The following is a 66,537-nucleotide window of genomic DNA, read 5'->3' as shown; positions in this document are numbered from 1 at the left end:
TTAATTTAAAACCATATGCTTATGTCTATGCCTTTAATAGATTGTGGACAATTCGATGATAGGGATTGTGCTATATACTTTATTAAACTATGTATATCCATTGCCAAACAATATGCTTGACACACAGAAATCCTTAACAGATACTAGCTCAAACAAGAAACAAGAAACAGCCTTCATGAAAATACAGCAGTTTCCTATTTGTATGTTTATTTATATATTCTGTTGTGCTTTGATGTTGTTAATTCTGTGTAAAATAATGGAGAAAAAAATTAATGCAGTTTAAAAAGGCTCCAGGAGATGGGCTAACACCACAGAAGGAACATTGTAAGCTTTTAGTAGTTATTTTCAAACTCTCCAAGAGGATAATGTGAGAACTGTAGAGCTTAAATTGAATGCATTTTTATTCTTGTGTACACAAATGAATCTACTGGGAACAAATGAAGAAGCAATACATCAATTAGAATTTGACCAACTGCTATTAGGTGCATTTAAAAAAAAAAGTTGTGACTTGGGAGACCTTGGTTCTACCTAGATCTTCAACTAATGAGCCTTTTTCTTTGGGAAAAGTGCTGTCTTATTCCTAACTCTATGTCCTTGGGCACCTGGGATAAGTACTGTCCAAATTTCATGATATTTACACAATTCTACTATTCTTTGATATTTAAAGTACTGAAGTAAACACAAAATCCACTTGGATGCAAGATGCAGAAGTTGTAAATAGCATCTTTCTTTTTTTCCATGAATGTGGAGATTACTGCTGTGGCAGGAAGTGTGAGGTCAAATGGCAAATAAACAAGCAATCAAACAAAAATAACTAGGATGCTAATAGAAATTTGAAGTCCTCTAATTTGTAAGTCACGCATGTGATTCACTTGAGAGCAGTTTTGAAAAGAGTTACTATTTACATGCTGTTTATTCTCAAATTCTAAGTTAATACCACAGGAGGAGAAAAGTTTTCAGTTTCATTATATCATATAGATGGATATTAAACAAACAATGAAGTTTTCTAGCATGGCCTAAGTGAATATAATGAAAATATTTCTTTGTGAAAGAAATGACATCTCAGTAGAATTGTTTATTTTTAGAATTACAGAAGGTTTCAACCGAGATGGGGCCAAGAAATTATTTATCCATTACAAGCTCAGGCAACTGTGTCAAGCAGTATCAGTTAGTTGCCAAGATGGTGATCTCTTCTCTTTCCCTCCCTGCTCAAGTTCAAGATTTATGAATTACCTGCCTTGTGTTCATTCTACTACAATGTACTAGTTGGCAGCATACGTTCCTTGCACAGTACGTAATACCCACTAAGTGTTCTGAATAAATATTTAGGTTCTGAATAAATATTTTTTCAAGTGTGTTTGCAGATTTTTCACTTTTTTATCACTCAGCATTTCAATTCTGCTTCAATATGCCCCCATGCATATCCAGACTCAGCTCTGTTTCTCCCTGTCCCATTTATTCACTTCATTGCTCATGTGAATTTTAGAATCTTTTTGTCATGTCTCTTATTAATCCAAACACATTTACAGAAAAGTCAAGACTACAAAAGTTTCCCTTGGTCATGGCCATACATCATATGCTTGTGTTTCTAGGCAACTGTCCAGTAAACATCCCTGACCACATCTACTTTTAGAGTCGCAGCTTGAAGTCAGTATCCTGCCCAGAGGACTGTTTCTCACCACAAAATTGCATTGTGCCTCACTACCTTCTCCCCTTATGGTACACAGGAAGAGCTTAATACAGGCTCAGTCATGTTAACCAGACTGTTATTTACTGGCCAAGAAGGCCTGTGGATTAGGCCGTGGTGGTTTTTCTCACTTAACGAATTTAGTTTCTGCATAGTTTGTGGAAGTGGTGGCAGTTAGATGACTTGAACCCAGGCTGTTTGCAAAGCATTGTAAATTTCTAGATCCAGTAGTTTTAAAAGGTCAGATAAATATGTCCTTATGCAACCTATACATGTACTTTTGTACTCAAATTACTCTTTCTGCATAAATTCATTTTGTTGGTTTTATTCCATTTATTAGAAGGTATGTTTTCTGAAGGCAATGTCATGTCTTTCTGCAATTTCACATGTCACTGAAACATCACTACTCTTCAGCACATCCTCAATAAATGTTCCATGATGACAGATGCAAGGTGAATATATGCTTAGCATTGAGAAAGATTTTGGAATTTCTTTGTACATATTGTCTCTTTTTTTTTTTTTTTTTTTTTTTTTGCGGTACGCGGGCCTCTCACTGCTGTGGCCTCTCCCGTTGTGGAGCACAGGCTCCGGACGCGCAGGCTCAGCAGCCATGGCTCACGGGCCCAGCCGCTCCGCGGCATGTGGGATCTTCCCGGACCGGGGCACGAACCCGTGTCCCCTGCATCGGCAGGCGGACTCTCAACCACTGTGCCACCAGGGAAGCCCTATATTGTCTCTTTATACAAGTAAGTTTTTGTAACCTCTCCCCTGCCTTTTAAGTTTTTTAACTCACCATCCTAACGCAGAATATATCTCTTTAAGAATCCTTAAAGAAGGATGTTAACTAGATGTTGTGGTGATCATTTTTCAGTATATACAAATATCGAATCATTATGTCATATATTTAAAACTAATATAATGTTATATGCCAATCACGCCTCAATTAATTAATTAAAAACACTTTGCCCCCCCCCCCCCCCCACTTCAAAGAAAAAGAATCCTTTCCTCACTCCATCAATTGATGTAGCAGGGCTTTTCATATGACACCATAGCTCTCCGTGCTCAGCTGTATCTATTTCCAGAAACTGTACCTGTAGGTATGTTTTGTGACTTTCCCACAGGACTCTAAGTTCTTATTTGAACTAAATGAAATAGTAGAATATTCAGATGTTCTGTTTCTTCCCTATTGCTATCTCTTTTTCTTGGTCTTTTATTTAAGAGACACATAATATCAGTTAAATATAAAGCCACTAGGGCTTCCCTGGTGGCGCAGTGGTTGGGAGTCCGCCTGCCGATGTAGGGGACACGGGTTCGTCCCCCAGTCCGGGAAGATCCCACATGCCGCGGAGCAGCTGGGCCCGTGAGCCATGGCCACTGAGCCTGCGCGTCTGGAGCCTGTGCTTCGCAACGGGAGAGGCCACAACAGTGAGAGGCCCGCGTACCGCAAAAAACAAACAAACAAACAAACAAAAAAAACCACTAACATAAAAAATAGCTCTTCAACTAAGTGTGATTTAGATTTCCCCATAAAAAGCCCACATTCATTTCCTTTTATAAACCAAATATTTTTTTAAAATGTGGTTGTAAATGTCAGCCTACATTTCATATATAGAGATCTAATTTTACTCTAAAATAGTCAATGGAAAATGTGGATTAGCTGAAAAGAATTTTGCTCAAAGACTGTCAGAAGATAACATTATTCTTTTTTCCTTCAACTTGTTTCATATTCACTTATCTTGTTTATTCTTGAACTTGTTTCACACTTTCTTGTCCATTTTTCTATCACCTACACTAAAATGTAAACTCCATGATGGCAAGAAATTTTGCCTAGATTGTTTAACATTTTCAAGGCTTAGAAAAGCACCCAGCAAATAGTTGTCACTAAAAAACCTATGTTGAATAAAATTGTTTATTGTCCAAGTTGAAACATATCAACAAATTTGCTTTCCTTATTTCCTTAGTATATTTTTAAGAATTTTGACTTTGATATCTTACTTTTCCTTAAAATTTTATGATGTTTTGTTATCTTACTTTATACTTTATCTCAATGTTTTGAATAAATGAAAATAAATAAAATATATACTGAATCAATCTTATAAATTGATATCAACTCTCATATATTTACTTATTTTTTTAATGCACACCAGGGTTGTGATTTAAGTTCCTAATTGTTCTGCATATGATGTATATACAGTAGGGATTCAAGTGTGTGTTTTTATATTGGCATAAAAAATTTCACAGCAGTAATTATTTAATAGTATCTCATTTCCTACTTTATCTGCAATGCTACCTCATCTGTTTTTTCATCTATTCACATGGCTTTTCATTGTCTGTATCTTTTCTCTTTCAATTTATCGGATTTGTCTACGTTCTCATGTCACTTTGTTGTAAGGGACATAGCTTTAGCAAAGGTCTTAAAAATTAGTAGGACAAGTCCCTCACCATTTTTTCTTCTTCAATAGTGATACGTCTACTCTTGGATTTTGCATTAATGAACATAGGATAACCTGGGATATTAATTGGAATTAAATTGAATCTCTAAAATATTTTAGGATTAATTGACATCGTTATTAGATTCAGTGGTCCTATCAAAATTTAGTTGTTTTTGAAAATATTTCTATAAAATTATACAATAAGTTCAATATAGATCTTGTCTATTCCTGTTAGATTTACTCATAAGTACCTTACAGTGTTTCTGTTGTGGTTGTTAAGTTACTTAATTATTTCTGTTTATTATTGAACTTTAATAGTATTTGCAAATTAATGTTACATTCAGTTATACTAATATTATTTCTATTAACTGGTCATTAAATTATATTTTTATGTTCTATGTGGATAAATATATCATCAGAAAAAAATTTTTTTAAGTCCTTTTCTTTTTAATTTCCTATGGTGGTCTTAAATGTGCTGGAGAATCTCCTCAATGATATTGAAAAGAAGTGGTATTATTATCATTTTGTCTTAATAATTTTCTAAAAAGCTACTAATACCTCAAGGTTAAGAATGATGTTTATACAGATTCTGATATACATGCTAAAGATTGTTTTTATCATGAAAAGCTGTTGAATTATAATAAATATGCATTCCATCTGGGTATATGCATCTTTTATTTCTTTAATCTACTGTTTGGAGCAAATTTCATTTAACAGTTTTTCTTCCAAAATAAAATTATTATTACAAGGCTGAAATAAACTCAATTTGGTCATCTATAGACTAGACAGTTTTATGTACTGTTTGATTTGGTTTGGTACTGTTTTAGGATTTTGTGACAATTTTCACAGTAAGATTGACTTTTCCTTTTCCTGTTAACACATTCTCATCTAATTTGGACATCAACACAACTCTAGTCGTAGTGAAAAAAAATAGCAACAATTCCTTTCTCCCCTATAGTTTAGGAAAGTTTTTATGTTTTAATTATTTCTTCCTTGAAAGTTTATTATTTCTCTCCTGTAAAAATATTTGGCTTGGGTTTCCCTGGTGGCGCGGTGGTTGAGAGTCCGCCTGCCAATGCAGGGGACGCGGGTTCGTGCCCCGGTCCGGGAGGATCGCACGTGCCGCGGAGCGGCTGGGTCCGTGAGCGTGCGCGGCCAGAGCCTGTGCTCCGCAACGGGTGAGGCCACGGCAGTGAGGGGCCCGCGTACCGCAAAAAAAAAAAAAAAAAAAAAAAATTGGCTTTTGTGTTATCCCTATAGGAAGATTTTAAATAATGTATTGATTTCATAAAAATTATTATAGCTTTATCAAACTTTGCAGAATTGACTTTTACCTATGTTAAATTATCTCACACATATTGTACATAGTAAATAGTTACAGTGTCTATGTAATTGTTCTATTGACTAAAAATTATTGCTTGATAATTCTCTTATTGACTGAATAGGTTGTGGATTTACTGGTTGAAGTTCTGTTTTCAGAAGCGCATGTTCAGTGAAAGTTCATATGAATGCCTCCTTCTTAAGCTGTTTCCCTTTAGAGTCGTTTTTTGGTTTTCTTTTTCAAATTGCCCCATCTAATTTATAATAATAATAAAGATAATGATTGTTACTATTCTGTAGAATATAACATTATAAAGAAGCACCAATACTTATTTTTAAATAAACTTTTTATCTTAGAATAGTCTTAAATTTACAGAAAAAGTGCAAAAGTAGTACAGAGTGTTCCCATACACCCAGTGTCCAGTTTCTCTTATTATTAACAGCTTACATTAGCATGGTGCATTTTTCACAATGAATGAACTGATATATTATTATTAATGAACATACTTTACTTGTATTTCTTTAGTTTTTACCTAATATCCATTTCCTCTTCCATTATGCCATCCAGGATACCATGCTACTTTTAGTCATTCAGTCTATTTAAACTCCTTTTGGCTGTCATCATTTCTTAATATAATAAAAATTATAAATAGCTAAAAATGAGAGCATTAAGACATTAGTTGATTATGTTACTATTCTGGTAAGGGATTTGGAGCTATTGTTCTGAGCAATAAAGAGAGAGTAATATAATGAGTGGTGTACACAAGGAAGAAGGAGAAAAGAGCCCTATTTAGGAGCAGAGGTAGATCTGAGAGACTCACATACATCATAACTGAAATAATATTGGTCACAAGTTGATAATTATTTAAATTAGGCATATGATGATTCATCATGGAATTTTTATCTTGTATACACTTATATTTTCATTATTAAAAGGTCATATAAATACACACATATGCATATATACATATGTATGCATATACATGTAGGTATGTACCTATGTAGTATATATATGAAAGCTATCTCTCTGTTGTTTCAGCTTATATGATACAGCATACTTAATTCCACTCAAACTTATAAAAGCCTATGCACAAAATGATTAAGAAGTTTAATTTTTTCTCTATTTTTTCCACAAAGTACTTATAACCATATTTTATTACAAATTTTTCACTTTTGAAAAAAATTCAGAAAGAGATTATGTGATCCCACCATTTGTTTCTTAAAACTCTGGTGACTTCTTATCACTGAATTCACCATTTTTAAGTCCTAAAGTGATGTTAGGACCTAACATTTATTCCACCAAAAAGGGAAATTTTCTGTGTCGTGAGAGGTGGAAGCACTGTGGTTTGTGCTATGCTTTTTCAACAGAAAGATGAGATTAGAATAACACTTGTCATATCCTTTTCAGGGATCAGAATTGACTGGATATTGCTAGTATCGAATCTAAATCAGGAACTCAGGACAGGTCTAATTTTTTCAGGAGGCTCTTATCCACAAGAATCAGGACCTTCCTTCTCTAATCAGGTGTGTGTCTGTGTGTGTTTGTGTGTGTGTTTCTAACAACTATTGTTTAATAAATAAGAAACTCTTGAGGTTTTAACCTCAAGAAAATTTCTAAAAATATATGCGCTATAAGGTAATTCTAATTGTTTCTTAAGTGTTTGAATTGACTTACTGAAGGCAATGAATACTTGTTACTTCTGAGGTATATTCTGCTCCACTTTATTTAATGATAGGTAAGTAGGATATACTTATTGAAGAATCAGAGGTTATGATATTACTATAAGATGTGACACACAACCTTACTTTCAAAATGAAACAAATTATTTTCATTGTTTCCAACTATCATGATCAAATGTAGAACAGTTTATATTTTTAAAAATCTAAGCACTATGCGCATTTATTAAACACCTTTTATTTTTTCCTGAGAGCTCTGCTAGGCAATGTTAAGATGTTACTATATTAACAAATGTGAGATTAGTTTTGTTAATGATGACAACGATAACTTGTAAATGATGACAACGATGTGGACAGAACTTTAATTAAAGTATACTAGAAAAACTCATTCAACAAAAATTCATATATCCTACCCAGACTTACCTTGCAAAGAAAGCAATTACCACCAATAAAGTTACCACCAAATAAAATAAGACGACTATAAATAAAAAACTGTGTGTGGGGCTTCCCTGGTGGCGCAGTGGTTGAGAGTCTGCCTGCCGATGCAGAGGACACGGGTTCGTGCCCCGGTCCAGGAGGATCCCACATGCCGCGGAGTGGCTGGGCCCGTGAGCCATGGCCGTTGAGCCTGTGCTCCACAACGGGGAGAGGCCGCAACAGTGAGAGGCCCGTGTACCGCAAAAAAAAAAAAAAAAAAAACTGTGTGTGTTATCATTCACTATCAGTGATGAAAAACATCTTTAAGTATCTTAGTGTAGGTGAACTAAAAACAGCTATTACATTTTTTAACATTTTGTTTTTTATTTTATAGCAAGAGAAAATTTAAAAGTAATTTTACCTGGCTCTATATGAATTCTCATTTCCATTCTTTCCTTTTTCATGTCTGCATGGGTGAAAGTTTTCTGTATTCTCACTTTTCTAATCTAAATATATCAACTCACCCCAAGGAGAGGAAACAGGAAAAAATTCACATTTTTATTTTATTCAGTAATCCTTTGTAAAAAATGAAGCATTTGGATTCATCTGTGGGATAGATGGGCAGTCATAATTCTATGATGGGGTTGGTCCGAGATCCGTGGGCCCATCACAGCGTGGGTACGTACTTTCCACATAAATGTAGTTTGGTCTTTCTGTGCAATTTTAAGATACCCAGAATTTGATACAAGCATATAAGTCATAGAAAAGTAATTTACTATGATTCACTTATGTTCATTTTATATTATGGTCATGTTATATTTTAAATCCTGGCTTCAAAAACTTGAAAGGTTTTTTCCTCCTTCATTTCAATAACTACCTAAAGGAATGTATCTCACAATTTGAGATAACAGCCTTAGTATTTGGAGTTAGAACTGGGTTTTAATCAAAATTTTACCAGTCTCTAGCTTTGAGATCTGGGACAATAACAGCCTCTATGGACTTACGTTTCCTTTTCTATTAAATAGAGGTATAAGACATGCCATATTTACCTTAGTGGATTTCTATGATATTCAACTCAAGTGACATAAATTTAAAAGTGCTTTTTTAACTAAAAATATTATAAATTACTCATAGCTGATAGGTTTATACTGAATAAGCAGTATGATTTTGGCCGCCTCTAAGATTTAATTTCTTCACCCATAAAATAATAATAAATATTTACCTAAATAATACATAAATAAGAAATAAAATAATACCCACATTTTCCACATACTTAATAATGAAGTTTAAATTAAATTACATATTGTATGTATAAACTAAAAAAAGTTTTAGTTTAATTTTAGGTGCAAAAGGTAATTCATATTCACATTTCATTTATAAAAGCCTCTTACATATTCAGTAGTGATTATTTCAAAAAGAAAAAAAATTATTTTTCACTCGTGTTGTTCAGAGGCGAGATTCTTTACTTGTCTTTTTCCTAAAATTTTAGAACCTACTATTTTATTCTTTGTAAGTCCTTCACTATAAAGAACTTTACTACATGATTTACATTATTGATACAAGATGCATTTCATTTTCTTTTACTTTTTAAAATACCCACACCAGGTTTTGTTAATATTCTTTGTCTTCCTCCCTCCCTCCCTCTCCCCCTTTTTTTCTGTCTTTCTCCGTTTCTTTCTTTGTTTCTTTTCTTCTTCTTGCAATTTGTGAAATTATTAACTTAGTAAACGTGGCTCTGTGAATTAAACACATGTCTAATGCCCTAGATCCCTGTCTTTTTCATGATAGTGTCTTTATTTTTATGTTATATTTCATTACACATTAAGAATTAACTTATTTTAGGGCTTTCCTGGTGGCACAGTGGTTGAGAGTCCGCCTGCCGAGGCAGGGGACACGGGTTCGTGCCCTGCTCCGGGAATATCCCACATGCCGCGGAGCAGCTGGGCCCGTGAGCCATGGCCGCTGAGCCTGCGCGTCCGGAGCCTGTGCTCTGCAACGGGAGAGGCCACAACAGTGAGAGGCCCGCGTACCGCAAAAAAAAAAAAAAAAAAAAATGTTGTTCCCATCCCAAGGACTACAAAGATATTTTCAGGATGAAGGAAAATAGAATGCAGGTAAGAGTGGCAGAAAAAATAATAAAAATGAAATGGGTCAGATGCTCCTGGATTGACTGTGATTAGTATGATGGGGCCAGATGTGAGCAGGCCACTGCCATGGGTGACCAGTACTCTTCATTCGAATCAGCACTTTCCATCACAATGCCCTGAAAAGATATGGGAGCTTAAAAAAACATCTGAGCTATAATTGGGTGGCAACAGGAATTTTCTTCCCTCGATGGAGACAATTTTGACATAGATTACTCTCTGAAATTAGACATCATCTGTCATATTTAACACCTTCCGTTCCCTCATTGTTCTTGCAGCATTGTAATAAATGTTCATGAGTTCTCAGGAAAAAAAAAAAAAGGCTGATTGAACTCTGGACACTTCATAGTGTAATGATATGAAAGTAACAATTTGAACCTATACTTTAATGTGGCTAAATAAATACAGTTGAGATTCATCCTGGACAAAAATTATGAAAATAGACTATCCTTGGTTCATTACAGAGAAAACTACTCCAGGTAGGAAAAAACAAAGAAACACACAAAAAACTCAGAGGAAATTTTTGTGGGAAGAGGACAGATTGATGGGACAGTTGGAACAGAAAAGTATTTATTTTCATTCTAAGGTTGCCTATAATGTTCTTTTTAAATTCAATTAAACTATATTATTATGAAAATCACATGGACAGCAAAGGCAAAACATTTCAAATATCTAGAAAGTGCAATGCATGTTCACTTAGTCCAAGTTAAACATTTGAAAGATGTTATAGTCTATCCTGAATTTTGCATAGTATAACTTAAGTGCACTTTTCCTAAGTCAACCTGCATACAAGAATGTGAAGAGTTCAAGTTGTAGTACTATTATATTTATATTTAGAGAAATAAAACATAAGAGGCTCTTTCCTCTTCCTGACTCTTTGTATTTTAAAAATCAACTTTGGGTTCTTAATTATTATTATTTAATTAAAATATAAAACTAGAGAGCAAATATAGATGTCAATACACAATTTTTTAGATGTAGATGCAACAATTACAAAAAGGGAATTGGCTTTTGATATCTGTGAGGTTGGGAAAATCTCTTCCAGGTCAGACGGGCATCAGAACTCATTGTGTTCCCACCCTTTCTTTTACCTATTTAGAAATCCTTCAATAAAATGAGCTAGCCCCTCCTCCACCCCCCCCAAAAAAAGGGTAATTATTGGGTTGGCCCAAAAGTTCATTTGGGTTTTTCTGTAACATCTTACAGTATTTAGTTTTTGGTACATACTTTTAGGAAAAGGCTTTGGGGACTGGCTAGAGATTAAAATCTTCAATGTACATGTAAGAATGGCTTTTTTTTTACTGATGGATAAGCATAGGCAAGAAAGATAGGTGGAGTAAAGAAATAAGTATTATAAATTTATATGATCAGGGCTTAGATGCCCTTGCCTCTTGCAAAATATGAAAGCAATCACGTGAGACCATATATTTGGCCAGAGACTTCCAACTGTTCTGCAGAACTCTGTAGCATCAAGAGAAGACACACAAATGTGTTCCCCTCTGAGGCCAGGTGACACATATGAAGAAACTATTATATGGCACTTCCAGCTCTAAATTAGAACATATAGATGTATAGAAATCCAGAAAGAACTGAAAAGGAACACTAAAATTATTTTTACTTCCGGAAAAAGAGAGATGAGGATGGGACTTCTCAACTCAGTACGCCACACAAAGGACTGATACGATGTGATATATATTATTTGGCATGAATTAAGTTTTATTTAAATTTCTGCAGAGAGTTTCCAAGAATATATGCATAAACTATTAAATTCACTCTTTACCATATACATTAATATTCATGAAATTACTTGTCTGGACTATAATTTTAGGTGTAGGCACACATTTCATCCATTTTAAGACACACGGCAAAATTTAAAAATTATAACTATATATGATGATGGATGTTAATCAGACCTAGTGTCTAGTTATTGTTATGTTGTATACTTGAAGCTAATGTAATATGTCAATTATATCTTGATAAAAAATTTAAACACATTTTCAAATACATGAAAATTATGATTGATAAGACACAATTTGAAACATTTTACAGATCCCAGAAGTAGGTAGTTAGTAATATATGTTACCATTCTAAGTATACTGAATCTTCATTGCACACCCCTTCTGCCCCAAGAGACATCTAAATAAGCTGTTGCTTACAGACATAACGATATTGAATCCCACAGTCTCTATCCAAAACTCCTCCGCTTGGGTCATATATTATGCAGTTCTTTGGATTTAGAGGGTGAAAGGATGGAAATCTGTAATGAAGAATAATGTTTTAATATATTGGGAAAAGGAAATGAGAATGTTCAAGGATGATGTTTTTGTTAAATGATAGAACTACAGACATTTTAAAAGCATTTTAATGAGATATTACCACATTGAGACATTATCTTTTTTCATTCAAGTCAGTTTTCACAATTTCAGAGTACAATGTTACAAAAACTCAGCTATTGCATCAATAATCAATAGCAATGAAGTTGGGGATTTTTTTGTTTTTGCTGTTGTTTTTAATGGTTTTGGTATGTTATATACTTTACTTCTAAGATGCATCTGCTAATCTAGTCTAGGGAAAAAATCAGAGCATAAAACCTGTCATTGTATGATACTGTAAATCCCATGTTTATGAATGAAAATGAGATTTGAAGATTACAAATACACAGAAAATAAGCCCAGAATGTTTGAAATATGGGATGATGCTGAGAATATTGGGCTCCACCAGAATAAGGAAAATAGTGGATATACTCTTTTCTCTGGATGGCTTTTGTGTATGTGAGAATCTGTATATGTACATACATATCCAAGTGCTTGTACCAAGGCAGGAAATAAAAGCATATATCAAAAGCTCTTTTAGAGTCACAAGTACACTAACTTCATCTCACTTGAGCATACACTTGGGTGTTGTGGTTGGGACTAAAATTGTTATTCTGTTGTATCAATTCTCTTTTCTGTATTCTCACGTCCTAAACAGGATATCTTACCTACAGTGTTCCTGGATGTTACATTCTCTGATCAGATCTAAGGATAAACTCAAAAAGAACAGAAAAAGGTTTTGAGTGCCAGAAACTTACAGATCTTGGGAGACAGTAGAATTATCCTCCCACAACCAGGCATGATGTTCTTCACTGTAAGAGAGTCCAATCCAGTAATAATAGGAAATGAATTTCATAAAATGCTGTTTGGAAACAAAGACCAACATATTAATCTATTTTGAATCTACTCTAGGGATCAGGTACTTTTAAGAAAGTCAGTGACTTTTAAGAAAGTCAGATTCAGTTTTTCAATTATACAAACTAAAATCATTTTTAACTTTTAATTTAGGAGGTATAGTCAAGTCACATGCCTCATAGTTCTCATTCATCAGGCCCATTCATTTATGGAGGAAAACGTACCACAAAATCTCACTTCTTGAAAGAATGAAAAACGTCATAAAGGGAATTAGAGCTTTCATGGAACACTTCCTTCACAGGGGATCAGCAATCAAATTTGATCCCAAACCAACAGTATCTTGAGGGATAAATCTTAGCACAGGTTCTGCATGGAGCTAGAGAAAATTTTCACTTTTTCTTAAGAGTTGGGTAATTGTTTTATAATATTCTTCATATTCATTCCAACAGTGATAACAAAAGCTATATAATTACAAAATAAATTATAAATTCAATTAATGAACTAAAAATTCAAAGTCCTTTGAATAAAAATAATGATCTATTATTTATTCTTTGAATTCTCTCTAAAAAGTTTCTTGTACTTTATCTGTCACATTCCTATAATGTAAATCTTTGAGAAATTTTGGGTAGATTGTTTGGCTGTTTCAAATTGTAGGAAATTAGTTCAAATAAAACTGCCTATTTACTATCTGATTAAAGACTTGAATCAAAGTATTCAGCTTACTTAGATAATATTTTCCTAGGTCAAAAAAATTGTAGAAAAATCAGAATTAAATACATGCCAGTTCATTTCTGTTTTGTATCTGAAGTAGACTGGAATTCTGAGAAACACAAAAATTTCTACTGTCTTTCCATGTTTTTAATTCACTAGAAATGAAGTAACAGCTGCATTGGTAGCCAATCCACTTTTCTCGGCAAGAACAGCAGCCAGATCCTAAGAGAAAAAACAAAACGTGACTTGATGACATTGGCGATTCCGTTGTTTTCAGTGCTATTTACTCATTTGTTATTTAATGTTTTTCTACAACTAGTCTTTGAGAATTTACTGCATACACCACAGTTCAGGGGATATTAATCTGAATGACTCAGACATGACCCTTCTTCCTCATGAAGATTATAGTCTAGAGATAGAGACAGAATTATACAAATTTCAGTCATTTATGAATTATATTTAATGATAATTTGTGTAAGTATACACAAGAAATTCAGTATGTTAAAATACTGTGTAGCAGAGTATAGGATGGGGGGCGGTTAGAAGAACCTCTTTTGAGGAAGTGACCCGAAGTTGATCTCTGCTGTGTAATTAAAAGTGAACTAGATAAAAGAGATATTTAAAGGAGGAAAGCATTTTAGCATATTTCCTGAGTCAGAAAATAATTCTGGATATTTTATTTCAAAATGAAGTTAATAAAGCACTTAGCTTGAAGTCTGACCGTCCAGTTTACTAGTGATAGTGTCTTCAACATTTACCATCCTCAGTGATAAAAGTCATATTATGTGGTAGGCACTCAAATCTTTGTCAAATGAGTGGTGCTGAGATTGTAGAGTTGAATGGGCTACCAGGGGCTGGGATGTGGGGGAAATGGGGAGCTGTTGGTCAAAAGGTACGAGCTTCCATTTAGAAGATGATTAAGTTTTAGGGATCTACTGTGCATCATTATAACTAGAGTTAACAGTACTGTATTATATACTTGGGAGAGTTGCTACAAGAGAGCTTCTTAAACATTCTCACCACAAAAAGACATGATAGTTGTGTGACATGATGGAGGTGTTAGTTAATGCTATGGTGGCAATAATATTGTAATAAGTGAATCATTGTACACTTTAAACTTACACGATGTCATATGTCAATTATATCTCAATAAAGTTGGAAAAACGCTGAGGGAAAAAAGATATGAATGAAGTGCTATATGAACACAGAAGATGATGAGACATCATTTAGGAAAAGATATGTTTAAAAATATCTTTGAGCTGACGTTCACTGGTTAAGTAGAGTTTAGAATTGCAGAAATCTCTGTGCTTCTTTCTGAGTTATGGAAGAAGCGGAGGTACAGGTAAAGAGGTATCAAAGTATGTGTTATGAAACACAAGCAGGCACTTAGGATCAGCTACAATATTTACTGTAATTTGCTTTTGTTACTTAAACATGAGCAGTCACATAGGAAAAATAGGTCACTTCCGGCTAATATTTTCCTTATTACTTAATATATAAATGACACACGTTCAATGTAATTTAATAAACTAAGTTAGCCATAAAATGAGACTATCCTATAATTTCTATTACTAAGCATAATATCCCTTCATGCTTCTGTGTGAGAAAAACAAGAATATTTCATTCTCTAACAGCACTAAAGTTTTCCAAAGTATGGAACCCACCTTCCTGGAGATCTGTGGAGGGTCCTGGAGAGAATGTCGGCTGAACATTTTGTTTAGTAAATGCTGTAAGAAGTAATTAGAAATTTACTTCATCAGACACAGATTTATGAAATAACAAAATATTACACATTAGCAAAATGAAACCTTTATTGTAAGACAGTTTCATCACAATTTTGATCTTTTTATATAGTCTTGATTAGAAAAACTTACAATTTTCCAACAAAACTCCCAAAGCAGCCACCAACAAAAGGCACATTACTCCTAAGACCCCAGAAATCAGCCTCCATCGAGTGGTCTGAAAAGCTATAAAGAAAGAGAGATAGGGTAAAGATTTAAAGAACAAACACAGGAGCTGAAGTTCTTAAAAGCAGAAACCAGTGAGAGAATCCAAAAAGTTCCTTGGTTTAATAACCCCATAATTTTGTCAATGAAATGTTGGAAAATGAAGACATTCCATTTAGAACTCCACCCAATACCAAAAATTTTATATGATGTACTTTATTCTTCAGTGAGATTAGCCATACCTTTTCCTCTTTATCAGCTCTATCTTATCAAACTGTACTTACCACTTATTTTTAAATTTGACAAAGAAGCTTAGAGATCTGTAGTAAAAAGAGATCAACAGGCACCAAGTTCGGTCTTGTGGGCTGATATAACAAACTCTTAGTTTTGTAACAGCAACAAAAAAATCACAAGATAGAGAATCTGATTCCCATTAGGTAGCTGAGAAAATGTAGGATCCATTAATAATGTTATTTTCTCAAGGAATCAGAGCTATTAAGTACCCAAGTCAGAAATCAAATGAAAGTTTGTCTAGACCCAGAGTCTTTCATTTAAATGACATGTATTCCATCATTGTTACAATAATATTAATACTACTTGGGAGTGTGTCCTTCTGCTAATCTCAGTGTATTCGCTACTCTGAGAAATGTCAGGCTGCTCATAGCTTTGTAGAGGCTGTACTGTGAACAGAAGACATGGTGTGATGAGAGGTTCCCCAACCAATGTAGCGCTAATAACTTGGGAACCTGAGTTCATTTCACAGTACATTGAATTATGATACGTAAAAAACCACTTTTTTACAGGAACCATTTTTTACATGTATTACGTCTTCTCATACCAGAAATTACTTGCTCACAGGCATTTCCCCTAAAATAATTTAGCATCAGGAGATTCTGCATTAACATTAGAGTACTCCCAAAGGGTGTCATCATTCACAACAGTTCAATGTGTCAAACTGTTAATCTGGGTGGTTTGGGGGATGTCACAACACAAATGGTAAATTAAAAAAAAAACACTTTTAAACATTTTGTTGATAATATTTAACATTCTCTATATATTTTCATGCTAGAATTATGTTGTTTATATTTTTCCTGGTAAATTCAGATGCCAATCAGAATTTAGAGCTATCCCTGTCAGAATCCACTCTTTAAACCTGTTGGAAAAATCTTCACAAAATCATTTCTAAGTTACAGAATGAAGAATCAGAAAAATGAAATTAAAGTAGAAAGTACAGATACATGGGGAGCCTAAAAATGTATACTTTTGTCCTACAGCGTTGCCTCAAATTAGCCATACCCACAAGATATTTTTCCTGGTTATTTTAATTTTTTCATTTTATGACTTGGGCTGCACATACCTGCCATATGAAATGTTGTTCCAGTGTTCATGCAGGAAAGGCACGATGGCTGCTTGTTCAAGAACTGGGTTAGATCACGGAGCTGAGCTGTAGGCTAAGGAACCTGAAAGTTGTGTATGAAGAAACTTTTTAAAAAAGAAAACTTGTGTATTCAAGTGTGCGTGCATCATCTGCTGATGAGACACAGATGTGTAGTATGAACAAGAAGCAGTAAAATCACTATCTTCTAAAATGTTTCTGGAACCACAATACAGGAAATTCTCACTGAACTTGTGCAATGCACACCCTTTGACTATCACAAAAGAAGGTGACAGGAAGTTTTTTTCATGTTTAATGGTAAATTTACTTGGTATAATAAAATTCCACACATAAGTTTCCTTTTTCTAAAATATTTATTTACTTTTTATTTTTTATTTTTTTATTTTTTTACATCTTTTTTTTTTAACATCTTTATTGGAGTATAATTGCTTTACAATGGTGTGTTAGTTTCTGCTTTATAACAAAGTGAATCAGTTATACATATACATATGTTCCCATATCTCTTCCCTCTTGCGTCTCCCTCCCTCCCACCCTCCATATCCCACCCCTCCAGGCGGTCACAAAGCACTGACCTGATATCCTTGTGCTATGCGGCTGCTTCCCACTAGCTATCTACCTTACGTTTGTCAGTGTATATATGTCCATGCCTCTCTCTCGCTTTGTCACAGCTTACCCTTCCCCCTCCCCATATCCTCCAGTCCATTCTCTAGTAGGTCTGTGTCTTTATTCCTGTCTTATCCCTAGGTTCTTCATGACTTTTTTTTTCTTAAATTCCATATATATGTATTAGCATACGGTATTTGTCTTTCTCTTTCTGACTTACTTCACTCTGTATGACAGACTCTAGGTCTATCCACCTCATTACAAATAGCTCAGTTTCGTTTCTTTTTATAGCTGAGTAATATTCCATTGTATATATGTGCCACATCTTCTTTATCCATTCATCAGATGATGGACACTTAGGTTGTTTCCATCTCTGGGCTATTGTAAATAGAGCTGCAATGAACATTTTGGTACATGACTCTTTTTGAATTTTGGTTTTCTCAGGGTATATGCCCAGTAGTGGGATTGCTGGGTCATATGGTAGTTCCATTTGTAGTTTTTTAAGGAACCTCCACACTGTTCTCCACAGTGGCTGTATCAATTTACATTCCCACCAACAGTGCAAGAGGGTTCCCTTTTCTCCACACCCTCTCCAGCATTTATTGTTTCTAGATTTTTTGATGATGGCCATTCTGACTGGTGTGAGATGATATCTCATTGTAGTTTTGATTTGCATTTCTCTACTGATTAATGATGTTGAGCATTCTTTCATGTGTTTGTTGGCAGTCTGTATATCTTCTTTGGAAAAATGTCTATTTAGGTCTTCTGCCCATTTTTGGATTGTGTTGTTTGGTTTTTTGTTATTGAGCTGCATGAGCTGCTTATAAATTTTGGAGATTAATCCTTTGTCAGTTGCTTCATTTGCAAATATTTTCTCCCCTTCTGAGGGTTGTCTTTTGGTCTTGTTTATGGTTTCCTTTGCTGTGCAAAAGCTTTGAAGTTTCATTAGGTCCCATTTGTTTACTTTTGTTTTTATTTCCATTTCTCTAGGAGGTGGGTCAAAAAGGATCTTGCTGTGATTTATGTCATAGAGTGTTCTGCCTATGTTTTCCTCTAAGAGTTTGATCGTTTCTGGCCTTACATTTAGGTCTTTAATCTATTTTGAGCTTATTTTTGTGTATGGTGTTAGGGAGTGATCTAATCTCATACTTTGACATGTACCTGTCCAGTTTTCCCAGCACCACTTATTGAAGAGGCTGTTCTTTCTCCACTGTACATTCCTGCCACCTTTATCAAAGATAAGGTGACCATATGTGCGTGGGTTTATCTCTGGGCTTTCTATCCTGTTCCATTGATCTATATTTCTGTTTTTGTGCCAGTACCATACTGTCTTGATTACTGTAGATTTGTAGTATAGTCTGAAGTCAGGGAGCCTGATTCCTCCAGCTCCATTTTTTGTTCTCAAGATTGCTTTGGCTATTCGGGGTCTTTGTGTTTCCACACAAATTGTGAAATTTTTTGTTCTAGTTCTGTGAAAAATGCCAGTGGTAGTTTGATAGGGATTGCATTGAATCTGTAGATTGCTTTGGGTAGTATAGTCATTTTCACAACGTTGATTCTTCCAATCCAAGAACATGGTATATCTCTCCATCTATTTGTATCATCTTTAATTTCTTTCATCAGTGTCTTATAATTTTCTGCATACAGGTCTTTTGTCTCCTTAGGTAGGTTTATTCCTAGATATTTTATTATTTTTTTTGCAATGGTAAATGGGAGTGTTTTCTTCATTTCACTTTCAGATTTTTCATCATTAGTGTATAGGAATGCCAGAGATTTCTGTGCATTAATTTTGTATCCTGCTACTTTACCAAATTCATTGATTAGCTCTAGTAGTTTTCTGGTAGCATCTTTAGGATTCTCTATGTATAGTATCATGTCATCTGCAAACAGTGACAGCTTTAGTTCTTCTTTTCCGATTTGGATTCCTTTTATTTCCTTTTCTTCTCTGATTGCTGTGGCTAAAACTTCCAAAACTATTTTGAATAAGAGTGGTGAGAGTGGGCAACCTTGTCTTGTTCCTGATCTTAGTGGATATGCTTTCAGTTTTTCACCATTGAAGAAGGTGTTGGCTGTGGGTTTTTCATTTATGGCCTTTATTATGTTGAGGAAAGTTCCCTCTATGCCTACTTTCTGCAGGGTTTTTATCATAAGTGGGTGTTGAATTTTGTCGAAAGCTTTCTCTGCATCTATTGAGATGATCATATGGTTTTTCTCCTTCAGTTTGTTAATATGGTTTATCACATTGATGGATTTGCGTATATTAAAGAATCCTTGCATTCCTGGAATAAACCCCACTTGATCATGGTGTATGATCCGTTTAATGTGCTGTTGGATTCTGTTTGCTAGTATTTTGTTGAGGATTTTTGCATCTAGGTTCATAAGTAATATTGGCCTATAGTTTTCTTTCTTTGTGACATCCTTGTCTGGTTTTGGTATCGAGATGATGGCGGCCTCGTAGAGTGAGTTTGGGGGTGTTCCTCCCTCTGCTATATTTTGGAAGAGTTTGAGAAGGATAGATGTTAGCTCTTCTCTAAATGTTTGATAGAATTTGCCTGTGAAGCCACTGGTCCTGGGCTTTTGTTTGTTGGAAGATTTTTAATTACAATTTCAATTTCAGTGCTTGTGATTGGTCTGTTCATATTTTCTATTTCTTCCTGATTCAGACTTGGCAGGTTGTACATTTCTAAGAATTTGTTCATTTCTTCCATGTTGTCCATTTTATTGGCATAGAGTTGCTTGTAGTAATCGCTCATGATCTTTTGTATTTCTGCAGTGTCAGTTGTTACCTCCCCTTTTTCATTTCTAATTCTATTTATTTGAGTCTTCTCCCTTTTTTTCTTGATGAGTCTGGCTAATGGTTTATCAATTTTGTTTATCTTCTCAAAGAAACAGCTTTTTGCTTTATTGATCTTTGCTATCATTTCCTTCATTTCTTTTTCATTTATTTCTGATCTGATGTTTATGATTTCTTTCCTTCTGTTAACTTTGGGGGTTTTTTGTTCTTCTTTCTCTAATTGCTTTAGGTGCAAGGTTAGGTTGTTTATTCGAGATGTTTCCTGTTTCTTAAGGTAGGATTGTATTGCTATAAACTTCCCTCTTAGAACTGCTTTTGCTGCATCCCATAGATTTTGGGTCATCGTGTCTCCATTGTCATTTATTTCTAGGTATTTTTTTATTTCCTCTTTGAATTCTTCAGTGATCACTTCGTTATTAAGTATTGTTTAGCCTCCATGTGTTTGTATTTTTTACAGATCTTTTCCTGTAATTGATATCTAATCTCATAGCGTTGTGGTCGGAAAAGATACTTGATACAATTTCAATTTTCTTAAATTTACTAAGGCTTGATTTGTGACCCAAGATATGATGTATCCTGGAGAATGTTCCATGAGCACTTGAGAAAAATGTGTATTCTGTTGTTTTTGGATGGAATGTCCTATAAATATCAATAAGTCCATCTCGTTTAATGTATCATTTAAAGCTTTTGTTTCCTTATTTATTTTCATTTTGGATGATCTGTCCATTGGTGAAAGTGGGGTGTTAAAGTCCCCTACTATGAATGTGTTACTGTCGATTTCCCCTTTTATGGCTGTTAGTATTTGCCTTATGTGTTGAGGTGCTCCTATGTTGGGTGCGTAAATATTTACAATTGTTATATATTCTTCTTGGATCTATCCCTTGATCATTATGTAGTGTCCTTCTTTGTCTCTTCTAATAGTCTTTATTTTAAAGGCTATTTTGTCTGATATGAGAATTGCTACTCCAGCTTTCTTTTGGTTTTCATTTGCATGAAATATCTTTTTCCATCCCCTTACTTTCAGTCTGTATGTGTCTCTAGGTCTGAAGTGGGTCTCTTGTAGACAGCAAATATATGGGTCTTGTTTTTGTATCCATTCAGCTAATCTGTGTCTTTTGGTGGGAGCATTTAGTCCATTTACATTTAAGGTAATTATCGATATGTATGTTTCTATTCCCATTTGCTTAATTGTTTTGGGTTCAATATTGTAGGTCTTTTCCTTCTTTTGTGTTTCTTGCCTAGAGAAGTTCCTTTAGCAGTTGTTGTAAAGCTGGTTTGGTGGTGCTGAACTCTCTCAGCTTTTGTTTGTCTGTAAAGGTTTTAATTTCTCCATCAAATCTGAATGAGATCCTTGCTGGGTAGAGTAATCTTTGTTGTAGGTTTTTCTCCTTCATCACTTTAAATATGTCCTGCCAGTCCCTTCTGGCTTGCAGAGTTTCTGCTGAAAGATCAGCTGTTAACCTTATGGGGAGTCCCTTGTGTGTTATTTGTTGGTTTTCCCTTGCTGCTTTTAATATGTTTTCTTTGTATTTAATTTTTGACAGTGTGATTAATATGTGTCTTGGCATATTTTTCCTTGGATTTATCCTGTGTGGGACTCTGTGCTTCCTGGACTTGGTTAACTAGTTCCTTTCCCATATTAGGGAAGTTTTCAATTATAATGTCTTCAAATACTTTCTCAGTCCCTTTCTTTTTCTCTTCTTCTTCTGGAACCCCTATAATTCGAATGTTGGTGCGTTTAATGTTGTCCCAGAGATCTCTGAGACTGTCCTCAGTTCCTTTCATTCTTTTTTCTTTATTCTGCTCTGCAATAGTTATTTCCACTATTTTATCTTCCAGGTCACTTATCCGTTCTTCTGCCTCAGTTATTCTGCTACTGATCCCATCTAGAGTATTTTTAATTTCATTTATTGTGCTGTTCATCATTGTTTGGTTCATCTTTAGTTCTTCTAGGTCTTGTTAAATGTTTCTTGCATTTTGTCTATTGTATTTCCAAGATTTTGGATCATCTTTACTATCATTATTCTGAATTCTTTTTCAGGTAGACTGCCCATTTCCTCTTCATTTGTTAGGTCTGGTGGGTTTTTATCTTGCTCCTTCATCTGCTGTGTGTTTTTCTGTCTTCTCATTTTGCTTATCTTACTGTGTTTGGGGTCTCCTTTTTGCAGGCTGCAGGTTCATAGTTCCTGTTGTTTTTGGTGTCTGTCCCCAGTGGCTAAGGTTTGTTCAGTGTGTTGTGTAGGCTTCTTGGTGGAGGGGACTAGTGCCTGTGTTCTGGTGGATGAGTCTGGATCTTGTCTTTCTGGTGGGTAGGTCCACGTTTGGTGGTGTGTTTTGGGGTGTCTGTGGACTTATTATGATTTTAGGCAGCCTCTCTGCTAATGGGTGGTGTTGTGTTCCTGTCTTGCTAGTTGTTTGGCATAGGATGTCCAGCACTGTAGCTTGCTGGTCGTTGAGTGAAGCTGGGTGCTGGTGTTGAGATGGAGATCTGTGGGAGATTTTCACCATTTGATATTGTGTGCAGCTGGGAGGTCTCTTGTGGACCAGTGTTCTGAAGTTGGCTCTCCAACCTCAGAGGCACAGTACTGACTCCTGGCTGCAGCACCAAGAGCCTTTCATCCACACGGCTCAGAATAAAAGGGAGAAAAATTAAAAAGAAAGAATTAGTAGAAGTAGAAAGAAAGGAAGAAAGAAAGAAAGAAAGAAGGGAGGGAGGGAGGGAGGGAGGGAGGGAGGGAGGAAGGAAGGGAGGAAGGAGGGAAGGAAGAAAAAAAAGAAGATAAAGTAAAATAAAATAAAGTAAGATAAAATATAATAAAGTTATTAAAATAAAAAAATAATTATTAAGAAAAAAAGAAAAAACTTAAAAAACAAAAAACAAAAATGGACGGATAGAACCCTAGGACAAATGGTGGAAGCAAAGCTATACAGACAAAATCTCACACAGAAGCATATACATACACACTCACAAAAAGGGGAAAAGGGGAAAGAATCATAAATCTTGCTCTCAAAGTCCATTTCCCCAATTTGGGATGATTCGTTGTCTATTCAGGTATTCCACAGATGCAGGTACATCAAGTTGACTGTGGAGCTTTAATCCGCTGCTCCTGAGGCTGCTGGGAGAGATTTCCCTTTCTCTTCTTTGTCCTCACAGCTCCCGGGGCTCCGCTTTGGATTTGGCCCCGCCTCTGCGGGTAAGTCGCCGGAGGGTTGTTCGCTCAGAGAGGATGGGGTTAAAGGAGCCGCTGATTGGGGGGCTCTGGCTCACTCAGGCCGGGGTGGGGAGGGGCATGGAGTGCGGGGCGGGCCTGCGGCGGCAGAGGTCACCGTGACGTTGCACCAGCCGGAAGGGGGGTGTGGAGAGTGACCTGTGCTCGCACATAGGCTTCCTGGTGGCGGCAGCAGCCTTAGCGTCTCACGCCCGTCTCTGGGGTCCGCGCTTTTAGCCGCGACTCGCGCCCGTCTCTGGAGCTCCTTTAAGCAGCGCTCTTAATCCCCTCTCCTCGCGCACCAGGAAACAAAGAGGTAAGAAAAAGTCTCTTGCCTCTTCGGCTGGTCCAGACTTTTCCCCGGACTCCCTCCCGGCCAGCCGTGGCGCACTAGCCCCTTCAGGCTGTGTTCACGCCGCCAACCCCAGTTCTCTCCCAGCGCTCCGACCGAAGCCCGAGCCTCAGCTCCCAGCCCCGCCCGCCCCGGCGGGTGAGCAGACAAGCCTCTCTGGCTGCTGAGTGCTGGTCGGCACCGATCCTCTGTGCGGGAATCTCCCCGCTTTGCCCTCCGCACCCCTGTTGCTGTGCTCTCCCCCGCGGCCCCGAAGCTCCCCGCCTCCACCACCCGAGGTCTCCGCCCGCGAAGGGGCTTCCTAGTGTGTGGAAACTTTTCCTCCTTCACAGCTCCCTCCCAGAGGTGCAGGTACCGTCCCTATCCTTTTGTCTCTGTTTTTTCTTTTTTCTTTTGCCCTACCCAGGTACGTGGGGGGTTTCTTGCCTTTGGGAGGTCTGAGGTCTTCTGCCAGCCTTCAGTAGGTGTTCTGTAGGAGTTGTTCCACGTGTAGATGTATTTCCGGAGTATCTGTGGGAGGAAAGTGATCTCCGCGTCTTACTCTTCCGCCATTTCCCGGAAGCTCTAATTTTCCTTTTTTAATAACGAGAAATGTCTATTATTTACCGTATGCCAAACATAGTTTAAAGCACTCGGTGTATATTATTAGCTTATTTATCCCTGAAAATGACTTAATAATAAAGATATATAAATATACATGTTTTATCAATGAGAAAAGTATGGTATAGTAAAGCTAAGTACTAGAAAAAGGTCACTTATGTTTGAAACCCTTGTAGTCTTTCTCTAGAGCACATATGTGATATATTTCAAATGAAGCCTATCTCTCTGTGTCTGTATGTTTTGTTGATTTTCATTTATTTTCTTTAGTACAGAGCGGTTGGAATTTTCCAACTCTCCTTCTGTGCTTCTGATCCCTGCCTCATTAACTCAAGTATGGAAGGCAAAGATAAAAAAGGTAGAATCAGAGGGACTTCCCATGACTGTCCCATACACACACACACACACACACACACACACACACACATACACACACACACTATGACTGACTCAGCTGGCCTAAGCCTACACGCAGTGCCTCATTCACAACAGCCTTAAAAAGTTTCATTTAATCTTGACTCTCCTTATTTTTACTAATATGTTAATTATTATAATCATTTACAGTTATTCAGATAATATAGAGATAATTCAAGTTACACATTTTTGTCCTCAAGCGTAACCTTAACAGTGGGAATTTCAAAAGAGGGACAGATAGGCAGATTAAGAGTCGAGAACAGAGACATTGATCTACGATTAAGAGTCAGGAAATATAATCTACCGTTCAGCCCCACACAAAAAATAACTCCCAAGTTTTTTTGTTATTTATATTGTCTATTTTTAAGCATAATATTACCTTAGATGAACTCTTTTGTAAAAGACAGGCTTTTCAACCAAAAAGAAGAAGAGAAACAAAAAACCAGGACTGTGATTTGATTTCTTGGTTTCCATGAAGCTAAAAGTTTTCCATCTTTTTAACTTGCACTGTGTGCATTGGGCTGCTTTCACTGAATCACCAAAATAGCTAAAACATAAATCCTTCCTCGAGAATGTGAACATGAAAATTCTTCATCCAGATTGTACGCAAATCCAAGTTGAAAGAGGTGATATAAATGAAACTGTGCCTTCTTAAATTCTATTTTTTCTGTTTTAATGTGGTACAAAGCTGAACTAGCAAAAACTGCCTAATTTTGCTCATTTTTTGCTCTCTGTCTCTCTCTTTACCTTAGTTCACTAACTCAGAAGTCAAAATCCATCAAAGATGTGTTCAGTCCAACAACTCTAAGCTCAAGTCACAAATAAGATAACTGAATACACACATGCTCACACACACAAGATATGTACGTGTGTGTGTGTGTGTGTGTGTATATATATATATATATATAACCGCCCTTTAATTCTTTCTGAATTGTCGACCCTGGTTGATTGGTCCATTTTTGCACATAGGCAGTTGAATTGTTTTTGTGTCAGTTTCCCTACTATTTATCTCCACTTGCAGCAGAAGTTTTCATCTCCCTACCCATATCCCTCGGAATATTTGTAAACTATGGCCAATCAGTATCTGCAGCTCTGTGTCTGCAGACTTTTTCCTCCTGGAACTGCTGAAATCTTGGCTGTTCTCACACATGACAGTCCAGAAGTACTAAGGAATTCTCACCTGGATGGCCCTCAGGCAACGAATCTCAGGATTTGGGGTAGTTCAGCAATTTTGACCTGAATGTGAAGCAATTTAGAATATTGTGTTTTTCCCATTTCCCAGAATCTTTCAACAGCGTTAGGTTCCAGTCTCCTCCTCTAGTATCTAGATTAAGAGAATGACCTATAGTGAGTTCTGCCTTCCCTTTCCTGTATCAACACTCCCTACCTTTATCCACCACACATCCCAAATAAACTTTTCACTCAGACCTTTATAGGGGTCTGTTGCAGAGAGAACCCAGATGGAAATTCCACTGAAATGTTCAGCTTCACTTACATGTTTGTTTGTTAAATGTTAGGTGTCCTTCCAGAAAATGCATGTCTCTCTGCAGGATGTCCTCTGCCCTAGTGTCCATTGCAGGCAACTACAATTTTTCTTCCCTGTAATTTACTATTGCCCTTGCTCAAAGCAAGTAATGACTCCAATAACTAAAGATCATTCAAACCTGAACAAAGAGCTGGGGAAAATAAATGAATGTCAGTTTAATTATAAACAGTGAGGTCTTTTCCCTGCTTAACAATGTATAACTAAAATGTTCCAGAACACAGTAATAGTATATATTCCAATGGTCCCAAATGAGAAATTTACTTTGATCTCACGACTTGGAAAATGTGTGCATTCTCTGAGTGGAAAGAAAATTGCTAGCATCAAGTTGCAAATTATTCTCCTTTTAAGGGAGGGGAAGGACTCCCTGGGAAAAGAAAAAAAAGGATTCTGACCTGATAAAATCTCCTTGGAAACATGTGTTAATGACAAACCTACTAGCCAACACTAGTGGGTTTTGCTTGCCAAAATCCTTATCATGGACTGTTTTTAGGAGGATGTATTAGATTGCCTAAAATGGTTTATGGTCAAAACAAAACAAAATAAGAGATGGAATTGGGGTCTATTGGTTTATTGAGCATGGCTTCTTAGAAAAATGTGTCATAAACTATATAACCATTTGAGTATGAAATGGAGATGTATAATGACCCTAGCATCTCCTTTTGTGTTTGTGGTGCAGCCACAAGCATCATTTGGATGCTCATATGTTAATCTGTTAGTCTGGACCACAGTACATCCTAAGGTGGAAAGGAAGGACCTGGCAGGCTGCACTGGCAAGCTTGTACTTCTCACCACTTGGTCTGTACGTCACAGTGATTGTATCATAGAAATTACTAGTAAAGCTTGCTACTAGGTAAAATCGCTGATGATGCTGTGAGTCTGATTTAACTATCCAATTCTTTGTGTCATCTTCTTGACAAATTGATAAACTTTGTCCACATAGATAAGGAGAAATATGCATCCTAATATATGTGTATAATCAAACATCCCCTGCCACTCACCTTAACTTGTAGCAGAAGTTATCATTGCTTCTCTCATATCCCTGGGAACCCTCATTGTACATAGAGAGATTTCTGCATCTCTGTTCTTGGAGCCTTCTTTCCCCCCAAGATCTGCTGAAAGCTTTGCTGCCCTCACACCAGTAAATCTCAAGATTCAATATATAAATATTCCAGCTCCTTTTGCTTCTCTAATACACAGGGACTATTTGAGGATGCATGCTTAAAAAAAGAAGTGTGTGGAAAAAAAAGGGTTCCCCATCCCTAAGACTAAGAAAAACTCTCCTGACCTGAGGGAAAGGAGAAGCTAATGGTGTAATGGTGGTGGGGGGGGGCGGGCAGGAAGATAAAAAAGGTCAGGGGGCAAGACTGAGTGCTACTGATAGGAAAGAGTGTGCTGTGAGTGGAGAGGTTGCATTGGGTGACACTCACCTGCCACTCGAGTCAGCACTTCCCTTCATCAATGTCTTGAATCATTACAGGAAATGGGTAAATACATAAAGATGATTCACCCTCTATGTGGGAGGGTACCGTGCCTTTCCTGCTCTTAAGTGGTGTTCTAGCTGTTCATCTTACTATTACCTGGAGACGATTTCCCTTTGGAAGAGACAGCATCCATCCTATTTAACACCCCTGTTGCTTGCAACATTCAGTAATGCTCGTAAGCTCTCAACAACAACAACAATGATCATAATCAAAAAGAATGGAACCCTAATGGTCAGTTAGAAAATAGTATTTCTGAACCTTGATTTGGTTAGACAAAAGAAGTCCAAGATTCATTCTTGGCTGGAAATGTGAAAAACACCTCTTTATACTTTCACATGGAAAGCTAATAAAAGTCGAAAAACCAGGATAAGAATCAGTTTGCCCCTGGGGGCAGGACCAGACTGAGGAAAAATAGAAAAAAAGAATTGTTGATTTTTATGATAAGCTCTTCTGTACTATGGAATTTGAAAGCATATGCATGTTTTGCTTATGCAGAAAAATACACAATTAAGCAAAAAATGTACATCTCCAAGAAACAATTCATAACTTTAGACTTCAGATGTTTTGAAAGATGGTACTTTCTAATCTGCATCTATCATTGTATAACTTAAGTTTATTTCTCCTAATTCTTACTTTATTCAAGAGTAAAAATGACTGCGGTGTGATAGTCACATTGTCTATCTTAAGAGATAAATGAAGGGATTTCCTTACATTGACACACTGTATGGTGAAATGATGAAATAAAATCATATACCCCTCAGTTGTGTTATTAGTGCTTGAAATAATACAATGAATTTGCACAAGAAATACAATAAAATTAGGAAATTAAAAAAATTTTTTTTCTTAATCTTTATATTTCAAGTAGAGACAAAAATTTTATCAACAATATAAGTGGTTTCAAATGTATTTATATAATATTTATTATGAGATAAAATATACATGGATACATTTCACTGTCTTCTAGAGGTAGAGAAATGAGCATGATTTATTATAAGAGGTTTCATTTTTAGTCAGATGAGATTTGAATCTTTTCTAGGAAAACAGTTAAATAAGGTGTTTCTTACAAATACAGTAGTTTTGATTTTTTTTTAAATTTCCCTTTCCTTACACTCTAGAGGGTGACAAAAAAGAGATGGGGTGTGTGTGTGTGTGTTTATGTGTATGTGTGTGTATGCACACTCCAGTATACAAGTGAGCATAAGTCTAAACTATGTATGGACACAGCAACACCCTTTGAGCCTACTAGGGTAATCTAGGTAGATACGAATTATTATCCTGTTTCTCTTCTAGTTTCAAATTTCACACCCTGAGACTTTACCTTTAGTGCAATTCAATAAAATGGGAATTAACTTGGTCAAATCTTAAGGTAAACTAAAAAAGAACAAAACCAAGCAGCATAGCACCAGAACTACCAGACACTTAACAAATTGGAGGAAAAAGCAGAGTCGTTGTCTCACAAGCAGGTGCTAGTTGAGGGTCTGGGCCAGGAGAAAGATGGTAGGGAGTTTAGAAAGCCCTGGCTGGAAACAAACGTATAAAATGAATCCCAATCCCTGCAGCCCCATGACACAAAAATTCATAAATTTACTTTTGCTTATGCAACTCTGGGCACCTTGCATTTTGAATAAAGTAAATGCATGACGTCACACTCAGCCATTCAACCTCATGCTCCAAAATTACTTCCTCTTATAATAAGGGAATAATCACATGACTCCTCGTTCCTTTTTTTTTGCCCATTCCATTATGGAGTATAAATCACCATGAAGGTACACTCATCATAGGAGAGGTCAGAACGTAAATGTTTAAAGCAACACTTTCTTCCTAAATTACTAGCAATTCCATCTCAAGACGTTTGAATTCAATGAAACTTTGTGGATAAGGCAACTGCGTAGGTCCTACTGTTTGTGTAGTCGGTCAGCACAGGTTTTGAATGTACTCAGAGAAACAGCTTTCTTCTTAAAAGTATGAACTAATTTTTATTTTCATACTCCTAAGATGGTTGTACGTGTTATTTCAGAGATGCAAAAAAAGCTACATCATTTTAAAACAAACAATAGAAATGAGTTAAAGTTATGATTCAAAGACGTTTAAGTGGTTGTTGAATAAACAATGGATGAGACTGAAATTTTACTCTATATTGAAGCTAAGTATTAGAATTATGGTTGCCTATTTTATCTCCAATCTCCTAAAGTGCAAAACATGAACGTAAGAAGCCTATTTAAGTGTCACTTCACCAGGTAAGAACATTGAATACGTATATTTTAGTCACGATTATGACCATTTCATTTTCACAAAAACACAGGGGTCTATATTTTATTGTTTAATAATGACCTATTTTTATTCATTGTAAAATTTCCTAAGAGTTTTATACGCTTTTTTCTGAAAACCTAAATTTTATGTTATTTGTGTAATTAGTTAAAACACCTATTTCAGTTTTATAATGAGTATTTTAGAGTACAGGTAGTAACCAAATAACTTGTTCAGATTCCATCCAATGTCTACCAATCAAATTAAGTGTTCAGCTTAATTGTGAAGTATCTCTCAGTGTCTTCCAAAGCAAACACTGTGATACCTGGCTTGAGAAAATATTGATTCATCTCTACTCTCTAACTGAAATACATGGGAATTCTGACAACCTGGGGATAGAGACCCCAGCTCTTTATCAAAAATTTTGCTTCATTAGAAAGGAGACAACATCTGAATCTGTTCCCAGTAACTCTGGACCAGAACTGTGTCCCAGAGAAGGGAGAGACAACGTCAGAACGAAATGAAGAAAGAACTCATAATAAGATTAAAATTTGAGCATGGTCAAGTGGGATAAATAGACTTGGAAATATGGAAGTGTGGTTACTATAAAGTAAGAAAGAGTTAACAGAACTACCTCATATCAAAACCTAAATAAGACGAGAGAATTCAACAAGCGTATTTTCTCTTCTTACCCTTTTCTAAATAAAATATAATATTCATACTGAAAAGTAATAAAATCATAAAGTTTAATACTTATCAGAGGCAACACCCATGTAACTACCACCCCGGTCAAGAAATAGAACATTTCCAGGATGCTCAAGATTTTTCCTCATTTAACCTTCCAGTTCCTACCCTCTTCCTCCTTCCAGATATGACCAGCATCTTGACCTCTAACACTGTAGTTTAGTTTTGGCTGTTTTTGAAACGTGTACTAGAATCATATAATATAAACTCGTTTGTGTCTAGTTTATTTTGCTCAAGTCCTTGTGAGAGTTATCCAAGGATTCCTCTCCATCTTATTTATAGTAACTAAGCTAGATGCAAATTACTGCTGTGGCCCATGGATGACACATTGGTTGACTTAAATCCGTGGGGACCCTACTTAGATACTGAGGTGGGGTCAACTTAACTCAAAACAAAATGGCAAGCAATGATTATATAATGGAAATTTTGAGACGCTGAACTTCTAGGATGAACTTTGGAAAGTAGTGACCCTTATCAATAATGTTTCGTGTTTGTTTTTGGTTTTGTTTTGCTATTTTCTCAAGATTGGTCTTTCTGAATGAGTCTCCCACTGACCTACATGTACAAGTTCACTTGGAAGCACAGTGAAAAGATGAGAATGATCTTCTTGTGTACCTATTGTCATCAATTAGAGTACATATTTAGGGGTGTTGCGTTCAGAAATCTTCAAGTCCAAATTCAGCAAGAAAGAATGTTATAATAGAGGCACAATGAGTTCTGTGAGCTTTGATTTGAAAACATTTAGCACATCCACCACCTCTGAATTTACTGCTTCTGATGTGGAAAGAACCTCTTGTTAGCGAATATAACAGAATTTGCTTTAGTGAAAGAACTAGCAGTGTAGCTGAGACATAAGAAGGACAGGAAAATGAGGATAGTTAGTGCTAATACCAAGGGAATAAATATACTGTCTTCTGTTAACCTCTCTTTTTTTCACTTTTTATTTTGAAATGAATTTAGATTGATAGAAAGTTGTAAAAATATACAGTACAGGGAGATTCCTTGTAACATCTTACATAACTAGAGCACAACATCAAAACCAAGGTATCAACATTAGTACAATCTATAGTCCTTATTCAGTTTTCACATGCATTTATTCACTTATGTGTGTGTATATATATATGTATATAGTTTTATGTAATTTTATCACATGTATAAATTCATGTAAACACCATCACATCTGTTTTTGTAGTCTAGAAAATAATTACCACCAATTATTTTGTTACTCTGAAGTAAGGTTGTTAAAGGCAAGATAAATAACGGAAACTTTACCTTTGTTTACTAATTTTCATTTTAATGAACTGGTTCAGTAGGGGAGAATTTTAACATTTATTTAGCACACATAACATGCTTATTGTAGTGCTGAGTGTGTATGTCTTTCCACCTTAGGATGACTATATATATATATTTTTAACATCTTTATTGGAGTATAATTGCTTTACAATGGTGTGTTAGTTCTGCTTTATAACAAAGTGAATCAGTTATACATATACATATGTTCCCATATCTCTTCCCTCTTGCGTCTCCCTCCCTCCCACCCTCCCTATCCAACCCCTCTAGGTGGTCACAAAGCACCGAGCTGATCTCCCTGTGCTATGCGACTGCTTCCCACTAGCTATCTATTTTACGTTTGGTAGTGTATATATGTCCATGACACTCTCTCACTTTGTCACAGCTTACCCTTCCCTCTCCCCATATCCTCAAGTCCATTCTCTAGTAGGTCTGTGTCTTTATTCCCGTCTTGCCCCTAGATTCTTCATGACCATTTTTTCCCCTTAGATTCCATGTATATGTGTTAGCATACGGTATTTGTTTTTCTCTTTCTGACTTACTTCACTCTGTATGACAGACTCTAGGTCCATCCACCTCACTACAAATAACTCAATTTCGTTTCTTTTTATGGCTGAGTTATATTCCAAAGTATATATGTGCCACATCTTCTTTATCCATTCATCTGTTGATGGACACTTAGGTTGCTTCCATGAGGATGACTATATTTAATCCTAGTGAATTATTTTGTTTTTGTTTTTGTTTTGGCCACACAGCATGCAGGATCTTAGTTCCCCAACCAGGGATCAATCATGTGCCCCTGCAGTGGAAGCACAGAGTATTAACCACTGGACCACCAGGGAAGTCCCTCTAGTGAAGTATTTTGGTATTTTACTGTTTTACTGATGCAGAAATTTATTAATACACCAGAAATTCTCTGTGCAATACCTTCTTTAAAGTGAAGGTCACACAAGTATACCTAGCAATAGGAAATCATTTAAATTTCTCCCACCTCTGAATAATCTTGTCCTAGATCCTGACACCATTTAAAATTGAGTAGCTGGCCTCTTATTGGTCATTCATTTCCACTGATGAAAGTTTTCTAAGAATTAATTAGGGTTGTTCTTTAACAGGTCTTGCTCTGGCCTTCTCTAAGAAGTAGAGATGATCACCTTGTAGCTCCAATCAAGTGAGAAATATTTGCCGTTGGTGAGAATCTGATTTTCAGTTCTTGTTCAACATATTATTTTAATTTGACCTCTGACATGTTACCCAATATCTTTATAAAAACTGCACTGTTGTTTTTACAAGTATGGTATCACTTTACTGTTACAATTTTAACTGACAATTACAAATTCAATCATAGATATTGACCAGAGACATTACACAAGAAAGTGTTAATTTTCTTAACACTTAAAAGTGCCAAGAGTACTGTTTCCCCTCAAAAGAAATAAAAGGATAAACAAACAATAAAACCACAGCGGCAGTCAATTCTGCATCTGGTTTAGGAATCGCTTACTCAGACTCAAGTGAAAGAAAGAAAACAATGTGAAATTTTGGGACCTATCTAGATCTTTCTTAGCACTCGACTCTGCCTAATAGCTATTTTATAAAGTGAGATGTCTACAGAGAGAAAGAAGCATTCAAATAATAGTGATCTAACAGGCAACATATATTTTGGATAAAACATTGGCATTCTCTGATTGTTTAGGGTTGGGAGAGGTTTATAAAACCAGAGTGAAGAGAACGTACAATTTGTTTCAAAATTTCTCAGTGTCGGCCCTTAACATACATCTCTTCTAACTGATGAGCCCCATCAGCTGAGGATTGAGCAAAGCGTAAACTTTTCACGGAAGAGCTGCAGAGAGCTTGCTCTGGCTGCAGCTGTGGCTTGGCTTCCCCCACGTAGCTGGAAACAGTGTCTCTGTGGTGAGCTGTTGGAGAGCCTCTGGGTTATCACTCAACACACCAAAGGTGACAAATTGGTCACTTTTAGAAATCTAAAGCACAAGTATTTTTTTACTAAGTGTCATTAAAATGGCACTGAGCCTCTTTTTGGGCCTTTAGGCAAAAATATCTACATTGAAAAGCTCTATAGTCAAAATCTGTTAATGAAAAAGGCATAGAGAAAAAGACGGGAAGTAAAAGGATTCTCTAAGAATAGTAAGAATCAGTACCCAAACAGGAGATTATTCAACTCGGTAAAACCCTGTCAGTTTCAAGAACGTACCTTTTGTTCATTTTCATTTTTTTTTTTGCTGTACGCGGGCCTCTCACCGCTGCGGCCTCTCCCGTTGCGGAGCACAGGCTCCGGACGCACAAGCTCAGCGGCCATGGCTCACGGGCCCAGCCGCTCCGCTGCATGTGGGATCCCAGGGCACGAACCCGCGTCCCCTGCATTGGCAGGCGGACTCTCAACCACTGCGCCACCAGGGAAACCCCTCAAAAACGTACCTTTTTACTTTTGGGCTAAGCACTCATCCAGTGATGAGTGTCAATTTACACATTTCCAAGCTCCACTAGCCTGAAATGAAGCTGAGAAAAAAGATTCACATAAAGGATTATTGTTAAAATTTTATAATTCATTCTTTAATTCTTTAGTCGAGAGGTGGTCTATAATTTATTATATATATTATATTTAATAACTATCTGTAAAATAGTAAAATTATTTTGGGGTTTATGCCAGTTTTGTGTTAGATATTTTGCGTGATTTACCTTTATAATCTTCATTTACCCTATGTTATTAATAGCATTATTTCTTAAATTTCATAGTTGAAGCCACAGTTTTGTCAAAGAAATACGCTCCAAGTCAACTAGATAGCAATGGCTGAACTCTCACTAAGTTTTGTCAACCTGTAATAGATAAAAATGTGGAGAGTCGCTTAGCATAATTGTAAGAGAATATATGTGATTTTGCTTCAACTATCCTGGTAATTTTGAGTCTTTATTTGGTTTTAGATACATAAATAGCCACCGATGCATTGGATATTATTACATAGTAATTACATATATTTGCACATTTATGTACTATACATACTACATGCATAATTGACTATGAACTATCTGATTGTTCTTATGGAGGTGAAACCCAGATTTAGACAAATAATTAAACCAAGTTCTTACCATAATTTTGTACAACTTAAGGTCGTTTTTAAAGTCTTAGCAAGCTTTCAGTTATATGCTTTGTTTCCTAATTTCCCTGATTTCATGCCTTCTGTCTCCTAAGAAGCATAATTTAATTTTTAAAAATATCTGTCTGTATACACTAATATCTATTTGTGAATTTTATGATACTTTCATATATAAAATAATTCACTTGAAGAGGATATTGGCACCGAGCTGGGTGGTCGTTGTTAGAATTTATTTGGATTTGTTTGAAGTTAGATTTCATGGTGGAAATCTTACCTTTCCCTCCTTCTTCTATTTGTGTGTGCATGCGTGTTTATATGTGAGCATGTTTGTGGGTATGTATGTGGTAAGAGAGGTGAGAAATCTTTGACCAAAAAGATTAAGTGCAAAGATGGAAGTAATATTATAATTTGGCTGTAACACTTAAAGGATATTTGCTATTCACTACATATGAATATTATGTTTACAGTGTTCCAACAGGCACTAGGGGTAGAATGATACGAATATATATTACATCTTATTTTAAGATCTATGTCTACTGAAAAGGTTAGAAAATTATAGCACATTTTGTCAACAACATCAGAGAGGTGTGTATAAGAATTTAGGTACTATAAGTCTGCTACGTGACATAAAGTAGAAAATATAACATGTCTTGGTTGAGAAAAACTTTGTTATATTAAGGAATTTGATTGTATCCTGTTCCCTTAAGATAGTGGAGAATTTTTACATCATATATATGAAGTTTTGTAATTTACTTGTTTAATATGATTTTTTCCTGGTTATAGATTCCTTCAAGGGTTGAAAACTAGAAAAATAAAAGGAATAGAAATGGCCTGTATTCTGTTTACAGGCATACCTCCTATAATTTCACTTTGCTTTATTGCACTTCGCAGATACTGTGGGGTTTTTTGTTTTTTTGTTTTTTTTACAAATTTAAGGTTTGTAACCAGCTTCAACATTCCCTTAAATCAAACCCTAGTCCAGAGTAAGGCCCTAACTCTCTCCAGTTCTACGAAGGCTGAGAGAGGGAGGAAGCTGCAGAAGAAAATTTGAAGCTAGTGGAGATTAATTTATGAGGCTTAAGGAAAGAAGCTGTCGCTATAACATACAAGTGCCAAGTGAAGCAACAAGTGCTGATGTAGACGCTGAGGGAAGTTATCCAGAAGATCTAGCTCAGATAATTAATAAGGTGGCTACACTCAACAACAGACTTTCAATGTAGATGAAACAGCCTTATATTGGAAAAAGATGCCATCTAGGACTTTCATAGCTGGAGAGACGTCAGTGCCTGGCTTCAAAACTTCAAAGGACAGGCTGACTCTCTTGTTAGGGGCTAATGCAGCTGGTGACTTGAAGTTGAAGCCAGTGCTCATTTATCATTCTGAAAATTCTAGGACCCTTCAGAATTATGCTAAATCTGCTCTGCCTGTGCTCTATAAATGGGACCAAAAAAGCCTGGATGACAGCACATCTGTTTACAACATGGTTTACTGAATATTTTAAGCCCACTGTTGAGACAACTGCTCAGAAAAAAAGGTTCCTTTCAAAATATTCCTGATCACTGACAATTCACCTGTCACCCAAGAGCGCTGAAGAAGATGCACAACGAGATTAACGTTGTTTTCATGCCTGAAAACGTAACACAACACAACATCCATTTTGCAGCCCAGGGTTCAAGGAGTAATTTTGACTTTCAAGTCTTATTGTTTAAGAAATATATTTCACGAGGCCTTGGCTGCCATAGACAGTGACTCCTCTGATGGAACTGAGCAAAGTAAATTAAAAACCTTCTGGAAAGGATTCACCATTCTAAATGGCATTAAGAACATTCATGACTAATGAGAAGAAATGAAAATATCAACATTAATAGGAGCTTGGAATAAAATGGTTTCCACCCTCGTGGATGATTTGGAGGTTCAAGACTTCAGTGGAGGAAGTAATGGCAGATGTGGTGGAAACAGCAAAAGAACTAGAATTAGAAATGGAGCCTGAAGATGTGACTGAATTGCTGCAATCTCCTGTTAAAACTTGAATGGATAAGGAGTTGCTTCTTATGGATGAGCAAAGAAAGTGGTTTCTTGAGATGAAATCTACTCCTGGTGAAGATGCGGTGAAGATTGTTGAGATGACACAAAGGATTTAGAATATTATAAAAACTTAGTTTATAAACCAGCTGCAGGTTTTGAGAAGACTGACTCCAATTTTGAAAGAAGTTCTACTGTGGGTAAAGTGCTATCAAGTAGCATTGCATGCTGCAGAGAAATTGTTTGTAAAAGGAAGAATCAATTGATGTGGCAAACTTCACTGCTGTCTTATTTTAAGAAACTGCCACGGTGACCCCAGCCTTCAGCAACCACGACTCTGATCAGTCAGCAGCTGTCAACATCGAGGCAAGACCCTCCAGCAGCTGAAAGATTATGACTCACTGGAAGCTCAGATGATGGTTAGCAATTTTTAGCAATAAAGTATTTTTTAATTAAGGTATATTCATTGTTGCTTTAGACATAATGCTATTGCACACTCAATAGACTACAGTATAGTGTCAACATAACTTTCATATGCACTGGAAAACAAAAAAATTCATATGAATCACTTTATTTTGATATTTGCTTTATTGAGGTGGTCAGGACCTGCACTATCTCTGAGGTATGCCTCTACTTTCTCCCAGGTCCTTTAAGTGTAGTTAATTCTCTTTCTGTTCCCAGTAATTAACATGAGAAGAAAGTGAATGTTGGGTGTTGCTATTCCACTATGGAAAACTATGAGAAATTGATGAAAATGTGGAGGCATCCAAGAAAAGTATCACATCCTTGCTCTTTACTTGGTCCTGCCTTTAAAATAATGGCTAAATGTTTTGAAACTACCATTACTTAATCTGAGTGATTTTCACACTTCCTCTTCAACACTCTAGAGAGAACAGGATCATATTTTCTCTTGTGTAAAAATCATAAGATTTTTATGGATACAAAGTAGGAACAGCTTTCATGAAAAAGTGAAACTGATATCTGAATGGGTTAAAAATCAACGTTGTAAAAATAAATCGCTATTTTAAAGATATTCTATTCTTAAATGATTAAGAGTTTACCCAACTATTACATTAACAAGCATCAACATTTGCTTTGAAAATCTTTCAAGCCAAAAGTGGTTTCTTGATTTAAGAAATGATTGCTGAATGCCTATTAATTGCCAAACACAAAAACAAAACAAAAATCTTTGCAAGGTAGTATTTTAATTCTATCACAGGAGTCTAACAATAAGACCACTCACGTGTAGAAGAGTTTGTCAGACGGAGCAACATAAAACAAAGAAGGAGGATTTGAAAAGCTGTACAAGTATGAAGTATGATAAAATTTTGATTCAGGCAATGAAGCAAAGCCACACAGTGAAAGAGACAACAGACTTGAAAAACAGTGAATAAGCAAGTCGTGTAGCTTGGCATCCACAGTTGAGGTGCTAACATTCATCTGGCTCCTTTACTAAAATAGACCTCAGAATGTTACTAGGAAATGTATAATCCAAGCCTGGAAGTGCTTCCTTATTCTAAATCTAGCTGTCCCGGAAAGAATGGCCAAACTTCAGTCAAGAGTCCTGAATTATTTCGTTTTCCTTAGAGAATGTCAAGTTAATTTTTAGTTTGTTTCTAAAGCAGATGAATCCACTTTTAATCAGAAATATCCAACATCTGTACTCCAACTTTTTGACAGAAAATATAATCAACAACTTTCTGATGCTTTAGTAGTAACAAAATGTCAGTTACAAAGAAAAAATAAAAAGAAATGATTGTGGAGGGGAATGTGGGCAACAATTAATATGTTTCTAAAATTTTGCCAATTTTTACTTTACATTAAGCTTAGCAGACAGACAAATATCCTTACAAGGCACAAAAATTAGTAGCCAGAGGATGGCAAGGTTTTACTTCGGAGTACTGCCTACAAGAGTAATAAAGGACTGATTAGGTCAGCCTAACCGAACCTGAAATACAAAAAAGGGAAAAGTTACTCACATGTTAACACCTACCTGCTTCCAGGGTTATATGCACATACTTCCAGCAGAGATCTGTCATGCCCCTCTGGAAATGTCAGACTATTTGTCCTTTGCCCTGATTGAAGAGCTCAGCAAGCACCTAGGATTCACTATTCTAGCACCAAAGAAAATTCCAGGAAATATAGGAGAGTGGCTGCGCATGAATAAGAAGTGGACCAGGGTCCCATAATTTCAGAGCTGGAATACAGTGCAAACATAGACAAGCAAGAGCAAAAGTATGGTTAAGAATGGCCCTATTGATGTGTATGAACACTAGATGCCATCTTGGAAATACGAAAGTGTTTCCAAATTAATGTCTATACAATTGTGTACAGCAGTCATCCATCTCGGTGAGATGTGCTTGGGAAATTTGCAGTGAGATGCAAGCAGTGTCTTTAGTGGCTGCCACTATTAAATTTATCTACATGCTGGCAGTGACAACAATGCAGTTAGTTCAGGTTACAACGACCAGCATAAGTGGAGTTACAGTGGCTCCTTTCTTATTAAAGACATAGGAGTCTTCAGTCAGGCACCAAGTAAAGTTCTGAAATAACCTTTCAGTGTCCTCTTGCTCTGTTTCCTTCCTGGAGGCGTAACATGGTTTGAAAGGGACTAATCTGTCTTCTCGTGGACATGGTATTTGTTGGTTCTTCTGTTTCAATAGTTGAGATTTTAAGCAAATTTACTGTGTTGGATTTCTATATTTCAGTAGATCCTCTACTCCATGATTCTGTAGTCCCAAGATATAATTTCCATGATTATCCTGTCATTGACCATCCTGTTCCACTGAATGCTGATCATTGTTCCCCCAAAATAAGATGCTTCCCACTTCCAAAGTGGATGCAAAAAATACTTGTTCCACTTCCAAAAGAGTAGTTTCTGTCCCATGTTGGGCACTAATGGTCCAGTGATGAAATAAGACAAACACCACAAATGGCACATGATACAACTCAAAGGAACTCAGGGATCGTAGGATGCATGTGGCGCCCCAGACTCTGGTTATACAGTACAGAGACTTTGCTAGGCTCAACTGAAGCCACGGTAGCTAGTGCTACAGGAAAGGGATCCTAGTTTCATGTAGATTCATGGGAAAAATGCTAATGCGGAATCAGAAGACAAGACCTCCAAACACATTTAAATAACTAACCAGTATGTGATCCAAAAAAGGTCAATTTTCCAGGTTTTAGTTGCAGCAGTTCTAGAGTGAAAGGATTAGATTTAAGTCAGTGATTTTCATAATTTTATCTTTTAGAGCAGAACTTTTATATAAATAAAATTTTAAGTAGAGATATAAACAAATGAACTGCACAGACTCCAGAAGTATTATTACTGAGCCTAGGGGTACTTTCCCGTTTAACTTCCTCCACGCTTGCCTTTGAAGATCTAAGGCTGATTTTTTAAAAAAATAGAAAGAGTTTATTTATATGATGAAACATCCATTCTAACATTCAAAATTTATGATTTTCAGTACTCACAATTTAGTAGATATGTTTGAGCTATCTTCTCATTTCCAGATTTTTTTTTTTTCCTGAACCAAACCAATCTCGTGAAAAAGTCCTTTTTGGTTGAATTAAATCCTACAGAGAATCAGAATTCATAACACTATGGATATCAGGTTTGGAGTATGTTTTACTATCTTTGCATCTCCTGCACCTAACATTGAAGGGCAACAGCAGATGTTCAACTTCAGTTTTCACACTTACTGACACATGACTAAGTTGATAACTGATTAATGTATGTGGCAGGTTGTTACAATATGAACTTCCCCCAAAGAATATCATCTTATTGTATTCATGCCCTTGTGTTGTCCCCTTCCACTTTGAATCTGAACTGACCTGTTACTTGCTTTAAACAATAGAATGTGGTAGATATGATGTTTCTCAAGTTCCCTAACCAAGTTAAGAGGCCTTGAGGCTCTTTCTGTCTTGTGAAGAACTAAGCCACCATGTAAAGCAGTCTGGACTATCATGCTAGAGAGGTCACATGGTAAGAGGGGCCATGGAAGGTGAATGACCATGAAGGGAAAAAAGTCTTTGAGAATAAAGACCAAAGAGAGGCAAGCCTCAGGCTTGCAGCCATCCCAGCTGGTGGGCAGACATATGACTGGTGACATCATGGATACGTCTGTCCAAATAGCAACCCCATGGATGACCCAGCCAACATCATATGGAACAGACACGAGAGCTATCTTGGCTGAGCCCTGCCCAAACAACCCACAGAAACATGGAAATAATAAAATCATTATTGCAGTAAGCCATTAAATTCTGAGACTATATGAGATAAGCATGTATGTTAAAAGGCTCTGGTCAAAGCAAAAAGCACTTATCTACTTGAAGTCTTTGCACTGTCTTGCTCCACTGTTTTCTCTAAGTGTTGAATATTGTTTCATTGCTTCATATACATAATTTTTACTCATGTTATCTAAAGCATTTTGAGAAATCTAACAAATTTTATCTAGTCAGAAAAGTTTCGTTTTATGTCAACTTTAATTAAAATTTTAGTACATTCTTCAGTTCTGGTCAAATCAAAAATGAAAATATATTCAAAAAGTACCATTACTAACATATATTTAAACCTAATCAAATGTTAAATTTAAAGCAGGAGAAGTCATTATTTGGAATCACTAACAGATCTAATCCATTAATCACATATTTTCTTTAACTTCTCTTCTTACCTAAATGTCTTCTTGATTGTTAATCTCCATCTTTTTTAGTCCTGCCTTTATGATTTCCCTTATGCTGTGTGATATTTCATCCTAATATGACCACTGTTGCATGCATATTTTCTTTTTTTTGTTTGCAATTTTATTTCATTCTATTTTCCTTTATTTTATTTTGTACAGATATAAATATTAAAGATATTTTAAAAATACAATCTAATAAATTTACTCTGAATTCTAATAGTAACTTCACACTTGTTTTAAATTATATTAAAACATTAACAATACATTAACATTAACAATAATGAAAAAGCATATATTAAGATTGCAGTTATGTTTAAAATATTAGCAACTTTCCAACAGTAAAATTTGACATCTAATTTTTTGAAATGGGAAAAATGCAAGGTGCATTTCTATTATTTTAGATTGTAATTTTTAGATTGTAATCCTCTCCCTCCATTGTTTTCAAATTTTACTGAAATTAAAAAGTAATTGAAAGGCACAGATAATCAATCAGGACGGCTTGCATGGTCAATATGTATATGTTTTTTATACAAGGAAAGAAATATCTTTTATGATAACATGTTAGTTCTGACTGGACCAACTATAGTTTCAGATAAATGATTTTCCTTCCCATTTGACCTGTTGTGTCAGTTATAATTAGTGACTCCAAGCTATTTCTGTTTTCATTTTTCTCCTTAAATACATTAAATGTGCATTAATATTTGATGTTACTGACATTTCCTCTAAATGGATTTTAACTTTATTAAAACAAATGTTTATTTATAAAACCATAATGTTCATTATAAAAGTATAGATAATGCTTAAAAATATTAAAAAACCGAAACAAACTAGAACCAAAGCCATTCTGATAATCTCCTGAAATAACACCTCAAATGGGGAATCATACTGTGTTTATTGTTGAGAATAGCTAGAGTTTGACAATATCCTATCAGTTTTCCATAACTTACAGAGTTGTAAAATAACTTGAAGACAGTGAAAGGCATATACGTATTTTTAAAATAAATACATTATGTTAACAAATGTGTTTATTTTTGTCACTTTAAGATGTCAAATGCATATGTATGACAGTAGAAAGTTGAGTGATGTGTGCTCGTGAGTTCCTCTGGTCTTATAAAATGCTTTGTATAATAGACATTTGCTAATTATCTACCTAGTAGTTTTCTCTGGGTAATAGAAATTAGTTACTCTGGCTAAAAGTTATAATTAATATGCATGGTTAAAACTCTACGAGAAACAGTGATGAGGAAATGTAACAGTGATGGGGAAAATTTTTAATTTTCCAAAGATGAAGAACAGGTTTTTCCTAAATTAGTGATGTTCAAATATATTAAGTCTCTGAACCTCAATACACTCGTAAATTATCTCCTGTGGTGGTTACTTAAAGGAGTATTTCTAATCACTTCTGATATCAAAAGTTCATTGCCAATTTCTGTCTAAGGCATCACTATTAATGGTGATAAAAATTCACAGATGCTGGAAATCACACACTTCTGTAGAAAAGATGTTTCCCATTAGTGCAGAAAAATACCAATATGGACTCTATTTGCTAAAAGAACTATTGGAATGAATGTTTCTGAGATTCTGTGTGCTTATTGTACCATGTAACGGGAAGGGAAAAATGCTCTATTATTTGCATAATATTTTTTGCAAACTTTCCCTGAGAAGTATGTGTTGAGCCTAATTTTCTCAGTAATTTGCATTCATGCATGTATGTATTTATGTAACAAACTCCAACAAATACTTACTATGAGCCATGCCTCCTCTAAGTATTTTATAAATAATAATGTTTAATAACTGTACTGATCTCAGACATACCCTTCCAGTCCCCCAGTGCCTCTTTCATCTAATTTCAAAACTGCAGCCTATACTGCATATACATCTTGGTCTCTCCCAGGTTTTTAATCATTTAAAAAAACCATTGAAGTTCATTATATGAATAAAACTGAGCATAAACAGTTATGGCAGTCCCAGGATCTAAAAAACAACAAACACACAAAATGACAAAGTATGTTCAAATTAAGAAATTGCTGTAACCTCCTCTGTGTGACAAATTGAATTTCTATTAATCTAGTTCCAAGAGTGCAGAAAAAGTGGATAAAGGAGGAAAATTCATGTGCATATTATTGAACTCTGACTCTAAAATAGTGTCTGTCTTGTCTTTATCTGTGTCAGGACTGCCAGAAAAAGTAGCATGAGAACAAAAGTTTTACCTGTCTTGTTTACTTCTGTATCTACAGCTCTTAGAACAACACCTTGTCTGATTTGTAAAATAATTACTTGTTTCATGAATGAATGTCTGAATATATAAATGGAATCAGGCAATAAGTAGATTTATAAAAAATTGAATGTCTCTTAACAACTAACTGAGGTGAGAATCAACACACCTGCCTCAGTAGCATGAAAATTGTGGCATCAGTGGGATAATCTAATGAGAATAAGGCACACGGAGAATCTAGAAAAATAGCAGCACAGAGCTAAATGAGATGACAATACAAATATAGACTGTTTTGCATTGAAAACCAATTTCTAATTGATCCTCATCAGATGATTCTCCTCTGCCCTTTTTCAACCTGCTAAATACGAGACGTCAAAAGTCAGTGGCTTCCAGCGTCTGATTCTGTTTCTTGTTAGATTTGAAAACTTGAGTAGGTTACAGAACCCCTTTAATATTCATTACCATCATCTGAAAAGGTAAAACGCAATTAAATAATTTATTAGAAATGAAGTGTCGATTCTGAAATGGCCCTGCCCCCTTGGTCAGACCTCAGTCATCAGCTCAATGCGCTCTATGTGTATAGAGGTGTACTGTACAGTACAGAATATTTCCAACCGCAGATTTGCTGATTCTCGAAATAACACAACACCTACACTAGCCTCGATATGACCATACAATCTTTGAGATGAGGTGAGTGGATTTTGGGCAGAGGAGATAGCATGTCTGTTAAAAAAACAAACAAAGACAAGAAGCTACTACCAAAAAAATAATGGGAATTGAAGCAGTTCACCTGGTCAAGGAACAGAAGATAAAGCTTAAGGAGGAGAAGGAACCAAAAGTGAGGTTTACAAGTGTGGATGTGGTGATCGTAATCACTTTAACTGCATGGTTATCATTCAGACAAACATGATCACAGGAAATGGCACTAAATTCAGAATCATAACAGCATCTACCCACTGTGAGAGGAGGAGGGAAGAGGAAAGAGGCAAACACAAAGAAAAATAACACAAGGGTCATAAAGCATCGATGAGACTGTAAATACTAGAGTTGTATTTTACATGATGTCTTTTTTTTAACCTGAATTTTCTTCTGATAGAGTGCTTAGAGGTGGATATTTTGTAGATGGAAATAATGAGTAAGTGAGGACACAAAAGACAACCCCTAAGCTGCGATGGAGAAAGGTGTTAAAAAATACCATACAAACATTATTGGGGGTCCTGCTTATATACAGTCTTGCAAAAGGAACTGTTTCTCCCTAAGTTCCTCCCTGAACCAGTGCCATGACAGAACAGTGATTGGAACAGAAAGTCTTCAAGACAGCCAATTCACATGAGAGGAAAAGAAAGCAGGAATGTGGCAAAAATAGTTCCAGAAAAAAAGGGGAATCAGACAGTCATGATTTTAGTGAGTGTTTTAAAAGAAGCAAGCTATTCTTAGCAATCAGTAGCAAGACTGTACTGTACTTAAATGTCAATTTTAGCAGGAACACGATCTAAAGTAAAAACAACTTATTTTACAAATAATAGAAGGTGTTTTTAAAAATAAGGCAATGCTCTTCTAATGCAGGTGAACATGAGAGATTGCTAGTACGGTTAAGCAGGTGACACCAATAGAGCCGAGAGAGAGGGAGAGGGAGAGTAAGAGAGAGAGGAGAGAGGAATCGAGAAATCAAGAAATCAAGCAGAATACATCAGATTGTTCTTTCATAAAGTGTTTTCTCGGCATTTCTTTAAAGAGTTAGAACAGAAAATTAAATGGTGTGTAAGACACAAATATAGTCCCTAATTTTGTATCCAAAATCCTTGGGAAAAATGTATTTTACGAGTCACAATTTTGTACTTTAAAATATAATATGTGCATATACATATGTAAATTAACAGTACCAATGGAATTTGGTGGTTCACCCTATAACCAAGCACATCAATATTTCCTCAGCAAAATGCATAAAACAAAAACCATAATTAGCTTCATTCAAGTTTTGGAACCAAACTTCCAAAAATATTTTGCTTTATAGATACTTTGGTTTTCAGCATTGTGGATAAGTGGATAACTGATTAGCGACGTGTATCTCCCATGTCAGTATAGGGATTAAATTATATTCAGTTCTTTCTTCAAAAACCTTTTTTCTAAACTCCCTTCCCTTCTTACTGAACCTTTCTACACATGGTTCCATATTGATAATTTATTGGACTGATCCTACCCATATGTTACAGTAAAGAAGCTGACATATAGATCAGACAAGATAGGTTCAATGAATCTCTTCATAAAATACTGTGTTAGCAAGTCATACTTGCAATCGGGTATGAGAGGTATCTCTCCCAAAATACTGTGCTTCTGTGTCCTTGGGGGACCTCGTTTCTTCCACCCTGTGTCCGTCACTATCCTTTTCGTCCTCCTCGACCTTCCCCTGCTCTGCTCCTGTCTCAGGTGCTGATTCCTGCAAAATACATTTCACAGTTTCCAGGACCAACCAGTTTCCAGTCAGGTTCAGTCAATGGGAGCAACTGGCTTGACATTTGGTAAGTGAGAAGTGGGGAGAAGGCTGGTGTTTTTGCTTTTCTCTACTTGCTTCAGGCTGCATCTCCTGCCGTGGCTACACAAGCCATGTGGGTTTAACTTCTGCCAATCAGCAACAGCTGCCCCTTCCCAGCTCCCAGCACACACCATCCACTGTGGTCCCCGTTCTTGCCAAGTGGTTTCGGGGAACCCACCTGCTCCCTCAGTTCCCCCAGCCCTAGGAATGGTCCCAGCTTTCTGTTTTTCTCATCTCTGGGCTGTCTCTTTTCTCCTGTTTGTCTTTTCAGCTCTACAACTGCTTTGTAAATATTTCTCTGTATTAAATTCCCTCCATTTAATGACCTGGCATGGGCTTTGTTTATCTGCCTGGACCCTCACCAGTGTTGCAAGGCATGCAACGTGTTCCCAGTGACACTTTCAGTACTCTGTCACCAGAGGCTATGATTCTAACATCTTTCTTCATAACACCCCTTTCACATCCATTTCCATGCTTCTTTGCTGCATTCTGTGCCCCTGGAATTAGGTGGTGGACATTGGGGGCACTCTGGACTTGGGGTTTGCTTTCTGCATTTATTTGTTTTCAGTTTTATGTTTATCTTAGTTTAGTTTTCAGTGATTGTTTTCATTTGTGGGTTTGTTTATTGGTTTGGTTGCTCTCTTCCTTTTTTTTTCTCTTTCTGTGAGTGTGTGTTTCTTTGTGTGATTTTGTCTGTTTAATTTTGCTTTTACCATCTGTTTTGGGGTTCTGTCTGATCCTTCTTTTTTTTTTCTTCCTTTTCTTCCAAGCCATGATGTAGGCAGGGTCTTGGTGCTCCAGACGGGTGGCAGGCCTGAGCCTCCGAGGTAGGAAAGCTGAGTCCAGGACGATGGACCACCAGAGAGCTCCTGGCCCCATGTAATATTAAATGGTGAGAGCTCTCCAGAGATCTCCAACTCAACACTAATACCCAGCTCCACCTAATGGCCAGCAACCTCCAGTGCTAGACACCCCATGCCAGACAACTAGCAAGACAGGAACACAACCTCACCCATTATCAGAGAGGCTGCGTAAAGTCATACTAAGTTCACAGACACCCTAAAACACACCACCAGACGTGGCCTGCCCACAAGAGGGACAAGATCGAGCCCCACACACCAGAACACAGGCACTAGTCCCCTCCACCAAGAAGCCTACACAAGCCACTGAACCAACCTCACCCACTGGGGGCAAACACCAAAAACAACAGGAACTACAAACCTGCAGACTGCAAAAAGGAGACCCAAGACACAGTAAGTTATACAAAATGAGAAGACAGAGAAATACGCAGCAGATAAAGCAGCAAGGTAAAAACCCACCAGACCAAACAAATGAAGAGGGAATAGGCAGTCTACTGGAAAAAGAATTCAGAGTAATGATAGTAAACATGATCCAAAATCTTGGAAACAGAATGGAGAAAATACAAGAAATGTTTAACAAGGATCTAGAAGAACTATAGAGCGAACAAACAATGATGAACAGCACAGTAAATGAAATTAAAAATTCTTTAGAAGGAATCAATAGCAGAATAACTGAGGCAGAAGAATGGATAAGTGACCTGGAAGATAAAATAGTGGAAAAAACTACTGCAAAAAAGAATAAAGAAAAAAGAATGAAAAGAACTGAGGACAGTCTCAGAGACCTCTGAGAAAACATTAAATGCACCAACATTTGAATTATAGGGGTCCCAGAAGAAGAAGAGAGAAAGAAACGGTCTGAGAAAATATTTGAAGAGATTATAGTCGAAAACTTCCCTAACATGGGAAAGGAAACAGTCAGTTAAGTCCAGGTAGCGCAGAGAGTCCCATACAAGGAGAAACATGCCAAGACACATATTAATCAAACTATAAAAAATTAAACACAAAAGAAAAAATATTAAAAGCAGCAAGGGAAAAGCAACAAATGACATACGAGGGAATCCCCATAAGGTTAACAGCTGATCTTTCAGCAGAAACTCTGCAAGCCAGAAGGGAGTGGCAGGACATATTTAACGTGATGAAAGAGAAAAACCAAGAACCAAGATTACTCTACCCAGCAAGGATCTCATTCAGATTTGACAGAGAAATTAAAACCTTTACAGACAAGCAAAAGTTAAGAGAATTCAGCATCACCGAACCAGCTTTACAACAAATGCTGAAGGAACTTCTCTAGGCAGGAAACACCCGAGAAGAAAAGGACCTAAAAATACAAACACAAAACAATCAAGAAAATGGTAACAGGAACATACATATCGATAATTACCTTAAATGAAAATGGATTAAATGCTCAAAGCAAAATACACAGACTGGCTGAATGGATATGAAAACTAGACCCTTATATATGCTGTCTACAACAGATGCACTTCAGACCCAGGGACACATACAGACTGAAAGTGAGGGGATGGAAAAAATATTCCATGCAAATGGAAATCAAAAGAAAGCTGGAGTAGCAATACTCATATCAGACAAAATAGACTTTAAAATAAAGACTATTACAAGAGACAAAGAAGGACACTAGGTAATGATCAAAGGATCAATGCAAGAAGAAGATATAACAATTGTAAATATTTATGCACCCAACATAGCAGCACCTCAATACATAAGGCAAACGCTAACAGCCATAAAAGGGGAAATCGACAGTAACACAATCATAGTAGGGGACTTTAGCACCCCACTTTCACCAATGGACAGATCATCCAAAATGAAAATAAATAAGGAAACACAGGCTTTAAATGACACATTAGACCAGAAGGACTTAGTTGATATTTTTAGGACATTCTATCCAAATACGACAGAATACAGTTTCTTCTCAAGTGCACATGGAACATTCTCCAGGATACATCATATCCTGGGTCACAAATGAAGCCTTGGTAAATTTAAGAAAACTGAAATCATATCAAGTATCTTTTCCGACCACAAGGCTATGAGACTAGATATCAGTTACAGGAAAAAATCTGTAAAAAATACAAACACATGGAGGCTAAACAATATGCTACTACATAACCAAGAGATCACTGAAGAAATCAAAGCAGAAATCAAAAAATTCTTAGAAACAAATGACAATGAAAACACGACGACCCAAAACCTATGGGATGCAGCAAAAGCAGTTCTAAGAGGGAAGTTTATACCAATACAATCCTACCTCAAGAAACAAGAAACATCTCAAATAAACAACCTAACCTTACACCTAAAGCAATTAGAGAAAGAAGAACAAAAGAAATCCCAAAGTTAGCGGAAGGAAAGAAATCATAAAGACCAGATCAGAAATAAATGAAAAAGAAATGAAGGAAACAATAGGAAAGATCAATAAACCTAAAAGCTGGTTCTTTGAGAAGATAAACAAAATTGATAAACCATTAGCCAGACTCATCAAGAAAAGAAGACAGAAGACTTAAATCATCAGAATTAGAAAGGAAAAAGGAGAAGTAACAACTGACACTACAGAAATACAAAGGATCATGAGAGATTACTACAAGCAACTATATGACAATAAAATGGGTCACCTGGAAGAAATGGACTAATTTTTAGAAAAGTAAAATGGGTCACCTGGAAGAAATGGACTAATTCTTAGAAAAGCACAACCTTCCGAGACTGAACCAGGAGGAAACAGAAAATATAAAGAGACTAATCACAAGCACTGAAATTGAAACTGATTAAAAATCTTCCAACAAACAAAAGACCAAGACCAGATGGCTTCACAGGCGAATTCTATCAAACATTTAGAGAAGAGCTAACACCCATCCTTCTCAAACTTCTAAAATATAGCAGAGGGAGAAACACTCCCAAACTCATTCTACGAGGCCACCATCACCCTGATACAAACACCAGACAAACATGTCACATAAAAAGAAAACTACAGGCCAATACCAATGATGAAAATAGATGCAGAAAACCTCAACAAAATACTAGCAGACAGAATCCAACAGCACGTTAAAAGGATCATACAACATGATCAAGTGGGGTTTATCCCAGGAATGCAAGGATTCTTCAATATCTTTCTTCAAAGCTTTCAACAAAATTCATTACCCATTTATGATAAAAACTCTCCAGAAAGTGGGCATAGAGGGAACCTACTTCAACATAATAAAGGCCATAAATGACAAACCCACAGCCAACATTGTTCTCAATGGTGAAAAACTGAAACCTCTAAAATCAGGGACAGGACAATGGTGCCCACTCTAACCACTATTATTCAACATAATTTTGGAAGTTTTAGCCAGAGTAATCAGAGAAGAAAAAGAAAGAAAAAGAATCCAAATCAGAAAAGAAGAAGTAAAACTGTCACTGTTTGCAGATTACATGATACTATACACAGAGAATCCCAAAGATGCTACCAGAAAACTACTAGAGCTAATCAGTGAATTTGGTAAAGTAGCAGGATACAAAGTTAATGCACAGAAATCTCTTGCATTCTTATTCACTAACAATGAAAAATCTGAAAGAGAAGTTAAGGAAGCACTCCCATTTATTATTGCAACAAAAAGAATAAAATACCTAGGAATAAACCTACCTAAGGAGAAAAAAAGACCTCTATGCAGAAAACTATAAGACACTGATGAAAGAAATCAAAGAGTATACAAACAGATGGGGAGATATACCACGTTCTTGGAGTCGAAGAATCAACATTATGAAAATGACTATACCACCCAAAGCAATCACAGATTGAATGCAATTCCTATCAAACTACCAATGGCATTTTTCACAGAACTAGAAAAAAATTTTTACAATTTGTATGGAAACACAATAGACCCTGAATAGCCAAAGCAATCTTGAGAAAGAAAAACGGAGCTGGAGGAATCAGGCTCCCTGACTTCTAACTATACTACAAAACTACAGTAATCAAGACAGTATGGTACTGGCACAAAAACAGAAATATAGATCAATGGTACAGGATAGAAAGCCCAGAGGTAAACCCATGCACATATGGTCACCTAATTTACAACAAAGGAGGCAAGAACATAGAATGGAGAAAAGACAGCCTCTTCAATAAGTGGAGCTGGGTAATCTGGACAGCTACATGTAAAAGAATGAAATTAGAATACTCCCTAACCCCATACACAAAAATAAACTCAAAATGGATTAAAGACCTAAATGTAAGGCCAGACACTATAAAACTCTTAGAGGAAAACATAGGCAGAATACTCTGTGATATAAATCACAGCAATGTCCTTTTTGACCCACCTCCTAGAGTAATGGAAATAAAAACAAAGATAAACAAATGGGACCTAATGAAACTTAAAGGCTTTGCACAGCAAAGGAAACGATAAATAAGACAAAAAGATAACCCTAAGAATGAGAGAAAATATTTGCATACAAAGCAACCTACAAAGGATTAATCTCTAAAATATACAACCAACACATGCAACTCAGTATCGAAAAAACAAACAGCCCAATCCAAAAATGGACAGAAGACCTAAATAGACATTTCTCCAAAGAAGATATACAGAGTGCCAGCAAACACATGAATGAATGCTCAACATCACTAATTATTAGAGAAATGCAAATCAAAACTACAATGAGGTATCAACACACACCGTTCAGAATGGCCATCATCAAAAAATCTACAAACCAAAACTGCTGGAGAGTGTGTGGAAAAATGGACGCTCTTGCACTGTTAGTGTGAATGTAAATTGATACAGCCACTATGGATAACAGTATGGAGGTTCCTTAAAAAACCAAAAATAGAACTATAAATAAACCATACAACCAGCAATCCCACTACTGTGCATATCCCCTGAGAAAACCATAATTCAAAAGGGACCTGCACCACAATGTTCATTGCAGCTCTATTTACAATAGCCAGGACATGGAAGCAACCTAAGTGTCCTTCAGCAGATGAATGGATAAAGGAGATGTGGCACATATACACAGTGGAATATTACTCAGCCATAAAAAGAAATGCAATTGAGTTATTTGTACTGAGGTGGATGGACCTAGAGTCTGTCATACAGAGTAAAGTAAGTCAGAAAGAGAAAAACAAATACCATATGCTAACACATATGTATGGAATTTTCAAAAAGCTTCTGATGAACCTAGGGACAGGACAGGAATAATGACACAGATGTAGAGAATGCACTTGAGGACACGGAGGGGTGTTAGGGTAAGCTGGGATGAAGTGAGAGAGTAGCATTGACATGTATACACTACCAAATATAAAAGAGATAGCTAGTGGGAAGCAGCTGCGTAGGACAAGGAGATCAGCTCGGTGCTTTGTGACCACCTAGAGGGGTGGGATAGGGAGGGTGGGAGAGAGACACAAGAGGGAGGGGTGTGGGGATGTATGTATACATATAGCTTATTCACTTTATTATACAGCAGAAACTAACACAACGTTGTTAAGCAATTATTCTCCAATAAAGATGTAAAAAATAAAAAAATAAAAGTGACTATTAATTAGGAAGTCAAATAATGACATCTGTTTATTTTTTTCTTTTCCCCTTCCGCCCTCCATTCCTTAACTCAATGAACATATTTTAGAGTTCTCAATGTGCCATACAAGTTTGAGAATCAGTAGTGGAAATCCAGAAAAATGTATCTCAGTCTCAAGGGGTCCTTTAATTTGAGACAGAAGATCAGAAGCAAATTCATCTTTGGAACATTAAATATCTTAAAAATATTTATGAGGATAACGTTTATACTTTCTATTAACTTTCTTCATTCCACTGAATTTCTTTTTGAATGTCATTAAGGCACAAATCTCTTAACTTTTATTTTCTCCTTATTCATCACCACTGACATGACTTAGTCACATAAACTTAGACCTTATAGTGAGTCTCATGTATGATTGCATTGTCACTAGCTGCTCATTTTCCAGTGTGTATACCTAATTAACTTGCACTCAGCTGAATTAAATTCCATCTTCTCTCTTTCTGCGTTCAGGTTGCATATATCTGATGTAGGGATTCAAAGTGCCTGGTGCTAATTTGCATCAGGATCTCAAATCTCACTACGATTCTTAGTGGCCTTTAACAAATTTATTTTACTTATTCTTTGTATTTTTTAAAGTATAATTGATTTACAACGTTACATTAGTTTTAGGTGTATAACATAGTGATTCAGTGTTTTTACCGATTATACTCCTTTGAAAGTTATTATAAGATAATGACTATACAATATATCCTTATGCTATACAATGTATCCTTATTGTTTATCTATTTTATATAGAGTAGTTTGTGTCTCTTAATCCCATACATCTAATTTGCCCTTCTTCCTTGCCTCTTCCCTTTGGTAGCCACTAGTTTGTTTTTTATATCTGTGAGTCTGTTTCTGTATTGCATATATGTTCATTTGTATTATTTTTTAGATTACACATATAAGTAATATAATAAAGTATATTACTCTGACTTACTTCTCTAAGCATATTCTCTATGTCCATCCACATTGCTGTAAATGACAGAATTTCATTCTTTTATACAACTCAATATAAAAAAAAAAAAACCCAGTCAAAAAATAAGCAGAAGACCTAAATAGACACTTCTCCAAAAAAGACATACAGATGTCTAACAGGCCAATGAAAAGGTGCTCAACATCACTAATTATTAGAGAAATGAAAATTAAAACAACAATGAGATACCACCTCACATCTGTCAGAATGGCCATCATCAACACGTCTACAAATAACAAATGTTGGAGAGGATGTGGAGAAAAGAGAACCCTTGTACACTGTTGGTGGGAAAGTAAATTGGTGCAACCACTGTGGAAAACAATATGGAGGTTCCTCAGAAAACTAAAAATAGAACTACTATATGATGCAGCAATTCCACTCCTGGGTATATATGTGGAAAAAAACAAAAACACTAATTTGGAAAGATACATGCACCCCAATGTTCATAGCAGCACTGTTTACAAGAGCCAAGACATGGAAGCAACCTACGTGTCCATCAACAGATGAGTGGATAAAGAAGTGTATATATATATCAAACTCTAGATCAAGAATTATAATTATGTCTAGTATGTGGGAAAATATTCATGCTCCTAACTGGTTTCTCAGTAGCTACAATTTTTTTGGTTGTTTTTAATTTTTTTTGGCTGCATGGTGTGGCATGTGGAATTCCCTGATGAGGGATCGAACCTGTGCCCTCTGCATTGGGAGCGCAGAGTCATAACCACTGGACCACCAGGGAAGTCATTCAGTCTGCTACATTTAATGCAAACATGTTTTAAAAACTAATTGTTACATCAATGATAGCTTTGACATTTTTGGTAAAGCCATGATTGACATTACATTGAAGTTTTTAAAATATTATTATATCAAAATATATTATTTTCATTTAAAAAACCACTCTTCTCTGCTTTGTGTCACATGTATCTGATCTATTTATTGTCTGCTATTGATATGTGGGTTAACTAACTCACTAAAACTCTTGCTGGTTGTAAGGAAAATTGATATTTTAATATATAATGGCTTTTAGAAGTGAGTTGAGATAGTGAATTTGTAGAGAATCTTTATTTTTTCAAAGTATGTTTATTTTCTAAATCTGGCAACCCTCACTACATTCTTAGGATAAGGGTAAACTTAAACAAAATCAGCTTCCCCTAAATTACTAAAAGGAAAATTTCCTTCTTGAAATAGCACTCCTGAAGCCAGGCTTCTTGTGGATTTCCAGGCAGTATTAACACCACCTCTTTGGTTAAAAAGATCACCAAGCCAAGATTTTATTTTTTGTGTTTTTTCCAGCTTATTGGATATAACTGATATATAATATTGTGTAAGCTTAAGGTGTACAACATAATCACTTGATATATGTATATATTGCAAATTGATTAACATAATAAACTTTAACATCAATTACCTTACATAGTTACCATTTTCCCCTTGTGATTAGAACTTTTAAGATCTACTCTCTTAGTAACTTTCAAATATACAATACAGTACTGTTAACTATAGTTATTATACTGTACATTACCTCCCCATAATTTATCTTATAACTGGAAGTTTGTACCCTTTGACCTCCTTTATGTACTTCCCCCATTCACCTCACCCAGCCTCTGGCAACCACAAATCTTGTCTCTATTTCTATGAGGTTTTTTTGTTTTGTTTTGTTTTAGATTCACATATAAGGGAGATCATACAGCATTTGTCTTACTCTGTCTGATTTATTTAACTTAGCATAACACCCTCAAATTTCATCCTTTTTACCACATTGACAGGATTTCCTTCTTTTTATGGCTGAATAGTATTTCATTGTGTGTGTGTGTGTATATATACGTATGTGATATCTATAACACATTTTCTTTATCCATTTATTTGTCAGTGGACATTTAGGTTGTTTCATGTCTTGGCTGTTATAAATAGTGCTGCAAAGAACATGGAGGTGCAGATATCTCTTTAGGATAGTAATTTTGGTAGTTTAATTTTTGATTTTTAGGAACTCTATACTGTTTTCCATAGTGTTTATGCCAACTTACATTTCCAACAACAGTGCACAAGTGTTCCTTTTCTCCACATTCTTGCCATTTGTTATCTTTTGTCTTTTTGATTATAGCCATTTTAACAGGTGTGAGGTGATATCTCATTGCGATTTTGATTTACATTTCCCGAATAATTAGTGGTATTGAGCAAATTTTCATGTACCTGTTGACCATTTGAATATATTCTTTGAGAAAATATCTATTCAGGTCCTTTGGCATTATTTAATTGAATTATTTGTGGGGTTTGGAGTGGTTTTTTGTTTGTTTTGTTTTGCTATTGAGTTGTATGAATTCCTTATCTATTTTAATAGCAACCCCTTGTTAGATGTGTTTTGTAAATATTTTCTCTCCATTCAGTAGATTGGCTTTTCATTTTGTTGATCATTTCTTTTGGTGTGCAGAAGCTTTTGGCTTGATGCAATCCCACTTTGCTTTTGTTGCTTGTGCTTTTGTTGTTATGTCCAAAAAACTTTGCCGAGACACATGTAAAGAAGACTTTTCCCTATGTTTACTTCCAGGAGTTTTGATTTAAGGTGTCATATTTAAGTTTTTAATTCATTTTGAGTTAATATTTGTGAGTAGTTAAGATAAAGGTCTACCTTCATCCTTTTGCATGTGAATATCCAATTTTCCAAGCACTGCTTATTGAAGAGACTGTCATTTCTCCATTGAGTGTTTTTGTCTCCCTTGTCAAATATTAATTGGCCACATATGCAAAGGTGTATCTCTGGGCTGTCCATTCTGTTCCATTGGTCTATGTGTCTGCTTTTATGCCAGTACCATGCTGTTTTGATTACTATAGCTTTCTGATATAGTTTCAAATCAGGAAGTATGGCTTTGGGTAGCATGGGCATTTTAACAATATTAATTCTTCCAATCCATGAACATGAGATATATTTCTATTTATTTGCATATTTTTCAGTTTCTTTCATCTTATAGTTTTCAGAATAGAGAGCTTTCACCTTGATTAAATTTATTTCTAAGTATTTTATTGTTTTTGATGCTATTGTAAATAGGATTGTTGTCTTTATTTTTCAGATCATTTGTTGTTAGTGTATAGAAATGCTACTGATTTTATGTTAATTTTGTATACTGCAACTTTACTAAATTCATTAATTAGATCTAACACGTTTTTGATTGAGTCTTTAGCATTTTCTTTATGTAAAATCATGTCATCTGCAAACAGAGAAAATTTTACTTCTGCTTTCCAATTCTGATGCCTTTTATATCTTTTTCTTGCCTGATTGCTTTAGCTAGGACTTTCAGTACTATGTCGAATAGGAGTAGTAAGAGTGAGCACCCTTGTTTTGTTCCTCAGGTGAGAAGAAAAGTTTTCAACGTTTCACCACTGAGTATGATGTGGGCTTGTCATATAAAGCCTTCATTATATTGAGGTATGTTCCTTCTATACATAAATTGTTAAAGAGTTTTTATCATGAATGGATGCTGAATTTTGTCAAATGCCTTTTCTGCATCTATTGAGATTATCATAAGATTGTTTTTTCATTCTCTTAATGGGATTTATCACATCTATTGTGGTCAGAATGTAGCCATTCCTTTTACCCTTCAAATGTGGTCCTTCTTGGTCTCTGTAGGGGAGCTTCACCCTCACTCTCACGTTCTAGGATTTTCACAACAGTGTCTTGTCTATGGATAGTTGCTAGATGTCTTCTTTGAGGGTGACTGGAATCAGAAATGACCTATGTTTCCATCTTGGTGACATCACTCCTCCAAGGTTTTATTTTAAATGTGTTCAAAATTACTAATGTTTCTTGGTCACCTAGCAAAAGAAAATGTAAATATTCTCTAGGGCAACTCTTTTGTTCCAGGTTTAATAAGCTCTCATAAATAAATTAGTGAGAAAGATGAAAATCTGAGTCAGAATCAAACAAACTAAAAAACTAAGCACACAAGTAAACAAGAAACCTTAGAAAGAACCAGCAGGAATAAAAATGACAGCAGAAGATATTCACAAAATTATTACTGCAATAATCAGATATGCATAAATTAGCTACATTTACTGTGTTGAAAGTAATATAAGACAAATTGTGCAATGTGTTTAGAGAACAAGAAACTTTAAAAATGACCAAGCAGATTTGAAAAAGCACTAAATAGAATTACTAATAAAATAAAATAAAATAAATATTGGATAGGTTTACCATCTACTTTGACACAGATGAAGAGAAAGTTAATGAATTGGAAGATATTTCTGAAGCACTGTTTAAAATATAGCACACAGAGACAAAAAGATAGAAATTATGAAAAATAAATTAAACATAAAGCAACTTAAATAAACGTGTTTAGAAAGCAGCATTTCAGAAAGAGTGAAGAGGAAAAGTGTCTTCTGTAAAATTAACAGCAAAGGCTTTTTCAAAGCAGTGACAATGAGACAACAACCTACAGATTTATGAAGTCTAATTAACATTAACAGGATAAAAGAGAGAAAAATAGTTCACAAAAATCAAATTATAATTAAAAACTGAAGAAGACCAAGAACAATGATACATTTCCAAAAGCAGCACTAGGAAAAAGGCTTTGAATGTGTTTTGTTTATTGCCCCTTCTGTATATACATATTATTTATCCTTGCTACATTTTGAAGTTATATTAAAAAGTTATATTAAAATTATGATTACTGTTGAATTGAAACTTTCATTATTATCAAGAAACCCACCTTAAATACTACATTTTGCATTAAAGTGTATTTTGTCAGATATCAAGAGCTATAACTGCTTTAATTTGATTAGTGTTTGCATTATATATATTTTTATCTTTTATTTTCAACCATTGTGCACGCTTATCTACTAGATATGACTTTTGTAAATAACACAAAACATTAAAAAATTTTTTAAATCCTGTGATAATTTTTATCTTTTTACCAGAGCATTTACAGCACCCACATCTACTGTTGATACATTTTATTTTTTATCAATATCATAATTTTGTGCTTTCTGTTTGTCCTGTCTATTCTAGGCTTTTTCCCCCTCTCCTTTCTAGCTTCTTTGCATTTATTAATTTTTCTCAGTTTATGTTTTCCTCTATAATTTTTGAAGATATACTTTCTTTCAATCTTTTTAGCATTTACTTGAATTTAAAGCACATGTGCTTAAATTATTAATGTCTGTAAATGATCATTGTCTTTACCCTCTTCCAAAACAATGCAAGACCCAAGAACACTTATGGTCTCCCAGTCAAATTATATTCTTTTGCTATGAAGTTTATTTCTATTGATCAAAGGTGAGGGCAGAGGCCCCTGTGGTCATTGTGGTATGTATATCTGAGAGCACACATTAGGCTGAGGATGAAATTTATGTGCACACTTTAATGCACATAAATTTCATCCTTTCAATGATAAAAAAAATATGTTCATTAAAAACAGCAACACAAAAATGGAAAACTACATACATAAAATAAAAATTTACCAAGTTAGTCACTTAAATATTATTATATTGCAATCTTAAATTACCAAGTTAGACACATATTATTATACTGTAAGCACACGGATAACAACAGATATTTTTCTACCAAATATAATATAAAATCATATTTTGCAATAATTTGAATATTATCCCACTTAATATATCACGGAACATTATTCACATCAATACTTGCAGAACTGTCTCATCTATACTTAATGACTGTGAAAGTTTTTTTGTAGACATACATTATAAATTATCTCATTATTTAATTTATTGATAGTTAAATTGTTCCTTTTACTTTTTTAAACAAAACAGCCATTGGTCACTTGAAAAACTAAGAAAAGTTATAAATAATTATTTCAACAGACGTATTGCAGGAACAGAGTTGTATGTCATTTTCATTTTCTCTAGTATACCTTCTAATAATGGGCATGAATATTTATAACCACAAAAAAAGATATTTCTAAAAATCAGTATTTGTTACATTTTATTTAAATACAATACATCATTTATTTACATAACAGTGTTTTAGTCTTCATTGTTCATTCACTGTTTCTGAAAAATAACAAGGCAGAGAAGAAATCATTATGGAGAATGTAATTTTAAACTTTATCTTTGGAAATAAAAAAGCGCTTCATTATACATGGAAGAATAACGAATTTAATCTACAGGGGCTGAGTTACATTGCCTTTTATTTTCTTAAGTGTAAAAAATACTTTACATATTAAATTTAGAGTAAACATCCTGTCTGATGTTGCAGTATGAAGAGATCTGTTTCCTTGATCCTGTTTCATTCTAGCCCTCTGCTCATCATCTGATCCATGCAGCCTAAGTTCAGCTATGGGACCAGAGACACCAGCACCATCCAGACCCTGTACTGATCATCAGCCTTCGCCAGAGGAATTGCATGAAATAAATAGAGGTACCGCTGCTATTGCTAAGAAATCCCTTTATTTAATGAGAAAATAATATAAATAACAAAGTCCATAGCTAGGTACTTTTAGAGGAATAGTTAAAAATCTTTTGCCTTTATTTGAATTTAAAATTTTCCAGTTTAAGGGGATTTAAATTTGAATCATTGTTTGTTAAGTGAACATTTACAATGGAGTTAGATTTAATATTACTTGGAAAAATGTTATTGACTTTGTGGCTGTGAATTCTGCTTCATTTGCACTGAAGAAGTACATGAAATATGTTGCTAAGAAAATTTATCTACCTAGCAAGAATTAGATGATTTTTTTTCTCATGCTTCTTTCATTAAGATTAAATTCAACTATAAGAAGGAACAATTGTAGACATTTACATTACAGGTATTTAAATTAATTTTTAAATTTCTACTCTTGCTTCTGCAACCAGTTTTACTCCTGACGATATTTTCCATTCTATTCTTACAATTACTATTCTACACTACTACTATGACCACTTTTACAATAATAACACTTATTGCATGTTTATTGCTCCAAGTGCTATGCTGTTGACTTTATATACATTAACTTAATCTCCACAATATATCTATAAATAAATACTATTGTTATTCCTATTTATAGATAAGAAACTAAGGATTAAAGAAGAAAAAAGCGTCACATTTCACAAAGCAACTATCTAATTGAGCCAATTTTAAAACTTTCTTATAAACCTGAAATGGGGGCAATTTTTGTTTATGATTTCTAACATGCTTTTAATTGTATGTCTATATATCATAAAATAATGTATATATATATATATACATGTGTATATGTAAATTATAATTATTTATCACATGCATTTTTCTAATATATTTTCTAGACTCTTGTGATGAAAGTATAACATACTCAGAACTCAAAATTCATGGTTCTTCAAATATTCGGAAGAGAAAAATAACTAGGATTTTAAGAACAAAAGGTAAAAACACTCAGAACTCTAGATTCCCTTTTTTGCCTTAATATTTTAATGAACTAGTCATGAGAACAAATATTTGCGGACTAATCTCTGAATTGGATTTATCTCTCATACAAAGTCTTTTAAACTGGTCATAATGACATAAAGTGCTGTGTTAAGAGCAAATGAGAATGAACAATGAACTACTGATGATTTTGTTTGAACAATCAACAATGGCTTAAAATGATGTACCATAGCCATAGAATCAAGAATGTTTCATAGATACTTTTTGGGTTTGATATTTTAGCTTTGCAAAAGGTAAGTGCTCCTTTAATCCTGCAGTTTTTCTAAAAACAAAATGGAGCTGGTGAGGTATGTCATAATAACTAGACTTTTATCAAAACTGTCACAGAGTGTCTGTCAGGGCCAACAGCTAACATAGGAGTTTTATCCTTTTTTTGTTGTTGTTATTTTTTATTTATTTTTGGCTGCGTTGGGTCTTCGTTGCTGCGCCCGCGCTTTCTCTAGTTGCTGCGAGTGGGGGGCTACTCTTCGTTGCAGTGCTCTGGCTTCTCATTGCAGTGGCTTCTCTTGTTGTGGAGCACAGGCTCTAGGTGCGCGGGTTTCAGTAGTTGCAGCATGCGGGCTCAGTAGTTGTGGCTCGCGGGCTCTAGAGTGCAGGCTCAGCTTAGTTGCTCCGTGGCATGTGGGATCTTCCCAGACCAGGGCTCAAACCCGTGTCCCCTGTGTTGGCAGGCGGATTCTTAACCACTGCGCCACCAGGGAAGCCCAGAAGTTTTATTCTTAACCTAGTTCTGCTACAAAGATGGAAGAAATATTTTTTAATTAAAGGAGGGTGATGAATTAAATCCCTAGTAGGATTTCTGAAGTGCTCTTTTTAATTATAAAATTTCTTTAATAGAGCAACTTGTTAGTTCAACAACATTCCTACATAAAATATTCATATTTTCCCTGGCTATATCCAAATTTTCAAGTAATTTTTAGAGTTTTCCTAACAGACTGGGGAATACCAACAATGCAGTACTCCCATGGGTTTAGATTTCATTCCAATTTAACGGGTTGAATATTCCTAACCAAAATTCCTTCTAATCCCAACTCCTCAGTCTTGTTTCCATTGATCATCATAGTGAATCACCTTTCTCTCTTTGGGCAGAGTCTCCATGGTGCCTTGCTGCAGTGATATTTGCCTTGCTTTATTTAATTGTTCTGGTACTAGCTGCATTTATGATAGCTAAGGGTAAGTATTTTTCAGTTTTTCATTAACTTATTTAAAATTACTAGAATAGGATTTTTAAAGCATTTAAAATTAATTCTAAGGATTTCCTAAAGTTATTTTTCTCATTTGTTATTTTAATTATATAAAAGTTATTTTAGCAATTCAATTTTTGAATTATCAACAATAGCATAGGCCCAGGTGATCTTATCAAAGATGTCAGTGGGTAGCTAAGAGTTTTGATAAAAATGAAAAATAATAGCAGCATTCTATATGTTACCATATTGTTACTGACCTTAGATTTACCAGCTGTGAGATGTAATAATACTTGAAAATATTTATAGAATTTATTGGTTGGGCAGTTCAAAATTAAGGACATCAAGCAAAGGTCATTTGAAAGAAAGAATCTAATAGAAGAGATAAATGATGGTGGACAGAGATTCATCAAAAAATGAAAAAAATTATCAGGATATTGGACTAAGCCTATACACTGCTTGAATTCAGTTATGTCTTTTTTTTTTTTTTGGTACGCGGGCCTCTCCCTGCTGCGGCCTCTCCCATTGCGGAGCACAGGCTCCGGACGCTCAGGCTCAGCGGCCATGGCTCACGGGCCCAGCCGCTCCGCGGTATGTGGGATCTTCCCGGACCGGGGCACGAACCTGTGTCCCCTGCATCGGCAGGCGGACTCCCAACCACTGCGCCACCAGGGAAGCCCCAGTTATGTCTTAATGTTATAAAATATATGTAGCTTTTTATAAAAAAAAAAAAAAAGACTCATAACCAGTACTATCAGCAAACCAGAAACGTGAAAATTCCTTCAAATATCAAAAGTAAGGTAATTTATGTTTACAAAGCAGAAAAAACAACAGTTCCAAACATATGAAGGATAAATTTATTCAAAAGGCATAAGTAGATCTAAATCAATGAGAATGTAGCATAATGTATAATTTTTAGTGATAAGCATAAAAACCTTGTTTAAATGTATGATTTCTTACAAAGACATATATGATGATAAAGAGACTCAAGACAATGTAGGGAAATTGAATAAATATGACTGTATTCTATAGATAAATAAATGAATATCTATTTGGATGCACAACGATGGTAATTTTTAAGAATGAATTTGAAAATATCTTAATAACAAAAATTGACTCCTAGACAAACTAGTTAGTAGCTGGCAAAAGATGGAAGATTCCCATCCAGATTCATAAGGTAAGCATAGCATTATTCAAATTATTTTCACACACAGGAAAATATTTTGGAACAGCATCCGTTACAAACATAGAAGCAAAAATCCTACATAAAAAAGTGAACATAATACACTACTGTACTGAAATAATACTACATGATGACCAAATTTTGGTTAAAGTCAGGGATGGATCTGTACATTTACCAAGAGATTTGTCAATATAGAAGAGAAAGGAAATAACTACAAGTAGAAGGAAACATTGAACTTGATTAAGGGTATTTATAAGAACTTTCACCAAATATTATGTTTCATAGTAAAAAAATTAGAATCATTTTCAACAGAATCATGAAGACAAAGACGACTGATATAATTGCTATCATTCCTTTGGCTGTCCAGGGCAAAGAAATCAGTAACGCAGGAAAACCTTTTTAGACACAAATATTTTAAATTAATTACTGAAATTGTATGTCGATGATGTGCTTTGTTACCCAGATATACCAAGAAAATCTACTGAAAAAAAGCAATCATAATAAGAACACTTCAATAATGAAGCTCAATACAAAGTTAACAGACTTTCATTTTATACAATCTAGAGCTAACGTCCAATATCCAGGTCCACATTTTGAGCCTCTCACTTGACATTTCTTCTTTGATATCTTGAAAAACACCTCGCCCACAATATTTTTAAATAGACTGTCTTCCCAGCCCTGATCCTTACCAGCATCAAGAAAAAAAAGCAGATACTTTAATACTGTTGTCTCTCTTGGCCCCTGATGTCCAGTGAGATGAACCTAGGAATCCTCTGTGCTATCTAACTGCCACTGATTATTCCACTGATTATTTCACTGATTATTTAGTGAATTAGTACACTTCTCTACAGTTGCATTACTACCCATCTAATCTAGGACAATTCTTTCTCTCTGTCCCTCTCTCTCTCAGTCTATGCTATAAGCCTCCTAGTGATCTAACTACAATCCACTCTTGACCTCTTCCATTCAATTTCCAGAGTAACCTCTTCAAAATATAAATTTTGTAAACTCACCATACTTAGCTTATTAATACTTTAAATTCAATATAAATTTTAAAATCCTTAACATGGTTTATAAGGTCATTCCTTACTTGGTCCATGGCTCTCTACACCAGCTAGCATCACATACTTTTTCGCTCACTAGGCTCCAGTCACAGTTGTCTTTTAGTCCACTGAATGACTCATGGTTAGACTTACCATGTAGCATCATAAAAGCAAGGATAATTTTAAGGATGAGAGTAGATGATGTCGATAATTACTCTGGGACAACAAGCATAAATCAGGACTTCTCTGGGTAGATTGATTATGATTTATAACTTTATCCGTAATCCTTCTTGCTACAAAGCATATACATAGACTATTTTTTTACCTAAAGCATCCTTTCTTCTACTTTTCTTCTAGGTAACTAAATCCTAGAGTAATCATTTAACACTATTCTCTTATAATTAGGCCAAATTTCTCTATTACAATATCTTATGTACGACTCATTTGTAGCATCTTTCACAGTCTCACCTGTGTAATTATTTGTGTGGTTATGTATTTAATGTCTGCCTCTCCCACTAGCATGTTAGCTTAGTTAGAAAGAACCTATGTATGTATTTGCTCTACATTTTAACATTTGCTTTTGAAAACTATGTTGTCACATTAGAGGTACTTAGTGAACTTTTTTATTAAATAAATTAATACACCTAGTAATGTACATGGCTTACATGAAAGAGATTGTAATACTTTATTAAAAGATATAAAGAAGGACATTTAATGAATTGAGTATATATTAAATGTACCTTGATGGGAAGACTAATCCTGTGTAGATGATTATACTATTCTAGATTCATCTAAGATTTATGTGATTCCAATACATGTGTATTTTCATAAGTACGTTAATTATAATTTAGACACAGAAGTAAAAAATTATAAGATTATCAAAATATGTATTGAAATATATTAAAAAAGAGAGGTAGCAATCTAGCCTTTCCAGGTACCAAAATAGTCTACAAAGCTACAGGTAATTTAACATTATAGTACTGGTATAAAATAAATATATCAAAATAAGAGAAAACGGCCTGATCCTAAAACCATATGAATGTCTGTATCCATGGTGTATATATATTTAGTTGTTTTGTTTTGTTTTGTTTTTTAATCTATGTCCTGGCTTGAGTGATCTTCAATCCTTACTATATATTTGCCTTTCCTGTTGGGATTTTCCCTTTAATATGGACTCTTACTTTTTTTTTCATTTAGAGAAGACCCTTTAACATTTCTTTTAGGGTAGGTTTAGTATTGCTGAATTCTTTTAGTTTTTGCTGTCTAAGACATTCTTTATCTCTCTTTCTCTTCTAAATGATAATCTGGCTGGATATAGTAGCCTAGGTTGCAGGGTTTCCCTTTCAGAACTTTGAATATGTCATGCCATTCCCTTCTGGCCTGCAAAGTTTCTGCAGAGAAATCAGCTGATAGTCTCATGGAGGTTCTCTTGTGACTGACTCTTTTTTGTCTCTTGCTGCCTTTAGAATCCTGTCTTTATCTTTAAATTTCACCATTTTAATTGTGACATGTCTTGGTGTAGGTCTGTTTGGTTTCATCTGGTTTGGGACTGTCTGTTCTTCCTGTACCTGGATCTCTGTTTCCTTCCTTATGTTTGGGAAATTTTCAGCCATACTTTCTTCAAATACATTTTTGATTTCCT

At 35.4% G+C, this 66,537-nt stretch overlaps 1 protein-coding gene across 1 annotated transcript; it reads right to left on the bottom strand.

Annotated features, from left to right (window-relative positions):
* Nucleotides 1-10,808: 10,808 nt before the first annotated feature.
* Nucleotides 10,809-17,038, bottom strand: LOC137202758 (natural killer cells antigen CD94-like). The gene is made up of 6 exons (XM_067698626.1): nt 16,859-17,038; nt 15,430-15,522; nt 15,220-15,282; nt 13,626-13,777; nt 12,748-12,851; nt 10,809-11,934 (listed from the first exon to the last, which is right to left on the bottom strand). The coding sequence occupies exons 1-6, from the start codon at nt 16,887-16,889 to the stop codon at nt 11,814-11,816; spliced, it is 564 nt and encodes a 187-aa protein (XP_067554727.1). The 5' UTR covers nt 16,890-17,038; the 3' UTR covers nt 10,809-11,813.
* Nucleotides 17,039-66,537: the final 49,499 nt, after the last annotated feature.

This window comes from Pseudorca crassidens, chromosome 11, assembly GCF_039906515.1.
Source record: "Pseudorca crassidens isolate mPseCra1 chromosome 11, mPseCra1.hap1, whole genome shotgun sequence".
Taxonomy (NCBI): domain Eukaryota; kingdom Metazoa; phylum Chordata; class Mammalia; order Artiodactyla; family Delphinidae; genus Pseudorca; species Pseudorca crassidens.
The sequence above is the reverse complement of the archived record's forward strand: the minus strand, read 5'-3'. Positions and strand labels throughout refer to the sequence as shown.

Excerpts from the sequence above, each read along its gene's own strand:
- LOC137202758 (XM_067698626.1), bottom strand. The coding sequence starts at position 16,889 with ATGAACACTGGAACAACATTTCATATGGCAG. Across the intron at positions 15,523-16,858 it reads AACAACATTTCATATGGCAG|CTTTTCAGACCACTCGATGG; the intron begins GTATGTGCAGCC and ends CTTTCTTTATAG. Across the intron at positions 12,852-13,625 it reads TACAAAACAGAAATGAACTG|CATTTTATGAAATTCATTTC; the intron begins GCATGTATTTAA and ends GTTTCCAAACAG.